The sequence below is a fragment of the Podarcis gaigeae genome (assembly GCF_964106915.1).
Source record: "Podarcis gaigeae genome assembly, chromosome: 16".
Classification (NCBI taxonomy): domain Eukaryota; kingdom Metazoa; phylum Chordata; class Lepidosauria; order Squamata; family Lacertidae; genus Podarcis; species Podarcis gaigeae.
In genome coordinates this window covers 6,802,587-6,874,675 of record NC_139693.1, presented here as the reverse complement: position 1 = coordinate 6,874,675, position 72,089 = coordinate 6,802,587, and the positions used below count along the sequence as shown (strand labels likewise).

General features: G+C 45.9%; 3 long non-coding RNA genes across 3 annotated transcripts; 1 reads left to right on the top strand and 2 right to left on the bottom strand.

The window, feature by feature from the left end:
• Positions 1-11,722: 11,722 nt before the first annotated feature.
• Positions 11,723-17,309, bottom strand: LOC310833537. The gene is made up of 2 exons (XR_014558763.1): positions 17,254-17,309; positions 11,723-12,836 (listed from the first exon to the last, which is right to left on the bottom strand). It is a non-coding gene; the product is annotated as an uncharacterized lncRNA (long non-coding RNA).
• Positions 17,310-21,991: 4,682 nt separating this feature from the next.
• On the top strand, positions 21,992-25,861 carry LOC310833517. Its single transcript, XR_014558738.1, has 2 exons — positions 21,992-22,039; positions 24,791-25,861. It is a non-coding gene; the product is annotated as an uncharacterized lncRNA (long non-coding RNA).
• Positions 25,862-56,544: 30,683 nt separating this feature from the next.
• Positions 56,545-58,052, bottom strand: LOC310833027. Its single transcript, XR_014558521.1, has 2 exons — positions 57,909-58,052; positions 56,545-57,421 (listed from the first exon to the last, which is right to left on the bottom strand). It is a non-coding gene; the product is annotated as an uncharacterized lncRNA (long non-coding RNA).
• Between the last annotated feature and the right edge of the window lie 14,037 nt (positions 58,053-72,089).

The window sequence follows — 72,089 nt, the reverse complement described above, 5'->3', positions numbered from 1 at the left end:
CACTGTCTATAAAGGTGAAGGGAACCCTGACCATTAGGTCCAGTCGTGGCCGACTCTGGGGTTGCGGCGTTCATCTTGCTTTATTGGCTGAGGGAGCCGGCGTACAGCTTCTGGGTCATGTGGCCAGCATGACTAAGCCACTTCTGGTGAACCAGAGCAGCTCACAGAAACGCCGTTTACCTTCCCCCCGGAGCGGTACCTATTTATCTACTTGCACTTTGACGTGCTTTCGAACTGCTAGGTGGGCAGGAGCAGGGACCGAGCAATGGGAGCTCACCCCGTGGTGGGGATTCGAACCACTGACCTTCTGATTGGCAAGTCCTAGGCTCTGTGGTTTAACCCACAGCGCCACCCGTGTCCACTGTCTATATAAGATGGCAAATAAAATGGGCGGGCCATACACCAGCTATTATAGAATAACAGAATGCAACAAACAACCCAACAAACGAATGAATAAACTTTGATTTTTTTTTTTTAAAAAAGAACAATACTTCGCCTTCGACATTATTTTACTTCAGCCAACAAATGTTTACAAATCACACGTATTATGGAAAACTGTTCAGCAGATCAATGCATGTTGCTTTTCTTCTGTGTACATTCTGTGCTGGAGCATAGAAATGTCAAAAGGTTCTAATAGCATGACATCTAAGCTGCAGGTGGCAGAGGTAAAATTACTGGATAGAGCAACACCATTATTATTTCCCCCCCACGTGCTTTGATGTCTAATGTTCCTTCCCTCTGGCCATTCACCATTCCCAGGAAGTCAGACTAGGCAACCCTGGAAGTTGAATGCAACCTAACTGCCCTAACACTCCTCTTTGAGGTTTGCACCTCCAACCTTGCCAAGGATTAGGAAGCCCAGTAATTCAGGATTAATGATATACTCTTTATTCTTTTTTAAAAATATATATCCAGAGAAGTAAATTAGTTTCATGGCTTTGGTGGTTTTATGTTGAAAGGGACAAGAACCTGTGTCTGTGCTTTCTGAATGGGAACAAGATGGACTGAGACAGACTCCCTTAACCCATTATCACTCAATATGGCCTACAATGACTGGCAGCAGCTCCCTAGGGAGATTTTAGAATAGGGTCTTTCCTAGTCATACCTGAAGGTGCTTGAGGTTGAACCTGGGGCATTCTGAAAGCTGAATTAAAGTAAGGCGCTAGTCCTCATGGATATGGATAAAGCGATGATTTAAATAGGAACATAAAGCGTTGTATTGTACTGAGTCAGAACCTGTTGATTGATCCAGTTTTGTATATTCTACACTGACTGGCAGTGGCTCTGCAGGGCTTCAGACTGCTCTCTCTCCCAGCCGCATCTGGAGATGCTGGGGTGTAGTTTGGGAGGTCAGGGGGGCCATGGCCACAGACACACAATATTGAGGGGTTACAAACCAGGTGCCCCCATGCAGGCACAGGCTTCCAAGGGGGTCCCTGTCCCACCCAGATTTATCCTAGCAGGCCTCATTCCTGGCTCCCCTTCCTTCCCTGCCTGTCGCTGGGGGTCTCTGGTCTCTGGAGGCCAGCCTGGTCTCATCGCTGCATCCCCAGCCCCCTCACTGAATGTCTATCCAGCCAGCACTTGCTCACTCCTTGCTTGGTGCGCCCCTCAGATGGTGAGTGGGCATGGATGGAGGGAGGCAGGCAAGAGCTGACCCCAGGTGGCCTTGCACAGCACTCCTCTTCATGGGCATCAGGGGGGATTTGCGGGTCAAGGTCTCCCCCCTGCGCAGGTAGGCAGGTGGTGCAGTGTGGCCCCAGTGTGGCCCCAGTGTGGCACTGGTTGGAGGCCACCCCAGCAGCAGCAGCAGCAGCAGCAGCAGCGGTGAAGGCTGGGTTGGTATGGCAGGGCTCCGTTCACCCTCCGAGCCCCACCCCTGCCCAGTGCCTGTGTGCCAGTCCAGCACCCGTGCCCCAGGCACCCAGTGGCGTAGCGTGGGGGGTGCAGGGGGGGCCGGCCACACCAGACGCAACATCTGGGGGTTAGGGGGCGCAAATCCATGGGTTAGGGGGTGCAAATCCACGGGTTAGGAGGTGCAAATCCACGGGTTAGGAGGTGCAAATCCACGGGTTAGGGGGCGCAAATTACTTGCCCTGCCCCGGGTGCTGACAACCCACGCTACGCCACTGCAGGCACCAGCAAAACACGCTACGCCACTGGATTGAACCTGTGACCACCTACATGATTGCAACAGGATTCCTTTTTTTGTATACCACACAACTAACATCCCCCCTTTTTTCATTGGTTTCCATAGATGCAACTGAAAGCAACCATACCTCCAGGTAATAATAATAATAATAATAATAATAATAATAATAATAATAATAATAAAATAATAATTTTATTTATATCCCGCCCTCCCCAGCCGAAGCTGGGCTCAGGGTGGCTAACAACAATAAAACAGTACAAAAGTACAGCACAAACAACACTCTAAAATCATTCATTATAAAATTAATTAAGTATTAGGTAAGTATTCGTGCCTTTATAATATTAATTTGAATTTTAGGTTTTTCCCCTACAGAATTCTCCTGTGTCAGGGTGGTCCAACTTTTCATACCAAGAGTACTTCGGCACGAATCCTGCAGGCCACACAGTGCACCAGACCCTCCTGACATGCTGGGGATTGAACTAGGGATGGAGTCTATGATTCTATGATTCTCAATTATATCCTGACCTTGTGCAGACCTAGCCACTCAGCTGTGGCCTGTGCCCTAGCCGTCATAGTTCTGAATAAAGGACTGGGTATAGGGAAGTTTTAAAAAATGTTTATTGTTTTATTATGTTTTAATATATGTTGGAAGCCATCCAGAGTGGCTGGGGTAACCCAGTCTGATGGATGGGGTATAAATTTATTATTATTATGGAATAGGATGTTCCTATTCTCATTGGAGAAATGTTGGAGGGTATGTGATTTGCTGAAATTTTGCCAAATGTGAAAAAAGGAGCCGGGCCCTCATTTGTTGTGCTCTGACTGAGACAGGATTGTTTTGTGCCTGGTCATCAGAAACGATTCCTGAATCACCCTCTTCAGAAGTCAAAGCACTGTGCTTAGAAACTAGATAGGCCTGGATATAGATGTGTGTTTTAACTGCCTCTCGGCAAGTCATTTATGCGTTATTAAAGCCTTCTTCACTTGTCCCTGAACTATAATCATTTCAATCTAGAAATCCAAAGGAAACCCGTCCCAGATTTACCCCAAGAGGATTCTATTTGTTGTTATTAAAAAAAGAGGCTCAAGGAGGTGACTCCACTGTAACTAAAATATTAAGAATATGAAAAGTAGGTTGTCATTGGCAAAACTGAAACCAACCAACATAAGGCAAGGTCTCAGTCCTCCATATACTGGCGTCTCAATTAAGATACATGACATTCAGCCATCTTTTGTCATTCAGAAGTGTGAGGTTTGCAAGCAATTTTGGACCTTTTTATTCTTTATTTGAAAATATACATATATCGATTTATTTAGCATTCCAACCCCCACCCCGGGAGACAAGAGTTGAAATTGACTTTTGTTTCTCAAAATCATCTTCTGCAAACTGGAATGCAGCCATGAAGAGTTTTGGGGACACCAGGAGGTCACTTTAACCTGGAAGAAGCAAAGTGATATTTCCCTGATGCAGCTTCTGATATATATTTCATTACACAGGGAAAGGAACATCTGTTAATGTCAGTTTCTCCTTTCTCCACATTTCGACATCAGTTTTCATTTTTAAAAACAGTCTTCCTGAACAGTACTAATGCAATGCATTTTTATATTATCTTCATGAATATATGCACTTTATGCACACATGCCCCCCACTATATGCATTTTTTGTACAAATTACTTGGTTGTAGAAACACATGGCAACATTAAAAGAAGTGTGAAAGTCGGAGGATGGCTGTGTTTTGGTTCATTTATTGTTCCAGGCAAAGCAAAGTGAACCCGGTTTCACCTCCATCCCTATTACCATTACAGTGGAACCTCGGGTTACGAACGTGATCTGTGCGGAAGGCATGTTCGCAACCCGCAGTGCCGAGTCTGCACATGCGCGTGATGTGATTTTGTGCTTCTGCACATGTGCAAAGCATGATTTTGTGCTTCTGTGCATGTGCAAGCGCCAAAACCCAGAAGTAACCTGTTCTGGTACTTCCGGGTTTCGGTGCATCCATAACCTGAAAACGCATAATCCGAAGAATCTGTAACCCGAGGTACCACTGTACATTTATATCTTGCCTTTTGGCCAAAGATATTAAAGGCAGTGAACACTGTTCTCCCCCTTTTTCATTTCACCCTACCAATGATCACCCTCTAAGGTGGATTAAGCTAAGAAATAGAATAGCTGAGTTTCATGACTGAATGGAGATTTGAACCCTGTCCTTTGTTTGTATGATTCTATGCCCCTCCACAAATTTGCTTGTGAAGACCCCCCAAAACCACCCCCAAAATAAAGACACAATAGACATAGAATTTAGTTTAAGGTTTTTGGCATTAAGTTTGGCCACAACTTTATTGATTACAGCATGTGAGTGGTTGCTTAGGTTTGCTACCTGAACCTGCATAGTGCCAGGAAGAGGACTGACACTGGGCACCACCATATGTCAGTAAGGGAAAGCATCCTGGGGGAGCGAGAAGGCTTCAATCTCACTGCTCACCCCAGCTACTCCCAGGGGCTCTGGCATGGCCCTAGCCCCTTGACAGGCTTCGGAGAAAAGCAAGGCGAGCCCCTGGATTCCTTTAATGGAATTCCCTAGCAGTAGCGATGGAGGGGCAGGCACAGCCAACCACTTCCCCTCCACAAAACATTGAACCAGTGCCTAACCGCCAACTTTACAAAGTTGTGACGATTTGCTACGCGGTAGGCAAAAACGAAATGGCAGCAGCCCCTCAGTAGTCAATAGACGACCCAACAGGCCAAATTTCTGCCCCAGCAACTGAGGGGCAACCAATGGGGTGTTGTGGCTATCCAAATGGTCCCATTCCACAACAGGTGATCTCCCCGCAACACGTGCCCTCCATGATGGAGGACACGATTTCTCCTGTCCTCTTCTAAAGCCCTCCAAGATGGTGTCCATCTCTGCCTTCTGTGGGAAGGAGTTCTATCATTTTAACTGTGCGCTTCATGAAGAAGTCCTGCATCTTCCAACCTACAGCTTGGAGGCCATGATAGCCTTCCCTTTGAAGACTGCATGCTGCATTTACTAAGGGGGGAGGGGAGAACCAAGGCAGAACAGGTGTGGGTGAAACTGGAAAAAAATAACTAAGAGCCTGCAATCAAAATAAAATGTTATGGTCTGGATTTAATAATCTTGATGGAGCTTCTCTAAAATTACATATATTTGTATCCTCGGGGCAGCCAGAGCCGTATAATTTCCAGATCTTCTGAAGTCAGGTGTGATTTGAGGACTTGGGCATCGGAATCCCTGCCTTTGCACCATCTGGTGCTGATGATATATTCTGATTTGGACTCCATTCATTTGTTCTTATTAAAATAATTTTACCTGTCCGAGCCACAAGTTGTTGTTGCCAGTTAAATTAAAATGACCTCAGGCTCAGACACCCTCTCTCTCTCTCTCTCTCTCTCTCTCTCTCTCTCTCTCTCTCACACACACACACACACACATCAACCAATAACCCAGGGTGTACCGCCTATCCTTCCCAAATGGTATAAAAAGCTCACCAGAAACCAGGATCCTCCACGTTGCTCTGCTTGCCTGCCTCTATTTTCTCCTCTCACCTTCTGCTCCTCAGAAAAGCAGGTAAGTAGGCGTACCAAGGCCTTTTAGACTTGCTGAAATGTCATCTCCTTGAGATGAACTTTTATGTTGGTGTCTTTCTATGGTTGGGCATGATCCTTGTTAAAAAACAACAACTGATGGGTTGGTGATGACCATTGGCATCACATGGACTTAGTTATTAGTATTAGTTGTAATAGCTATCAATGGCTCCTAACATTAATGATGATGTTTACTTACTTTTTTCATTAATATCTCATCTTTTCTCCAAAGAACTCGAGGTGGCATGCAAACTTCTCATCCTCCTCATTTAATCATCACAAGTAGCTTAGGCTGAGAAGCAGTGACTAGTCCAAGGTCACCCAATGCTGGGATTTGGGACCTGGTCTATCCAAGGTCTCTGCCCAACAGTCCAACCAAATTGGTTCTGCTTCCAGTCTCAGTGGCTCTTATGGGCATTGTTTCTCAGTCTAAGCTGCCTCATTGGGTTCTTGTGAGGATAAAGCAGAGAAGGGGTAACCATGTACAAAACCTCTTGCTCTTTGCTGGGAAAAGTGGTATATAAATGAAAACAAACAAAACCCCCCAAAAGATTCCTGTAGGAATAATGGAGGATGATAGGAGGTTGAATGCAGGTGAGCTGTTCAGAATCATGCTGACAAGCATGCTCCAAGACAAGCTGCCTGCTAGCTTTGTAGAGGCTCCTTTTATTAGCACAATATGCAAAACCAGTCAGATACATTGTGGACTGTGATCTTTACACATCTTCCAATCCCAAGATCGTGGGGTGGTACAAAGTTATTTTGGCACCTGTTTCTACCACATCATTTTCCCCTTGAACAATGTATGATGAAGGAGACAAAGGTCACAGACAGGGCACAGCAGACCACTAAGAGAGCAAAGGTTAGATAGAGGGCATGATGTTCAGACAGCTGTGGCTTTGTCTGCGGATGGAAGTGTGCTCCACACCCGGAGATCATTCCTTCAATTCCCCAGCCCCAAATCTGAATCTTCGGAAATTCACTGCATCCAGCCATCAAGAGTATGGTCAAGAAGGACCAATGATCTGACTCATTATCAGACAGCTTCATTTGAACAGATGTCAGGGACTGGCTGGATGAGGAGGAGCGGTGGAAGCCTCCCAATCATGAGCCCCCCAGGGAAAGCACAGCGGGAGAGGACTGGGATTCTGGCTCCCAGTGGCAGGAAACGGAGGCTGGGAGCTTGGAGGATGATGTAGAAGAGGAAACAGGCAGGTGCACCAGCAGAGACAGGAATCAGATTTAGCAGCTCCAGCACAGAGTCACCCTGACAGCCTGAAGTATGCCAGAATAAAGCATCTGAAGACCCAGGCAGATGCGGAAAGGGTCCCTTGAGACTCACCTTAGACAGAAGGAGCGGCCTGACACAGAGGGCTAAGGAGTGAAGGGGAAGTTACAAGCCAGTCTGAGCAACAGCTTCATCTAGACATGAGCAACCCTAGAAATCTCCGTGTGTTCTCTGTTCTGCTTCCTTAGTAAAGAAACCAACTAAGCTAGCCGATGTTTCACTGTCTTCCTCTGATCTGTGAATGTCCTGTTCTCCCTGTTGGCTCCCTGACACCACGTGATTATTGTGCTTTCACATTCTTTTTCAGACCCACACAATACAATGGGGTATTGTGGTCCATCGTGCACCATCCCATCATTTGGGTTTGGCTCAGGTAGCCTTGGTAGTGGCTACGGTGGCTACGGTGGCTATGGTGGCTACGGTGGCTACGGTGGCTACGGTGGCTACGGTGGCTATGGTGGCTACGGTGGCTACGGTGGCTACGGTGGCTACGGCTATGGCGCTGAACATGCAGCAAACCTTGGCGTTCTCCCCGGGGTCCAGCCTTCATGTATGAACCAACTCCCACCATCAGATATTGTGATCCAGCCACCTCCCTGCATCATTACCATCCCTGGACCAGTCCTCTCTGCTTCCTGTGAGCCCGTCGCAGTGGGAGGAAACACAGCCTGTGCTGTAGGCTCATATGGGTATGGAGGGCTGGGAGGATATGGACTGGGTGGATATGGACTGGGCGGATATGGATATGGACTGGGCAGATGCGGGCTGGGATATGGAAGAGGACTCTATGGTTACGGGTCGCTTGGCCGTAGGTCTTTATTGTCAGGTAGCCGGATCTATGGATGCTATTGCTGAGGACAGAACAACAACATGGAAACGGAAGCAACAGATAAGACCCACGGATGAGGTTATAGGGCTATTTGCATGCAACGTCCCTTAACAATCAGGCCTAATGTGTGTCACCCGTTGACACAAATTTCTCCAAATCGCCTTACTCTGCTCCATAGTTCTGCTGGGCTGGTTTCTTGAGGGTTTGCTCCAGTTTTGCTAAGATCCTGAAATGCACTGTACATATGTATGGTAACCCAACTTGAGTGTGCGTGCAATCTGAACTGGCTCTGAAGCAAGGCGGTAGGAGCTTCCAAATTAATATCCTTCTTGATTTTTGTCTTCTGGAAGTGATGTAAAAAAAGAAGAAGGATGCAATGAAGCTTGTGTGAAATCAGATTCAATTGTGACCTTTGGACTTTGCTGTGCGAGACTCTGAGTTGTGGAGGAGCTTTTTTATTCCATTCTGCATGTCTAATATCTTGCTTTGTCCTTCTGGGGCTGATGGGTCTCTGTTCAGTCCCATTCTGCCCCCACTTCCATTAAAGCTTTAAGTGCATTGCATCACATGCCTCTTCATTATTTTCTCACAAAAACACAGAGACTGGGAAATATTAACGGTTGATAAGAGCCACTTTAGAACAAATGAACCTGCTTTCTATTTTATTTATTTATTCATTCATTAAAAAAAAAAATGAATGAATATCTGAAGAAGTGTGCATGCACACGAAAGCTCATACCAAGAACTGACTTAGTTGGTCTTTAAGGTGCTACTGGAAGGAATTTTTTTTGACTATGGCAGACCAACACGGCTACCTATCTGTAACTAAAAAAAAATGAATACAGTGTTATTTCATTTTTTTCATTTATTTATTTTTAAATCAGTTTACAATGAAAATGCATAAACCTATGCAGAGAAAAAAAAAATGAAGAAGAAGAAACCAAGCGTCAATTCACCATTTTTAATCGTCTGCATAAGCCTGGTAGAATAAAAAAGTTTTCAGCAGGTGTTAAAACAGAAGGCAGCTGCTGAAATTGGCAGAGTAATGCACAATACTAGGCTAATGACACGCCTTAGCTAGGAATCTTGGCAGCAATGAGGTTAGAGCGATCACAGTGCGAGAGCACCTGTGTGGCTCTGCATTCACTGAAGTAGACCCCTAATTTTGGGGGAAATAGTCACAAGGTAAACAGCGAAAAGTCACTGGGGGAAAAAATGCTTGTAAGGTCTTGAGCCCTGTTGAATTAGACCCATAAAGGCACATCCTGGGTTGAAATAATAGAAATCATAGAATAGGCTCCCAGTACATTTCCGAGCACAATTCAAAGTGTTGGTGCTGACCTTTAAAGCCCTAAATGGCCTCGGCCCAGTATACCTGAAGGCAGTGGCGTAGCGTGGGTTGTCAGCACCCGGGGCAAGGCAAGTAATTTGCACCCCTTAACCTGTGGATTTGTGCCCCCTAACCCATGGATTTGCGCCCCCTAACCCTAACCCCCAGATGTTGCGCCCGGTGCGGCCGGCCCCCCCTGCACCCCCCATGCTACGCCACTGCCTGAAGGAGTGTCTCCACCCCCATCGTTCTGCCCAGAAACTGAGCGCTGGGGGCCTTTTGGCAGTTCCCACACTGCAAAAAGCCAAGTTACAGGGAACCAGGCAGAGGGCCTTCTCAGTAGTGGCACCCGCCCTGTGGAACGCCCTCCCACCAGATGTCAAAGAGAAAAAACAGCTACCAGACTTTTAGAAGACATCTGAAGGCGGCCCTGTTTAGGGAAGCTTTTAATGTTTGATGGACTACTGTGTTAGTTGTAGTCCAAGCGGGAGATAACCAGAGCATGCACCACTCTGGCAAGACAGTCCATGGGCAGGTAGGGTCTCAGCCTGTGTATCCGATGGAACTGGTAGACAGCTGCCCTGGACACAGAATTGACCTGTGCCTCCATGGACAGCTGTGAGTCCAAAATGACTCCCAGGCTGTGCACATGGTCCTTCAGAGGCACAGTTTCCCCATTCAGGACCAGGGAGTCCTCCCCACCTACCCGCCACCTGTCCCCCCAAAACAGTACTTCTGTCTTGTCAGGATTCAGTCTCAATTTGCTAGCTGCCATCCATCCTCCAACCACCTCCAGACACTCACACAGGACCTTCACCGCCTTCACTGGTTCTGATTTGAAAGAGAGGTAGAGCTGGGTATCATCCGCATACTGACGAACACCCAGCCCCAACCCCCTGATGATCTCTCCCCTAACAATTTTGTGCCTGGGGCAGCCACCCCTCCTCTCCCCCCACGCTATGCCACTGTGTACAGGGAAGAAGGATTATGGTTAAAAACATCAGAAAAACACTGTGCTGGATTAGGCCAGTGGCCGATCTAGTACAGCATCCTGTTCTAACAGTGGCAGATAAGATTTCTCCAGGAAACCCACAGGCAGGTCATGAAGGCAAGAGCCCTCTGTCATTGTTCGGATCTCAGCACAATAACATCTCTCCCCCTTCTGGTAACTTTTGGTATATGTTTATTTTATATGCAACGTTGAAAAACTTGAGTTCCACTGTGTAGATTCTTCTGAAGTACAGTGGTACCTCGGGTTACATACGCTTCAGGTTACAGACTGCGCTAACCCAGAAATAGTGCTTCAGGTTAAGAACGTTGCTTCAGGATAAGAACAGAAATCGTGCTCCGGCGGCGTGGCAGTAGCCGGAGGCCCCATTAGCTAAAGTGGTGCTTCAGGTTAAGAACAGTTTCAGGTTAAGAACGGACCTCCGGAACGAATTAAGTACTTAAACTGAGGTACCACTGTATGGGAATAAGAATGCGAGTCACTGAAGAAGGCCCAGATTTATTTATTTTTAAATACTCACCAGGTAAACAGCGAAAAGTCACTGGGGAAAAAATGCATGTAGGGACTTGAGCCCTGCTGAATTAGACCCCTAAAGGCACATCCTGGGTTGAAATAATAGAAATCATAAAATTGTAGAGTTGGATGGTTGGATGGGACCACAAGGGTCATCTAGTCTAACCCCCTGCAATGCAAGAATCATTCACCCAACATGGAGCTCGAACCCACAAACCTGGAATTTAGAGTCTTGTGCTCTACCAACTGAGCTATCCCAGCTGCCACAAATGGGCAACCAGGTTCCTATGAGGAGCCCAAAAAAGCTCAACAACTCTGGGTCACCCCCCCCAACTCTGGGAAGTCTCCCCCCATTTTCTTAATTTGGAGTCCCCCAAAATAGGGGAGTCTTATACACGGGGGCCTGTTATAAACATAAAAATACGGTATATCAAATTTTGTTTCTCTCATTGTCTCATTCTATTAATCTTAAGTTCAGTTCTCCACACTTCCACATCAGTTTGTGATTAATCAAGTTACTTAGTTTAAAAACCATTCCTGAAAATCCATCAACATCTGCGTGCACATTTTCCTTAATTTTCCTCATAATTTCCCCTATTTCCCCTCATATTAGGCAGTAATATGAACATCTTTACCAAGCAATTTTCCATTAATATATTTTATTTTTCCATGTTATTTTCACTGATGGGTGCGTTTTTTTATGCACGCCTGACCACAGTGCATGCATTTAATGTACCCCTTATTTGGCTAGAGGGCTGCATTGCAAAATTCAGAGAATTTTGGATGATCGATGTACCTTTATTCAAATATTGTTTCAGCAAGTATGAATCTGATAGGTCCATATTTAAATGCAAAATGCATCAGATTTCTACCACATCCCTAATTGTGCAGGTTGTACAGCAAAAGGGGTGTCCGATTAATGGCTGGCTAAAGTTTCATTTTGTTTGCAAAATGAGGACGACAATGCAATGTAAAATCAAAATCCAGCAGCCAGGTGTTTTGGATGCAACAAAAGGTTTAATTCAAGGAAAAAGGAAAAAAGAAAGAGCAGAAGCAATTTGGACACTGGTCATTTTTCCTTCCAAGCAAGACAAGGTGCAGAATACAAACATGAACAAATTGAATTCAGTTCATTCAGAGATTTAAAATAGGTTTATGAAATTGGGTTGAAATCTATTTTAGCGGGAAGGGGAGCCTTAAGATGTGCAAAATCATCTAGAAGTCCCTTTCCCCAGGGAATTCTGGGAAATGAGTTTTGATGAAAGGTGACTTGAGATATGGATCCTTAAGGAAGAATCATCAGAGTGCCCACCAAACTACAATTTCCAGGATATTATAGAGGGTGAAGGGGAGGTGATGTCATCAGTATAAAATAGATGCATGTTTGTCCTTTTTAAAAAATATGGCCTTAGCCTAAATGGGGATGTTGGTAGAATTAGTGTAGAAGCATCAAATTTTGAGCTAAAAGGAAGAATATCAAACACAGCTATAGGCTGGATTCCTAGCATAGCTGATCTTCGCTTATTCCTGTTTAATTCAGATGGACACCTCAGCCTTTGGGAGAAATGGAAATTTATGCCAGTAATTCCATGGGTCTTGCAGCTGTAAATTCCTGGGTCATATGGCAAGTTCCTCTCAATTTAACAGGGGTATCCGCAGATGCTAGCACGACGCCCAAGGTGACCTTTATTCCTCAGGTAGCCCCGTCTTCCCAGGCCAAAGCCCCAGCCACCATAACCACAGTGGTCAACTGCACACGGTGTGTTGCCTCCCACATAAACAGGCTCGCAGCTTGCTGACAGAATTGGCCCTGGGAGGGTCACCACACTTGCAGGTGGCTGAATCACAACTTCGGCTGATGGGATCTGGTTGATACAAGAAGGCCTGACCCCAGACAGAATGCCCAGGCTGCCGGATGATTCAACAGCACCGTAGCCACGACCGCCATAGCCCCAGCCGAGACCTCCATGTCCCCAACCGCCATAGCCGAGACCTCCGTATCCACAGCCAAGACTTCCTGCTGATCCAAAGCCAACGGTGGGGGTGGAGGCACAGGATGGGACAGCGCACGATGGACCACAGTCAGCCATGGTGTAGTTACGAAAGTGAAACTAGAAGAAAACATATGATTGACAGTGATGAATTTGCATAAACTTACTCACATCGTACTAGAGGAAGAATGGACACTTTCTTCCTTGAGATGTTGCCTTGTCAAATCTTAGAGATGGGTGGATGACTTCCCCTCCTATATTGCTGTTCCTAGGAAGCTGCCTATTTCGGATGCTGACGATTACCTTCTTGTGTATCCATTTAAATGCACTACAGTGCTACCTTGGTTGTCGAACTTAATTCATTCCAGGAGTCCGTTCAACTCCCAGAACCGTTCGAAAACTAAGGCGCGACTTCTAATTGGCTGCAGTAGCTTTCTGAACTCAATCGGAAGCCGCGTCGGAAGTTCGGCTTCCAAAAAACATTCGCTAACCGGAACACTTACTTCTGGGTTTGCGGCATTTGGGAGCCAATTTGTTTAGGAGACAAGCTGTTTGAAAAATAAGGTACCACTGTGTACATTTAAAGCATTCTCTCTCTCTCTCTCTCTCTCTCTCTCTCTCTCTCTCTCTCTCTCTCTCTTAGTTTTTTAACATATCATTTTCAACAGTAATTAAACATACTTTTACATCTTATACAACTTTTTTGACTTCCATCAATCACCTCTGAAAATTTTCCAATCTAATCACTTAATATACATTTCTTAACAAAAAAAATCCTTCCAGTAGCACCTTAAAGACCAACTAAGTTAGTTCTTGGTATGAGCTTTCGTGTGCATGCACACTTCTTCAGATACACAAGATTTATTGTGTATCTGAAGAAGTGTGCATGCACACGAAAGCTCATACCAAGAACTAACTTAGTTGGTCTTTAAGGTGCTACTGGAAGGAATTTTTTTTGTTTTGACTATGGCAGACCAACACAGCTACCTATCTGTAACTGGAACTATACATTTCTTACTTCACTGTTACATTTAAATCTCATAACTACTATCTCTATTCTTTTCCTACTTTGCCATGTTTCATATATTCCCCTTGCAAAACTTCTTGTAGTCCTACTAGCGTAATTTGTTGATTACAGTTGCTCTTCAAATAGTTCGTATGTATTTCTTCCAATCTTCTGTGAATCTCCGGTCCCGCAGGTTTCGAATCCTTCCTGTCATTTTATCTAATTCTGCGCAGTCCATTAATTTTGTCTGCCATTCTTCTTTCATCTGAATTTCTTCTTGCACATTTAAAACATTATCATACCATTTCAAATGATGATGCCTCCCCTGCCCCTCGCACAGCCCCAATCCTGGCAGCTGTAGTTTGTAATGTGTACTTTGCCTTTCCCTGACATCACAGCAGCTCAGCGAATGAGAGCAAGACCAGTGGGATCACCCACTCCTGCCAAGCCTACCTGCTGTGAGATCAAAAAGCAGATAGCCAATTACTGCAAAGTGATAATCATTACCCTTGGTTGGTATGTGTACGTAGATGTTGAGCAACTTTTTAAGAAGCGGGGAAGGGGAGATTTCCTCATTATGCCCTCCCACCAGATGTCAAAGAGAAAAACAACTACCAGACTTTTAGAAGAAATCTGTTCAGGGAAGCTTTTAATGTTTAATAGGTTATTGTATTTTAATATTCTGTTGGAAGCCGGCCAGAGTGGCTGGGGAAACCCAGCCAGATGGGTGGGGTATAAATAATAAATAATAAATAATAAATAATAAATAATAAATAATAAATAATAAATAATAAATAATAAATACTATTAACTGAGGCTTCTTGGGACCAATTCCCAGGGCAACAGAGAGCGGGTAAAGGCTGGGAACACAGCAAACACCCATGAGATGGTTCTACCAAGCTTGTAATTTCTCACAGATTTTTGAGCTGACCACATCAAAAGGCTTATGAGAACTGGTTTGGTAAACACTGACTGCCTGGGTTGAGAAATAAAGGCTTGGGATTTCTGGCAAGAGAGCCACAGAAATAGTTTGCCCATGGGCTCTAAATCTAATCAGCATCCCAAATGATTTAGAGAGTTTCTTGAATTGAACTTGAGTCATCTCCTTCCATGCTCCATTTACAGGGATGGGGGAGCAGGCTCTCACTCCAGGCCAAACCTCTTACCCTCTGGACCCTACTGGACTTCTTTTACCTGGCTGGTAAAGCTCTCACCATACTTCTCACCTGCCCAGGTGGAGTGCAGAGAGGGCTGTGTGTCTGTGTAGGAACCTTTCAGATGTGGAATGTAGCTGGAATGAGGTCTACTGTGAAGAGGTAAGAGTCCACATCTGTTGCTCCGCCCACTATTGCCTCTGGACCCAATCACGTCCCTCCTGCCACCAGCATGTACCTCACCCTCAAAGGGATGTCCGTAATGGAATACATCCACTTTCAAATTATGCTTTGAAGACATTTTCTCTGCTTTCATTAACTTTATATCCATGAAACCTCATCAGTTTCATGAATTAATCTGCAATTCTTACTTAGTAATATTAAAGGCAAAGAGACCCCTGACCATTAGGTCCAGTCATGACCGACTCTGGGGTTGCAGCACTCATCTCGCTTTATTGGCCAAGGAAGCCAGCGTACATCTTCCGGGTCACGTGGCCAGCATGACTAAGCCGCTTCTGGCGAACCAGAGCAGCGCATGGAAACGCCGTTTACCTTCCCGCCAGAGAGGTACCTATTTATCTACTTGAACTTTGACTTGCTTTCGAACTGCTACGTTGGCAGGAGCAGAGACCGAGCAACGGGAGCTCACCCCGTGGTGGGGATTCAAACCACTGACCTTCTGATCAGCAAGTCCTGGGCTCTGTGGTTTCACCCACAGCACCACCCACATCCCTATTTAGTAATAACCCCCCCCAAAAAAAAAAAATGAGAGGAGGACAAAGGAAGGGGCCTTGAGTTACACCATTGTTCCATCTACCTTTTTTGTGCCTACAGTGCCTGCCAGTGGTACTCCAGGGGACATTCTCCCTCCTACCCAGGGGTGAAGGAAGGCATCGTGACACCTGGGGCGGGCGTCGCTATGTACGACACATGCACCGTATGTAGTGATGCCGCACATGTGCTGAACGTAGCGGTTTGCCGGTGGTGCTGCTCCAGTGATGTACGAACGGATCCTCCATCCATTGCTGTACCAGTGCTGGAGTGATACTGGCACCGTCCATACAGCGCTGGAGCGGCTCTGCTGGCAAACTGCTAAGTACACCGCATGTGCGCCGTCACTATGTACAGCACATGTGTGAGACAACGCACATGCGTTGTACATAGCGGTTTGCCGCCGGTGCTGGGATCCTCTGCTCACAGCTGCAGCCGCGAACGGAGGACCCTCCACATGCAGCTGTGGCGGCGCGATGGATGCTTGCGCTGCCGCAAGTCTCCGTGGGGTGACTTCTTGTCACCCCCGCAGACACGGAACCCCAAGTGCACCGCCCCCCTGTCCCTCGTTGCGACGCCACTGATCCTACCTACTGCTGCTGGGACCCTTTGCACGCAAAGCAATGTGCCTTAAAAATAATAAGATTCCAGTCCTCATGGTTCTGAATGAAGAAGCGATGGCACCACCCTGCAGATGGGACCCAGATGAATGCACCCAAAGCTTCCTGAATAATAATAAAAAACTTGCATTTTCTTCTTTCCCAGTTTCTGCTCATTTCGATATTGAATTCAATGGTTTCAGTGATCAATCCTGAGAAAGTGCTAGAGCATTGCAGGGGGCTGGATTAGATCACCCTCGTTGTTCCTTCCAACACTACAGTTCTTTCATTCTCTGATTCTCTGTTCAACTCCCAACCTCTCTTGTTAGAGTTTGGAGGGACTCCTGCCTAAAAGCTTGGAGGGTTATTGCCAATCAGCATAGACAATAATGAGTTACCTAGGGTGGGACTGACTAAATGTATGGCAGCTTACTACTACAACTACTACTACTAGTAATAATAATAATATTTCCATATGTCCTTAGCATTATTTTTAAAGACAGTTTGATCTAGCTAAGCTTAAAGATTTAAAAAGGGAAATGACTCCACAAAGAACTTATTTCAATAACCAAAACTATAAAATGCACTTGAAGACAGACATGTATGCCATTTCCCCACCAAATGCCTCCATAAGTTTCAAATCTCTGTCACTCTCTCGGTCTTGACCTCATCCTCTAATTCATTTACTAGGGGGTTTCAATTCCAAGAAGTATGTAACATTCACAAACCCTCAAAATAAATAAACAAATAAAGGAACCTGCTTTGAAAATAATTACTAAGAATGTGAGGAGTTACTTTGACCAGAGATGGGGGAACTGGTGGCCCATCAGCTACTACCCATCAGCCCCCACTAATACAGCCAAGAGTCAATAATAAAAAGAGTCATAGAGCAACAACATCTGGGGAGACGCAGAATTCCCTATCCTTCGCATTGTCTTTTGTCGAAACTCTTCTCTAAGTGAATCCTCTTTGCCTGGAATGAAAGATCTTTCTCAAGGTTGACTTACCCAGTTCTCTGGACAACAGAAGACTGATGCAATGTCAAGTTGTACTTTTGGTGGACTTCTGAACATTTTTATACCATTCTTGTCACCCATCCCAGGTGGTAAAGAACCTCCTTGTAGCGCCGCAGGGTTTAATTACCTACCCCAACTCAAGAAGCAGTAAACAATTGAACCCCCAAATTATTTTAATAAACTTAACACGCTAAAGCAAAGACTTCCTGTATCATGTTCACCACTTGAAAATAACCACAGCAGCCCATCCTTTTAATGCTCCATTGCTCATTTTCTTTTCCCAGAACAGCAATTTGTCTTATGGGTGCTCCTTTTGTTCTGAAATGGCAACATGCTGTCCAGGAATAGGTTGCTGATTTTAGCTGGAAAACCTAGAGAAATTTCCCATGAGAAACTAGCCAATTCACACTTTGCAGAATTGGGTTTCTGCCTTTGGGAGGGGTGAATGTACTTCACTATGGCCCAGGAGAAAGAAACTCAAATTGCTCTCTTTGTCAAGAAGGGGTCTCCAAGCCACATGGGGCTTTAATCCCCCCCCCCCGATAAATATGAAACGCATAACATCAAATGCAACATGCATAACAAAACTTGACTCTGAACATATCCTTGGTGCTACAGAGGGGGGGAAAGGGGGACGGATAGACCTGAAGCAACACAAAAGGACACAAAACTAGAAGGACACAAAACTAGAAACAGAAATCTGGAGGACTAAAGGGAGTAATTTATAAATTTGCAAGTGTTTAGATACAATGGTACCTCGGTCTATGAACAGTCCTGTTAACGAACTATTCAAGCAACGAACTCCACGAAACCAGAAGTAGGTGTTCGGGTTAGTGAACTTTGTATTGGAAGCCGAACAGTGGAAGGGCACCAGCAGCGGGAGGCCTCAGTAGGGAAAGCGCACCTCGGTTTAAGAATGGATTTGGTTTAAGAATGGACTTCAGGAACAGGCAGGCCCATCTAACCCATAGAGGCTAGTGGTGCGGGGCACCAAGTTCTGGAGGGTGCCTGGCAAGAGTCCGGGGAACACCGAACGAGCGGGCTGAGTGAGCGAGGGTGCGTGCGCTTCTCCCGCTGAGTGTCGGCTCGGTTTTTTTTCTTTTAGCCTGCAGGCGCTGAATTCTGCAGGCCCACTCGTTCGGTGGTCCACTCGTTCGGTGGCCAGCTGAGCTGGGAGGCGCCGCATCCAGCCTCCACCTCTTCTCCACTGGAGGAGCCGTCCTCCAGCTGCTGCCCGCCTCCTCCAGCCCTAAAAAAAGGTCGACAGCTCTGGGAAGGAGGGGGGCACTGGAAGGATCTTTGCACCATGACTCTGGGTATGCTTAAGACGGCCCTGGGAACAAATTAAGTTTGTAAACCGAGGTAAAGGGACCCCTGACCATTAGAACCAGTCGTGACCGACTCTGGGGTTGCAGCGCTCATCTCGCTTTATTGGCCGAGGCAGCCGGCGTACAGCTTACGGGTCATGTGGCCAGCATGACTAAGCTGCTTCTGGCGAACCAGAGCAGCACACGGAAACACCATTTGCCTTCCCGCTGGAGCGGTACCTATTTATCTACTTGCACTTTGACGTGCTTTCGAACTGCTAGGTTGGCAGGAGCAGGGACTGAGCAATGGGAGCTCACCCCATCGTGGGGATTTCAACCGCCAACCTTCTGATCGGCAAGTGCTAGGCTCTGTGGTTTAACCCACAGCGCCACCCGCGTCCCTTGTAAACCGAGGTACCACTGTATAATACCAGTCCATAATGGACAATGAAGATCTGGACTGCTCCCTGTTGCCAAAAATAAATTCAGCACATGGAAATCAAGCAACTAGGCTACTTTTTAAGGCTGCCTTGCCTTCTCATCACTATCTATTTGCCTGTTCCACTCATTGCCTCCGTCTCTTGCAACCTCCCTCCATCTAATGCATTGATTTGGCATTGCTTTTCTGCTTGCCGTTCTGACCAAGGAGACAAAGGGTTTTGGAACGTTTGGTTTTTGGAATGGACTTCCGGAACAGATTAAGTTTGAGAACCAAGGTACCACTGTATCTCCAGTTCTTTGCAGAGTACAATAATAAGTATGACAACACTAAAAGTAGTAATTATTGGTAAATCCCTGTTCACTGGACAGAATGAAAAGGGCAAAGGGGGAACATTAGCACCCCCTACAAAGGAGGGAAGGGCAGAATCAAGACTAATCCGCCCTTCTAAAAAGTTATATTGGGGAAAAAACAAATCACTGAATTTCATAACATGGCATTATTATAGAACAATTCTGCTTAATTAGCAAAAAGACAAAAAACAAAACAAAACCCAACAGTTGTGTTTAGATGACAACTGATTAACACCTTGAAACTTGTTTGTTAACACCTTACAAAAGATATTAGATGCTCTCAATATATAGATTAGTCAACTCTTTTGACCTGTGGCTATTGTTTCCCATGAGGAAGCAGGAAACATTGGCGAATTAAGAAGCTTTCAAAACCAAAAATGCTCCCATTTGCAGACTTTGCACAGATGACATCTTCTGAGAATATGTAGCTTTAATCAAGTCATCCGCACCCTTGTAAATGTTTTTCTGTGATGCTCACATATGATTTGATGGCCTTAAATGTTCTAATTGCACTGGAGTTTCACATTGCTCAATAACCTTAAGAATAGCATGTCTTCGAAATGCCCCCCCAAAAATGTAAACCTTGAAAATAAGAATATTGGCTTTTATCAACTGACCAAACTAACTGTGAATCTATTTGGTCTTCCTTCAAGATTCCTCCACCAAAAGAAGGGAGTCACACACACCATCAACAGTCACAATGGCTCTCTTTTTATGCAAGGGGTGTTAATTGGGGCTCTAGCTCCCATCATCTCCGGCAAGCATGGCCAACGCTTAGGGATGGATTTTATTGTATGATTGCTTAGATCAGGCTTCCTCAAACTCGGCCTTCCAGATGTTTTTGAGACTACAATTCCCATCATCCCTGACCACTGGTCCTGCTAGCTAGGGATCATGGGAGTTGTAGGTCAAAAACATCTGGAGGGCCGAGTTTGAGGCTTAGATGGTCAGGCTAAATTTGTGGTGTATAAACCTGATCCAGACTTCACAGCAGATCTTGCAATGGCCAGATCTAACCTCCAGGTTCATAGACAGTGTGTGTGGCTCCCTTCTTTACCTTTACTCCTCAAGATAAAGGTAAAGGACCCCAGGACGATTAGGTCCAGTCAAAGGCGACTATGGGGTTGCGCCGCTCATCTCGCTTTCAGGACGAGGGAGCCAGGGTTTGTCCACAGACAGCTTTCCGGGTCATGTGGCCAACATGACTAAACCGCTGCTGATCGGCAAGGACGGCGGTTTGAATCCCCGCGATGGGGTGAGCTCCTGTAAATATCCAACTATAAAGCTATGCTGGAAGCTGCCAAGAGTGGCTGGGACAACCCAGTCAGATGGCCGGGATACAAATTTTTAAATTATTTTTTTACAGTGGTACCTCGGGTTAAGTACTTAATTCGTTCCAGAGGTCCACTCTTAAACTGAAACTTTTCTTAACCTGAAGCACCACTTTAGCTAATGGGGCCTCCTGCTGCCACTGTGCCGCTGGAGCATGATTTCTGTTCTCACCCTGAAGCAAAGTTCTTAACCTGAAGCACTATTCTGTAACCTGAAGGTTATGTAACCTGAGGTACCACTGTATATCCAAAGGAGCTGTATCTTTCAGAGGCCCACATCTTCTTCCACTCTCAGGATCCACACAGAGGGCTTTGTTTGGGTTGTGTGAGAAAATTCTTTGGATTCAAACAAATTCAGTGAAATATAATAATAATAATAATAATAATAATAATAAAAATAATAAATGCTTATTAGGGACCCCTGACCATTAGGTCCAGTCGTAACCGACTCGGGGGTTGTGGTGCTCATCTCGCTTTATTGGTCGAGGGAGCCGGCGTACAGCTTCCGGGTCATGTGGCCAGCATTACTAAGCCACTTCTGGCAAACCAGAGCAGCGCCGTTTACCTTCCCGTCGGAGCGGTACCTATTTATCTACTTGCACTTTGACGTGCTTTTGAACCACTAGGTTGGCAGGAGCAGGGACCGAGCAACGGGAGCTCACCCTGTCGTGGGGATTCAAACCGCCAACCTTCTGATCGGCAAGTCCTAGGCTCTTAGGTTTAACCCACAGCACCACCCGCGTCCCAACTAAATAAATGCTTACAACGTATTAAAAACTCCAGCTGGAACTCCAGCTGTGTCCTCTGCTCAGGGCCTTTATTGGTGTCCAGGGATTGAGCCTTCCTGGGAGTAGTCGATGGTTGATGGAGGGAGGTTGGGTGACAGGGAGGGAAATCTTGGTCTTCCAAGGTGAGAGGTTGGGAGGAGAAAGCAAAGATCTCAGGTGTGAGCTGGGAAGGGTACTACCTTCTGTGGGTGGTAAGAGTTAAGCACTAACTTTTAGAGAGGACTCCGTGTTCTTTTTTTAAAACTCTCCTTGACTGTTTTTGTTCTTGTTTTTTTTATTCACGTTAGTTTTCTATATATTATTGTATCATGAAAAAAAGACTTTAATAAAAATATTAAACCTAAAAATACCTGCCACTTTCTTTGTGCTTATTAAAAAAAATGGACTTATTAAAGCAAAGCTACATTACAAAGGAAGACTGGTATCTAAATTAAAAATCAAGAAGGGGAGGCTCCAAACCACTGATGATGCCATCTGAACTGTATAAAAGTTCAAGACACACTGGGCTCTTCACTCGATTCCTCACCTTTCCATTGACTTCTGCTTCTCAGAGAACCAGGTAAGCCCAGCTTTCATGAATGTATTTTCAATGGTTTGTGCATTATATTAGACAGTGTAGATGCATGCTGACATCTTCACTTGATCCCTTACCTTTCCATTGCCTTCTGTACCTCAGAGAACCAGGTAAGTCCAGCTTTGGGGAATGTATACGATGGTAGCAATACTTAAAGTAGACCCATTGACATTAATGGACATGAGAAACTTGAATAAATCAATTTCACCAGGCCTACTCTGAGTAGCACATCATTAGACAGAAGCCAACTGGAGCAGTAACTCTTTTATCTGAGGTTGAAAGATCAGAGGCAGTGTGTGTCCAACTGAACTTCGCTGGAGAAGAGAGGACTTTTGGTAAGAGGTGTCCTTTCAGAATGATAGCACATAATCTGTGTTGGCCTCCCAAGGTCAGAACCAGCCCCTTGAGTTGGTCCTCAAGACAGAGTGGAGGTGTACTCAGGTCATACTTGTGGGCTCCCCAAGGTTTGCCACTGTGGGGGGGAAAGCTAGTAGACTAGATATGTCTTTGCTTTGATTCATCAAAGCCCTTCTTATGCTCTTTTCTCCTGGAAACTAACATGTGGGTAGAGTACACTTCTTGCAGAATCTAAAATTCTCACGACTCCATATTAAACCAGTTAACATTCCCAAGCCATTGCAGTCATTATTGATGCTGTTTCCATGAAGATCTTCACGTTGGGCAGGGTTGGGGAACTGATTGCCCTGCAGATGTGTTTCTACTGCAGCTTCCATCCTCACAGACCACCAACATCTGAAGTGCAACAGGATCCTCCCCCCTGATGATGGTGGGCTTCCCATGGGAGCATAGGAATGGCCACCAAGAGACAGAGTGCTGGACTAGATGAGGATGGTGAGGATTTATTAAATCTGTATACCAAGCTTCATCCAAAGATCCTAGGTCTCTTCACAACAAGGAAGTGCAAACTGAGAATACAAAATACAAAATAAAACATAAATAAACCAATACCACCACCCCAAAAAACCACATTTTAAAAGCCATAGAATGTTAATCAGCCGAATGCCTGGTTGAAGAGAAACGTTTTAGCGTGGTACCGAAAAATATGCAAATGACGGCCCTCAGATGATGATCACAGGCTCTGCTTGGTTTATATGAGGAGAGGAGGTCTTTGACATGTTGCAATCCTGAGTCATTTGGGGCTTTAAAGGTCAAAAACAGCATCTGGAATTGGGCCTGGAAATTAATTGGCAGTTGAATCAGGATCGGTGTAATATACTCCAACTGTCTTGCTCCAGTGAGCAACTGGGCTGAATAATAATAATAATAATAATAATAATAATAATAATAATAATAATAATTTATTTATACCCAGCCCATCTGGCTGGGTTTCCCCAACCACTCTGGGCAGCTTCCAACCAAAAATTAAAACAATACAGCATCAGACATTAAAAACTTCCCTAAACAGGGCCGCCTTCAGTTGTCTTTTAAAAGTAAAATAGTTGTTTATTTCTTTGACATCTGGTGAGAGGGCATGCCACAGGGCAGGCGCCACTACCGAGAAGGCCCTCTGCCTGGTTCCCTGCAACCTCGCTTCTCGCAGTGAGGAAACCACCAGAAGGCCCTCGGCGCTGGACCTCAGTGTCCGGGCTGAACAATGGGGGTGGAGACGCTCCTTCAGGTATACAAAACCTGGGCTGTTTAGGGCTTTAAAGGTCAGCACCAAGATTTTTAATTGTGCTCAGAAACGTACTGGGAGCCAATGAAGATCTTTCAGGACCCGTGTTATATGGTCTCGGTGGCCGCTCCCAGTCACCAGTCTAGCTGCCACATTCTGGATTACTTGCAGCTTCTGAGTCACCTTCAAAGGTAGAGCACATTGCAGTAGTCCAAGCTGAAGTTACTGAACCATCTTCAGAAGCAGCCCTATGTATAACGTGTTGCAGGACTCCAACCTAGAGGTTATAAACAACAGGACCTAGGCTATTCTTGCACAACTGGGTCATCAGCTCAAGCTGATGGAAGGCCCTCTTTGCCACTGAGACCACCTGAGCCTCAAGCAACAGCAAAGGATCCAGGAGTACCCCCAAGCTACTTGCCTGCTCCTTCAGAGGGAGAGTAACCCCATCAAGAGCAGGCAACTTCCCATCTGCCCAGTCTAGGGAACCTCCCACTAACTGCCTCATTTCTATCTGGAATGAGCTTCAGTTTGTTGACTCTCATCCAGTACATTACCAAAGCAAAATAGTGGTCCACCACATCCACTTTCATACCTGCAGATGACGTGTGCCATCAGCAAACTGCTGACACCCTACTCCTCTCAGCAGTTTCATGTAGATGCTAAATGACATAGGGAATAGGCATGAACCCTAAGGAGTCCACATTGAATCCCCAAGCATCACCCTCTGGAAATGACCATCCAAGTAGGATTGCAACCACCTCAACGCAGTGCAAAACTTGGACAGCCGCTCTAGAAGCTGCTGAGACGTCAATGAGAATTGACATGGACACATTTCTGCTGTCTCTCTTCTGACAGAGGTCATGATCCTGTACCAGAAGGGCTCTTCTTATGGGTAACAGTGAGGGAGGGCCTTTGTACAACACTATAAATAGCTAATGTGGTTTCCTCCAAATGATCTGGACTTCAACTCCCAACATTCCTGAGCATGTGGCCTGATTGATGGATTTTGCATTCCAAATCATTTGGAGAGCAACAGGTTGGCTGCCCCAGGTATAAATATTGCATTCCCCTTTTTGATATTTCTCACTTTGTTTCAGATTAACCTCCACCAACCCAACATGGTTCGCTGTGGTCCATCTTGCGCTGTCCCATCCTGTGCCTCCACCCCAGTTGTGGGTTTTGGATCAGCAGGTCATGGCTACAGAGGTCTTGGCTATGGCCTTGGCTTTGGTCATGGAGGTTTCGGCTGGGGGCATGGAGGCTCTGTTGAATCCTCTGGATCCCTTGGCACCCTGGACGGTGTTATCCCTTCATGCATCAACCAGCTCCCACCAGCAGAGGTCGTGATCCAGCCACCTCCCAGTGTCCTGACCATCCCAGGGCCCATCCTCTCTGCTAGCTGTGAGCCTGTGTCTGTTGGAGGCAACACTCCATGTGCTGTTGGGGGTTATGGCTATGGGTACGGCAGAGGGCTCTTTGGGGATGGTTATAGTTACCTTGGAAAGAGGTCTTTGTTGGGTGGCCGTTCTGGTATCTGTTCATACCCCTGCTAAACCCAGATGGATGACCCCCTTGAAAACTCAGAATTTGGAACTGTGATATCCTGGCTCATGCCTGAGTTCATGCATTCACATTTCAGAAAGGCTGAGTGTGCACATTGCTACAGGAAAAGAATGCAACTTGTGGATGCTTAGCTCCCTCTGAAAAGCCTATTCTCATGCCTTTTCTTGCCTTCCTTTTTAAAAAATTTATGTATATGTCCCTCTCTTTGTCTTCTTATATATAAAACAGCAAGTCTGTTCTACAAGCCTCCACTCTACACTAAGCTACACAATCTGTCATATGTGAACTTAGAGTTCTTGAGTTAAAAGCTTTCCCCTTGGGTAGAAGAAGATGCAAGCAATTCCTTGCAAAGACGGTGCTCTGCCTGATTGGTTTAGCCTGTGTTTATGTGTGGTTTTCAGTGTATCTCATGATTTATCTCATGGATGGGAACCCTCTCTCTTGGCCCCAGGTGTTCTTGGACTCTAACTCCCACCATCCCCAGCCAGAATAGCCAATGGTCAGGGATGATGGGAGTTGTAGTCTAACAACATTTGGCAGGGTCTACTGTAAAAGCAAACTGTCTGCTCTGTTTTCATTAAAGCTCATTCTTCAATGTCTTATAAGCCTTCTTGTCTTGTTTTCTCTAATTCCGGGGGGAAATCTCCAGCAGAAAAATTGTTATAAGCCAGGGGTGAGAAATCTTTCTTTAAATATTGCATTTATCTGCTCATTATATACATACATACATGCATACATATGATTTGCACACACCCCCACACACACAGTGTTAAGAAACTCACTTATGTAACTCAAACGGAGTCCAAAGTTTTGTCTTTCTTACTTCAGATATTGTACATAACAGGGAGATATTCAAAGATGCAGAAGAAAAACTCACTCAGAACCACACAGCCAATAAGGGCATGTGCTAACTCAGTAAAGACCATCCCATTCAGCAATGCCTCCTGTTGGTTGATTTTCCAATATCAGAAATAACCTTTAAGTTACAGATCGAATGATCCCTGCTGTTGCACACACTGTGGGACATATCTCTCTGCATGCCATTTCCTGAGACACCCCTTGGCTACAAACCTTAATAAGCCAAATAATCCCTCAGCATCAGACTTTAGACCTGAATAAAAGCCTGTACATGGAGATATTTGACTTACATTCCAAGATAGATAGCAATTTGTTAGGGTGGTGGGGTCTTTGTCCAATTCATAATGCAACCGAGCCCTATGAGTCTAATCAATTCACATTCCAAGCTGAGCAACAGGGCCGGCCCTCTCATGAGACAATGTGAAGTCACTGTCTCAGGTGGCAGGATCTACAAGGGCAGCAGATTCGGCCTCCAAGAAATGGATTGGACACTGCTGCTGCCATACACTCTTTCGAGGCCATAACTGCATCCTGCTCAGCAGACACCCCCCCCCCATAACATCTCTCTAGTGGCCTCTCGGCAAACTGGTTAGGAGAACCCTGAGAAAATGAGGGAACTCTGGTCACTGTAGCTCAAAACATAGCTATGTTTTTATTGTTGTATTGTTTCAGAAAGTGCAGGGTAGGTGGGTTCACAATTAACTGGTCTAGACCTAACAGTGGGGACTGCCTTCTGAGGTCTTCCGGGTTCTTTGCTCAAGTGGCAGTTAGGCATTGGTAGGGGTATTGTTATGTAGATGTGTTGGGGGGGGAGGAGGAGTGCCATCACCTCCCCCAAGTATTGAAGGGTAGTCCGGTAAAGGATTCGGGGGGGGGGCTGCCTCATCCAAAGCCTATGGAGGCCAGGGCCTAAAGCATGCCCCCGAGCAGTGACCCCAGGGTAGTCCCTAGTAGATGTGCATCCCCCTGCTGGTGTTAACCCTTCCCGGTATTCAAGCAAACTGGCTGCAGCCGGATAGTTGGATAGGACCAATGCCTAAGCCAATACCACTCTTACCTGTAACCAATAAAGTTGTGACCAATTTTAGCCCATTAATCTAAAACAATGGTGCCACGTGTCTTTCTTCATACTGGGGGGAGGTGGGAACTTACTACGCAACAGCATCCTCCTTGGCAGACCCCCCCCCCATAACATCTCTATAGTGGCCTCTTGGCAAATAGGAAGTGCTACTGGTCTACACCTAACAGTGGGGACTGCCTTCTGAGGTCTTCTGGACTCTGCACCCATCATGGCCTTTGATTCCCACATCTAGCACTGGGTGAGGTTGATTTGATTCCCCTCAGTGTTCCCACCCAATGCATATCTTCTTTCACCCCCTTGTTCCCAACGTAGATCTTCACTCCCCACTTGTTCCTGATGTAGCTCTCTTCATTCAGCCCTTCTTCCCAGGCTGGGTGGTTTGCACCATTTTGCAGTTCACCTCAGGTGCCAAAATGTATTGGACCAGCCTTTCTGGGCAATTATGGACTTTGGCAATGACACTGTTCTCAAACGATACAGCCCAAATAGGGATGGGGAAGAAATTTGATTCAGTTAGCAGTTAATTGTGAACCGACCTACCCTGCACTTTCTGAAACAATACAACAACCAAACATAGCTATGTTTTGAGCTACAGTGACCAGAGTTCCCTCATTTTCTCAGGTTTCTCCTAAGAACTCTCAGCCCCCTTAATGAACTACAGCTCCCAGAATTCTTTGAGTGAAGCCATGACTGTTTCAGGTGGTATCATAGTGCTTTAAATATAGGATGTGAATGTGGCCTACCTCTTTGCTTCCCTCAAAATGCCTCCAATTTGACCCCACCCCTGCAAAGCTAAAACGTTTATGCTTTGGGCAAAATTCAGTAGTGAGCTAATGAAAGGGTTGTGTGCTTTGTTGATCACAGCAGCTCTTCATGAACGACTGATGCAGCTATTTTGCTTGCAACAACCCATCCAAATCGCACATCTTGTGTGGGTGATAATGGAGATGATTCTTGGAAATTTGTGCAAATGACAGAAGCTGGAGATTGGCCCACTATCATCTTGCTTTGACCCAAAGTTACTATTATGATTATTATTTTTAAATGCTTTTTACTAGGAAGTGTTGCTGACTCAACTGTCTCAGAAAGCTAAGTGTATGCTTGGCAATGATGGGGGAAAAAGAATTGTGAAAAGGCCTTTTTAGATAACATCTGAACAAGGTGCAGAACCTTATTAATGCACTGCCCCACCTTCATAGGAGCACATAATCTCTTAAAATTGCTGACATTTCATCCTGCTGGCTTTCTTCAGGATGGAAACACACAGTTTTCAAAGATATTAATTGCCAACAAGATTAGTGGTACTATACTATAGAGAGAACATGTGGTTGTTTTCATGTGCTTTATGTTTCCGATCAGTGGCATGTTTCTTGTAGGTTTATGAAGCTGAGTGCCCTTTCGATGAGAGAGTAACAGCACTGGTGGCTGGTGCCCATTGAGACAGGTCAGCAAGGAGACCCAACAGTGGGTGGAGCCACAGCCAGTGAGAGGCAAAAGCAACTCATTCTAGCTTTGTCCCCACCCTCCTCCTCTCTGGTGAGTTCTACAAGGAGAAACATTGAGGACAAGGAGAAGGGAGCTGACAGGCAGTTGAACTATCTGGCCTCGTTGTATGAAAGCAGGCAAGTGAGGGCTGGCTGGTTAGTTGGTGGGGCAGTATCCCATTCAACCCAATGAATCATCCCCCAATACAGGGATTTATAATGCCTTTGCAATATCGGTATTTTCCCCCATTAGTCATGTTTCTTGCCCTGTTGGATGGAGCAGCATAGATGAAGTTTTAAGGCTCAGGAGAAAATATATGGGATGGTATGAACAGGTTATCTGCTGAAGTTCAGTGAGATGTTTGAAAAACCACAAATCATTTCTTAAGACAGAGGTACTGCTGAGCTTTCCTAGGCAATGGAGTTTATGTAATCATTGGGGGGGGGGTGTAAGAAGAGCCCTGGTGGATCACACCACAGAAGAGCATTGATCTTCCCTTGGTGAGTTGGGGTCCACTTGTGGGTTGCAGCCTGATCCAAAGTGGGTTGCAACAGGAACACTACCACCATGCAAATATGTGGTAAAAGGTAATAAATGCAGGTATTGGCCAAAAGTGAGTCCTGGGTCTGAAAAGGGTGAAGATACTTGCTCTGGACTGTTTCCACAGTGGCCAGTCAGATGCCTCTATGAAAACCACAAGCAGGACACAATGACAATAGCCCATATCTAGAGCTAGCCAGCAGGGGGGTGTATATTTGGTGACATAGTTTCTCAGCAAACAGCACATACAGTAGGTAAACTCCCACAGGAAAAAGAGATGCCCACCAACTTGGATGATTTTAAAAGGGGATTGGACAAATTCATGGAAGATAAGGCTCTCAGTGTGGTGTAGTGGTTAAGAGCAGTAGACTCGTAATCTGGTGAACCGGGTTCGCGTCTCCGCTCCTCCACATGCATCTGCTGGGTGACCTTGGGCCAGTCACACTTCTTTGAAGTCTCTCAGCCTCACTCACCTCACAGAGTGTTTGTTGTGGGGGAGGAAGGGAAAGGAGAATGTTAGCCCCTTTGAGACTCCTTAGTAAAGGTAAAGGGACCCCTGAACATTAGGTCCAGTCGTGACCGACTCTGGGGTTGCGGCACTCATCTCGCTTTATTGGCCGAGGGAGCCGGCGTACAGCTTCCGGGTCATGTGGCCAGCATGACTAAGCCGCTTCTGGTGAACCAGAGCAGCACATGGAAATGCCGTTTACCTTCCCACCAGAGCAGTACCTATTTATCTACTTGCACTTTGATGTGCTTTCGGACTGCTAGGTTGACAGGAGCAGGGACCGAGCAACAGGAGCTCACCCCGTCGTGGGGATTCGAACCGCCAACGTTCTGATCGTCAAGTCCTAGGCTCTGTGGTTTAACCCACAGCGCCGCTCGCGTCCCTTTGAGGCTCCTTAGGGTAGTGATAAAGTGGGATATCAAATCCAAACTCTTTTTCTTCTCAGTGGCTACTAGCCACAATGGTTATAATCTGCTTCTATGGCAGGTGGCCGTAATGCTTCTTAATACAGGTTGCTGGAAACCACAGGAGAGTGCTTTTGTGCTTGGGACTTGCTTCCCATTGGGGCATCTGGGTGGCCACTGTGAGAATAGGATGAGATGAGCCATTGGCCTGATCCAGCTGGTCTCTTCTTATGTTATTAAGAAAATGGTTAGCCAGGAAGCCCACAAGGAGGGCACTCTCCTCCCTTTGATGTTTGTCTCCCAGCAATGGGTATGAGGAGAGGTATACTGCCTTTGAACCTGGAGGGTCAGATGTGGCCATCACTAGATCTTCTGTGATGGCCAGATCAGGTTTATACCCCACAATTTTATCCAGCCAGTATAAGTAATCATGCAAGAAAATCCACCCCTGACTGAACTCACTTGGATGACTAAACATGTTACAGGATTGGGCCGACTCAGCAGAATATGTTCAGAAGAAGGAAAACAGGGTGTAGAATGGTGCGTGCAAATTCTGCATGGAGATGATGATAGCTTTATTTCCTCCCTACCCCCATCCCCGTCCTCCTGTCTCATTGGGCTAATTAATGTAAATTGAGGTTAAAAATGCACAGAAATCATTTTGCCGATAGCTAATTAAAACTTATGTAACAAAGGGGTGTTGGCCTCTGGGGCCAGCAGGAGGGGACCCTGACAAAAATGTATAAAATAAACCTAAAGCCTTGCTAGGTGCATCCAGCACTGACTCTCGGGCTCCTTTCATCTCTTCTCTCCAGATATATTGGTAAGCAGGGCATCTACCAGTGGATTTTCACCAAGGGGATTAGTCTGTGTCTGGGTTATGTTGCTTTGAACTGTGGAGTTCATATGAATGAATGCTCCTCTGTATGGCAAATAAGGGGTTTTTTTGGTGACAGCTAGGGTGTTAGGGGCACAGGTGAGATAAGGCCTTTTCCTTTACCTGCTATTTTTTCTAGGTAAAGGTAAAGGGGTAAAGGGACCCCTGACCATTAGGCTCAGTCGTGGCCAACTCTGCGGTTGCGGCGCTCGTCTCGCTTTATTGGCCGAGGGAGCCGGTGTACAGCTTTCGGGCCATGTGGCCAGCATGACTAAGCTGCTTCTGGCAAACCAGAGCAGTGCATGGAAATGCCGTTTACCTTCCCGCCGGAGCGGTACCTATTTATTTACTTGCACTTTGATGTGCTTTCGAACTGCTAGGTTGGCAGGAGCAGGGACCGAGCAACGGGAGCTCACCCCGTCGTGGGGATTCGAACCGCCAACCTTCTGATTGGCAAGTCCTAGGCTCTGTGGTTTAACCCACAGTGCCACCCACGTGCCCTCAAAATGTCCAGACATAGCCAGACCTCTTCAGGGAAACTTGTTGTATTTAACTTTGTACAGAGGTACCTCTGGTTAATAACTTAATTCATTCTGGAGGTCTGTTCTTAACCTGAAACTGTTCTTAACCTGAGGTACCACTTTAGCTAATGGGGCCTCCTGCTATCATGTGATTTCTGTTCTCATCCTGAAGCAAAGTTCTTAACCCGAGGTACTATTTCTAGGTTAGTGGAGTCTGTAACCTGAAGCGTCTCTAACCTGAGGTACCACTGTATCTGTCCCAGAACCTTAATTCACCTATCTCCGCTGTCTACCATCTGTCCAACATATATGCCTAAGCACCTACCTTATCTCTTTACCTGAACTGCCACCTGGGAGTGACCATTCCATCAGAGAGTCTAGGGGTCATTGACACCACACCCATAAGAAAGCCTCAGGAATCCTAATTGGGTGAAAAGGTGATATTTATTCAAAATATAAGACCACAGAGCAGTAGTCTTCGACCCATTCAGACGCAGGAAGCCATTCTAACTCAAACATACAATTAGGGATCCACTTATTCATCTTTTGCTGTATATCAGCATGATGGTGGTGCTTCTGCCAGCTGAAGACCAGTGACACACACAGATTGGCTCAGTTCTACATGTGGAGTACCCCCATCTTCTTCCTCGAGGGGAGCATCGTAAGTCTTTTTCAAGGGGGAATTGAGCCTCATCATCTTTGCTGAAAGCTTACTTTCAACAGGCACCTCCTACCCCTGAACTGTGCCAGTTGATCATTATAAGAACAACTGTTTAAGAATTGGTGCCATAATTTAACTCTCCCCTCCCCCTCCCTGTCCTTTCCCCCTTTTCTCTCTTTCTCTCTCTCCGCCCCCCCCCTCTCTTTAAGATTGTAAAGCTGAATAAATTGCCTGTCTTGTTTCAGTGTGTTTCAGGGCAACCCCTGAGAGCACTTTTGGCTGAAGAGCAGGGTGCAAATGCTCTAAACCAATCAATCAATCAACCAACCAATGAATAATATATTCTGCTTCTCTTGCCTGTCTTATCTGCTTATCTGTCTGCAGTGGTGTAGCATGGGTTGCCAGCGCCCGGGGACACAGACATGGAGAGGGTGGTGAGAGGGAGGGAAATAGACGGAGAATGTGTGTGCATTCAACTGCCTAATGGCATCAGTATCACCCAGGAGATCTGAGCAGCAGAGATAAGAAAAGAAAATTTGATCTGGAGAGGTCGCTTCCTAGTTCATATGAAGAAACCCAGTGATGGAAGCGCATAGCTGTACTGAGACAGCACCGGGTGTTGAAATTTTGCACCCCTAACAATTTTGCACCAGGGCAACCACTACACCACTGTCTATCTGCCACTCCTTCCTTCCTTCCTTCCTTCCTTCCTTCCTTCCTTCCTTCCTTCCTTCCTTCCTTCCTTCCTTCCTCCCCATAAGCCAATCCATCAGTCTAATCCAATTCATTTTACTAATCTCAGTGGACTGGTATTGTTGACAAAGGGCATATCCACATTATAAACACATTCAGCTTCTTTTGATTATTTACATTTGGGAGGTGGGGCATATGTAGTTTTGATCCTTCCCATTATTGTGGTACACATTTGCAGAAAAGGGACTTGAGACACTTCAAACAGAAGCCTGTTGTTTCATTCCAGATCCATCTTTGTTCCCAAAATAATGGCTTTCTGTGGCCCATCCTGCACCATCCCATCCTGTTCCTCTAGCCCGGTGGTAGGCTTTGGACAAGGATGTGGTCTCGGATCAGGGGCCTATGGTTCATTCCTTCCAACCGGGATATCATCCACCAGTCTCGGCACATCCGCTGGGCTCCCTGTTTCCTGCATCAGCCAGATCCCAGCAGCCGAAGTGGTCATCCAACCTCCCGCCGCTGTGGTGACCATTCCAGGACCCGTTCTCTCTGCAAGCTGTGAGCCACTTTCCGTGGGGGGAAACACGCCCTGCACTGCTGGATCCTATGGATTGAATGGCTACGGAAGAGGGATTTACGGGCTCGGGAATGGTTACAAGAGGTTCCTGAGGGGGCAAAGTGCAAGCATCTGTGGATATCCTTGCTAAATTCAGATTGAACGGACACATGGAACCAGGAGCAACCAGGAAATGGCAAAGGGTAATGTAGCCAAGTTTTGGTTACTGAGCTCCTACAGACGTTGATGTTCAGCACCACTGACAAATAGGCTCAGGATTAGCTATCCCTTATTTCCTTTGAGCTTATTCTCTCTCTCTCTCTCTCTCTCTCTCTCTTTCTCTCTCTCTCTCTCTCCCATAACAATGTAGTTTGCTCCCCAAATCATTATTAAGGCATGGTTAATCTGCATCTTCTAGAACCTGTGGATGAGGAACCTGTGGATGTAGGACTCCAGTTCCCATGATCCCTTGACCATTGGTCATGCTAGCTAGGGCTGATGGGATGTAGACTTCAGCTTTCCCATCCCTATTCTAGAAGGTCATTTCACTTCCTTCCTGCAATATATACCTAAACCAGGCACGGCCAAACTTGCCCCCTCCATATGTTTTGGGACTACAGTTCCCATCAACCCTGACTACTGGTCCTGGTAGCTAGGGATGATGGGAGCTGTAGTCCCAAAACAGCTGGAGGGCCACGTTTGGCCATGCCTGACCTAAACTAACTTGGATTCCAAAGTGTCTCGCCCTGTGTGGCAGAGCCACAATGCAAACTTCTCAGAGGAGATGTCGCTGCCACTTGTCGGGGCAAGGTGTAGGAGGTTGGCATGGGGAGGTTGGCATGGTATGGATGGGTATCACCAGTGCAGTGGTACAACCTTCATCTTCCAACTTCCTCACCTCCATGCCTTCCAGTAAGCAGCAGTGACACCTCTGCCAGGAGCACTGCCGATCTGCTCAACTGAATGAGCCTTTTGCGGTTGGACCACATCCTTGTAAATGAGAATTGCAGTTAAATGTGCTTTTGCAACATTATAGGAGCTACTGATATTTTCCAAAGGGCAGGGGATGAAAGGCATTGGGGGGGTTCTTTATTCAAAGGAGCTGAGGAATTCTGAGGGGAAGCATTTTGCTGAGTGTTTTAGTGGGTGGAGTGGGGAGAATTTTGTGTGGAGCTCAAAGCAAATTTGAAATATTCCATTCAGGGCAGAACTTTGAAGGTCTGGGCTCAGAGCACTATAATTTCTCGAGGAGGGTTTTCCATGATTTCTGAGATTGCCCTCAACATCTTTCTGAAAAGAAAATTCAAAGTGGGTCTGTGTGCTTTCATAGGTGAGAGCCGTGTGATATACCTAATGCATTCCCTCAGAAGCTAGGCAAGTCAGTTATTGCTCATTCATTCATCTCCAGCAGAAGATTCCAAATGGAGATATTGGCCATATCTGCATATGCCTCATCTGAAGTTACTCTGCAATTGAATTTCTGCAACTGATATTTACAAACGAGGAAGCTGTGGTGGTGTCCGCTCTTTTTCTTTATTAAACACTCTGCATAGTAGAAACACCTTTGCTTGCTTGCTTTCTATTGTTTTGCAGATCAAAGGGTTGTCATATCCAACATTAATTCAGCTAAGAGCAGGCATGGTAAAACTGATGAACGGGACTAAATTAGGTACATTAATTTCAGTGGGTCTACTTGGAGTAAAATTTAGCTGGATACAACCCATTTTATTATGGCTCCATCACCATAGAAGCTGCCTTTTACCCAACCATACTATTGTTCCATCTAAAAGGTAAAAAGGGAAAGGACCCCTGGATGGTTAAGTCCAGTCGAAGGCAACTATGGGGTATGGTGCTCATCTCACTTTCAGGCCGAGGGAGCTGTCGTTTGTCCACAGACAGCTTCAGGTCATGTGGCCAGCAGGACTAAACCGCTTCTGGTGCAATGGAACACCATGACTGAAGCCAGAGTGCACAGAAACACCGTTTACCTTCCCGTCACAGTGGTACCTATTTATCTACTTGCACTGGTGTGCTTTTGAACTGCTAGGTTGGCAGGAGCTGGGACAGAGCAATGGGAGCTCACCCCGTCACGGAGATTCAAACCACTGGCCTTCTGATTGGCACGCCCAAGAGGCTCAGTGGTTTAGACCGCAGCACCACCCACATCTTAGTATTTAAGACTTTAAGAACAGCCTGCTGAATCAGGTCAGTAGCTCATCTATTCCAGCTTCCTGTTCCCACAGTAGCCAATGAGATGCCTGTCAAAAACCCACAAGCAGGGTATGACCACCAGAGCACCCTCTCTTCTGTGGTTTCCAGAAGCTGGTATTCAGAATCATCTCTCCCTCTTACTATGGGGTATAGCTTGCCTAATGGTTAGTGGCTACTGATGTCCTTCTCTTCTTCCATGAATTTGTCTAATGCTCTTTTAAAGCATGCAAGCTGGTGGTCATCACAAGTTGGGAGTTCCACAGTTTAACTCTGTGCTGTTTGAATAAATAATTTCTTTTATTTTTCCTGACTATTCCAACATTCAGCTTGTGGGTGTCCACATGTTCTGGTGTTATGAAAGTGGGATTCCCGCCTGTCAGGGAACTGCCATCGGAGTTAGAGGTGCTGGACAGGCTCCAGCAGAGTAGGAGAGACTCTGCAGCAGAAGCAGGAACCAGCAGGGGGAGTGCAAGAGTTACAGCGGAGGGGAGGCTCTCAGACGCTTCTAGTGAGAATAGTGAAGAGGTAACTAGACCCCCTTTAGGAATTCCCTCCCTTCGCCGGAAACTGTCACGCAGAGAGTCACGAAAGCGCATGTCCGTCAAACAGCTTTTATGTTGGCGTAAATTCAGTAGACGCCCACTGTCAGATTCTACCAGCGACTGACGGAGTCATGCTTTTAGGGGCTCCGTTAGTGCCTGGGTTTGGATGACCGGCCAAACCCCAGCGGGATCAAGCTTTTACGCACAAGCAGCTCATTATCCCATCATAGCAATCTGACAGTCTCCGAAAGCTGTTTGTGCAAGCAGAGGGCATCATGAGTGAACCAGCAGGAACCGGGGCAGCTGGAGCTGGAGCAGATCCAAGCCTGGAAGAAAGGTACAGGGCGTTGGAGGTCCAGCTCGCACTGCAAACGGCGAGGCTGGAGGAGAGGAGGGCTCAAGATGCAGATAAGGGGAAAACCACCCCACTTGCCAGAAGGGTGCCTGGATTGGTGCAGAAATTTGGGGGGAATCCCAGGAACTATCAAGCCTTTAGAACAGAGATGCAATATGCTCTCAATCTACTGTTTGATGACTTCCCCGATGAGAACTCTAGAGTGGCGTACGTGATTGGCCATCTAGAGGGAGGGGCGAGGGACTGGGTTCGCCCCCTGATGGCAGCCAATAATGAAATCTTAAAGGACACAATGAAGTTTTTTCGCGCCATGGACTTGATGTTTTCCAGCGAGATTGAGCAGGGGATGGTGCGCAGGGAGTTGATGGCTTGTAAACAGGGGAGCCGATCTGTACGTGAGTACTGGACTGAGTTCACCATGCTGATTCATAGACTGGGGTGGAACCTTGCTAGTGAACCTATTCAAATGCTATTTGAAGAAGGTCTCTCTCCGGCAGTGAAAGATGAACTTTCCCGGGCGCCTAGGGCGGAGTCTATGGACCAGCTGACTAAATCAGCGCTGTCCATAGGAGCACGCCAGGAGGCTAGAGCTTTGGAAAAGCGGGAAGGAAAGGGGGAACGTTGGAAGGACTTCCGCATTCCAGAGATTCCGGAGCAGCCTTTCCCGCCAGCAGAGCCGATGGAACTTGGAGCAGCGCGCGCGCGCACAGTTTCAAACACCAGTGAAGGGCGGAAGAAGGAGGGAAAGAGCGGCAAGAGATGCTATCTCTGCCAACAGCCAGGTCACTTTGCCAGAGTCTGTCCGCAAAGGAAGGAATGGCAAGGGATGGCAGGAACTGTTGGGGGGAAGGAGGAGGATGAAATGAAGGAGCAAGTAAAAGCCAACGCCTGGTTGCCAACATCGGGGCACAGCAGCCAGGCCAGGGAGTAGTGAACGTGCCCACGCCGGAACCCCCAAGACCAGCACTTGTGATAGAGGTGTTGCTGGAACTGGCAAACGGACACCCACTAAAGATAAGAGCGCTATTGGACTCAGGTAGCTCATGTAATTTCATGAGTAAGGAGTTTGCAGCTGAGCACCAGATACAGACTATCCCATTAAGTAAGCCTTTGCAGGTTACCACGATTGATGGGAGGGAGCTGTTGGGAGGAGAAGTGAGCCAACAGACTGTACCAATGATAATGAGGGTGGCACGGCACACAGAACTGATAGCGTTTAACGTAGCCACCCTGGGAGGAGCCCCTATTATCTTGGGAATGAGCTGGCTGGCACTACATGATCCGCTAGTAGGCTGGCATCAGCGCGTGGTTTCCTTTGGATCAGCACATTGCCTAGAACACTGCAAGGAGGGAGAGGCCCAGGCAGGCAGCAGGGCCACTCTAGCAGGGGTGGAAGTGATGGACAAGGGGAAGGTGCCACCACAATACGCTGACTTGATTGACGTATTCAGCGAAAAGGAAGCGGATAAATTGCCCCCGCACAGACCCTTTGACTGTCAAATTACCTTACTCCCAGGAGCACAATTGCCAGTGGGGAAGCTGTATGCAATGTCAGACAGTGAGATGCAGGAGTTAAGGGAGTTCATTGACAAGAATCTCAAGAGAGGTTTCATCAGAGAGTCACGAGCGGTGGGGGGCAGTCCAGTGTTCTTTGTGGACAAAAAAAACACGGGCAAGCCCAGACTTGTGTGTGATTTCAGGTCCCTGAATGCAGTGTCAGAACCAGTGACTTTCCCTATGCCTAGAATTGATGACATTCTGACACAGGTGAGAAAAGGGAAGATTTTTACCAAGCTGGACCTTAGGGGGGCATATAACTTGATACGTGTGAGGAAGGGGGATGAGTGGAAGACCACTATGTTCACCCCCTTGGGGGCGTTTGAGTACCTCGTTATGCCTTTCGGATTACAAGGAGGCTCCGCCTGTTTTCAATCATTCATGAATCACGTCCTGGGGCCATTGCTCTACAAGAACTGCGTAGCGTTCTTAGATGACGTCCTGGTGTACTCAGAGAATGAGGAGCAGCATGTGCGAGATGTAAGCGAGGTACTGAGCAAACTGCGAGAAAACCGGCTGTGGGTGAAACTGGAGAAGTGTCAGTTTCATACTAGGGAGGTGGAATTCCTGGGGTACCGGTTGTCTGACAAGGGATTGGCCATGGATCCCAGCAAGGTTCAAGCGGTACTGGAATGGAAAACACCAAAGACCAAGAAGGACGTGCAAAGGTTCCTGGGGTTCGGAAACTTCTATAGGAAGTTCATCAAAAACTTTGCCCATTTGACCGCGCCCATCACAGATTGTCTTAGTAGCAAAAAGAAATTTGTTTGGACGGAAGAAGCGCAGCGGGCGTTCGAACGCCTAAAGCAGGCGTTTGCGTCGGAAGAACAGCTTCTGCACGTGGATCTACAACAACCAATGAGAGTGGAGACTGACGCGTCAGACCGAGCAGTGGGGGCCGTGCTTCTCCAGCCGGGAAAGGATACGTCGGAATGGAGACCGTGTGCATTCTTTTCGCGGAAATTGAACAAATCCGAGAGGAACTACACAGTGTACGACAGAGAACTGCTCGCCATTCATGAAGCATTCCGGAAATGGCGGCACTTGCTGATTGGGGCGCAACACAAGGTTCAAGTCCGAACTGACCACAAAAATCTGGAATATTGGAGAACAGCCCGTGTCCTGAACCAGAGACAAGTGCGATGGGCCCAGGAGTTCTCCAAATTCCACTTTGAGATTCGTTACGTGCCAGGTTCAGAGAACGTGAGAGCGGATGCCCTTTCCAGGAAACCTGAGTACTTAGAGGGGGAGGGAGCGCCTGAGGCAAGGCATGTAATCTCCGAAGACCGCTGGGTGTGTGGGGCGGCATTGGTGGGGCAAAGGGAACTGATGGAAGGTACGGAGAACGATGAATACGCCCAAGAGAAACTCAGAGAACTCAGGAGGACAGAAGAGAACACAGGGGGATTTGAAGAAAAGAACGGGGCGTTGTATTACAAAGGGGCACTGTACATACCAGATGGGGAACTGAGGGGCAGAGTACTCAAGCAGTTGCATGACAGCCCCACAGCGGGACATTTTGGACAGCACAAAACCATGTGGTTGGTTACCAGGGAGTTTTGGTGGCCCAAGGTGAGGGAGGACGTGCGGGAATATGTTAGGGGTTGCGACAGGTGTCAGCGAGCAAAAGGAGAGAGGGTGGCGCCAGCGGGGCTATTACAACCCTTACCCACGCCAGAAAGGCCTTGGGAGGCAGTATCCATAGATTTTATGACGGACCTGCCAAAATCCAAAGGCAAAACAGCTGTCATGGTGGTGGTAGATCTATTAACCAAAATGTGTCATTTTATAGCCTGTTCACATGCGGTTACAGCGGAGGAGACCGCCAAGTTGTTTGTAGAGCATATTTTCAGGTTGCATGGCGCCCCCTTGAGGGTGGTCAGTGACAGAGGCAAACAATTTACTTCCAGGTTCTGGAGGAAACTTATGAGCTTACTGCAAGTAGAACTCAATTTCTCCACTGCCCGACACCCAGAAACTAATGGGCAAGCGGAAAGGGCAAACGGCATTTTGCAACAATACCTGAGGTGTTATGTAAAGGACAGAGAAAATGATTGGGTAGATAAGCTACCGCTGGCCGAATTTGCCTACAACAACGCGGAGAATGTGTCCACAGGGATGAGTCCTTTCCTGGCAAACTATGGGTGCCATCCCCGGGCATTCCCAGGAGAGGGGGGGGAGAGGTGGAGCGTGCCGGCAGCGGAACATTTTTTTGAAGAGATGGAAGCGATCCACCGTCAGCTTCAACTTAACTTAGAGAGAGCCAAGGAAGAATATAAGAAGCAAGCAGACAGAAATAGGAGGGAAGGTGAAATCATAAGGGTGGGAGACCGAGTGTGGTTGTCCACCCAAGGACTACCGTTCAAGGGTGGGAGTAAGAAATTGAGACCCAAGAAATTGGGACCCTTTGAGGTCATACAGCAGGTCAACCCAGTAGCATTCAAACTCAGACTGCCCAGTCACATGAAATTACACCCAGTATTTCACAGGTCATTACTGTCGCCGTACCGAGAGGGACGTGAGTGGGGGGAGCGTGAGAGAGAGGCCACCCAAACGCTCGTGATAGAAGAGAGAGAGCGCGACATGAACGTGGCAGGAATCATTGATTCCAGGTGGAAGGGGAATCAGGTGGAATATCTGGTAGAATGGGAGGGGGAAGTAGAGTCGGAAAACACTTGGGTGCCAGCAGAGGTAGTGAATGACGAGATCTTAATAGAAACATTTCATCAGCGTTTCCCAAGAAAACCGCAACCCGTGGCACGATTTAGAAGGGAACACTTTGGGACCACCGATGAGGAGGGAGAGTTTGAAGGGTTCCCAGAGTCAGGGGTGGGTGAGGAAGCTGCCTCCGACGAAGAAGAAGAAGACGGGGAGAGAGACGGGACGCCGTGGCTAGAAGTGTTTGAATCCTCTGATGACGAGGATTGCTCTTTCAGGGGCTTTCCGCCCTCACCGCCAGTGGGAGAGGAGGCGGGAGGGGGTGAAGGGGGGCCTGGGGGGGAGGTGGATGTCAGGGAACTGCCATCGGAGTTAGAGGTGCTGGACAGGCTCCAGCAGAGTAGGAGAGACTCTGCAGCAGAAGCAGGAACCAGCAGGGGGAGTGCAAGAGTTACAGCGGAGGGGAGGCTCTCAGACGCTTCTAGTGAGAATAGTGAAGAGGTAACTAGACCCCCTTTAGGAATTCCCTCCCTTCGCCGGAAACTGTCACGCAGAGAGTCACGAAAGCGCATGTCCGTCAAACAGCTTTTATGTTGGCGTAAATTCAGTAGACGCCCACTGTCAGATTCTACCAGCGACTGACGGAGTCATGCTTTTAGGGGCTCCGTTAGTGCCTGGGTTTGGATGACCGGCCAAACCCCAGCGGGATCAAGCTTTTACGCACAAGCAGCTCATTATCCCATCATACCGCCCCTTTGATTCACTTTCTCCATGTTATGCTTAATTTTATGCAATTTAAGCTTTTTGAAGATGACTCTATGAAATTCACGCTTTCCAAAACAATCTGAGCACCAAAACACAGCTAATTTTCTAAACTCTCTCTCATCCAAATTTAGTGATGTGATTCATTAATCAAACGAAATTTATAAGAAATGCAAATATGAGTGCTCATAAAAATGAAGATGCAAATGAAAATTACATACAAAAATGCATTATATATGGGGAAATGGCTTGCAGAAAATGTGTACATTAGCCAAAATTGCATGCAAAAATGTGTTTATTAATATAAATTTACACCCAAGTGATGGGTTTTTGTGTGGATTAAAAATAAATAAAATCAAATTTTAGCAGAAATGTGGAGAACTGAATTTAAGATTGGCGGGGGGGAGGGAATGAGAAAACAAGAGAACTGAAATGGACATGTCCTTTTCATCCCTAGTTACTGCAATCAGTTTACTTCTACCTATATGAAATGCACACAAAATATCCTAATATATACCCCAACTGGAGGCTTGGTAGAAAACACATCTGAGAAGAATATGAACACAATAAATGGCTTTTTCTGCTATCTGGAAACATCCAGGAATGTCTTTCTCACCCCTGTAGGAAGTGGAAAGTCCTGAAAAAATGTGGGACCGGTTAGCAGCCGTAAATCCATAGAGAGTTGAATAGAATGGGGGGGGGGGAATGTGTCTCTTTGTTGATGAGGGAAGATGCAAGTTTTGGAGTACCACAGAGCTCCTTGCCAGCTGATATTTCTGGAGCCACACAGAGCTCCTTGGAATTGTACATTCTGCAGGAGGAAATGAAGATCTGATAAGGACCTGGATGCTTCTCATTTCCCCAAACTGAACTGTGATTTTCCAACAAGTGTCGGCTTACAAGAAAGAGATAATGACAGGGTTAGGAAGTTAAAATTAAAAACACACCTTCAAGTCCAGACTGAAACAGGCAGTTGGCAACTCCACCCCACTCCCCAGCTCTCATGTTCTCTTACCCAGGGGCTATCTGAGTATTTAAGGTGTTATTAAAATCAAATTTGCTTTACTGTTGCAGAGAATGCTTATAGAGTGTGCTTGATCTTAGTGAACACAGCTCATGAAACCTAGGGGCAACAATGAGGAAAGGGAATAACTCTCAGGGTGCTTCCAAAATAAAAATCCTCATGAATTCATCAGATTTTGGGAGTGATAATTACCCACAGGAAGCAGTGGTGATAACGACAAACTTAGATGGTTTTAAAAGAGGATTGGACAAATTCAGGGAAGAGAAGGCGATCAATGGCTAAAAAAGGTAAAGGACCCCTGACAGTTAAGTCCAGTAGCAAATGACTCTGGGGTTGTGGCACTCATCTCGCATTACTGGCTTTACTGTTTGTCCACAGACAGTTTTTTCTGGGTCATGTGGCCAGTATGACTAAGCCGCTTCTGGCGAAACCAGGGCAGTGCACAGAAACGCTGTTTACCTTCCCGCCGGAGCGGTACCTATTTATCTACTTGCACTTTTTGGCATGCTTTCGAACTGCTAGGTTGGCAGGAGCTGGGACAGAGCAACGGGAGCTCACCCCGTCACGGGGATTCAAACTGCCAACCTTCCAATCGGCAAGCCTAAGGCTCAGTGGTTTACACCACAGCACCACCCTAATCAATGGTTACTATCTATTTAAATAAAAGACTGGGAAGTTGCTGTTGGACTCATGTCCTGCTTGCAGGCATCTTGGTGGCCAGTGTGAGAACAGGATGCTGGACTAGACTGATCATTGGCCTCAACCCTACGGTCTCATGTCCAGCAGAAATATAGGATGCTGCCTTCTACAGAGACAGACCACTGATATGTCTAGCTCAACACAGTGCATGTTGAGAAAGAGAGCCTTATTTCAGCACTGGTCACTGGACAGCACCTTCTGCCACAATGGAAGGCAGAAAGCAAGCTGAGTGAGGGAAGCTACCTAGGGGACACACACTCCTCCAGTGCCTCACTCCGGTGCCACCTGAGGAATACACCTCTCCCTCTCTCTACCCAGTGGTAGGACTGGCCCTGGAGCAGGGGGTTGGATATTCACTTCCTGATATGCATATCAAGGCAACAGTTCTCCCCGCCCCCCCCCCCTAAAAAAGAAGAAGAAGAAGAAGACAGTCATGATGATGCAACATTAAGCTTTATTCCAAAAGAGAGATGGGCAGAGAAGCAGTGGAGGAACAGTATTAGATTGTTACATACAATATACATCTAAGATGGCAATCGACAACATGCACAGGAAAAAAATATGCAGGATGTTTGTGTCTTTCCCCACACCCACTCAAAGAGGTAGTTTGCAGTAGCATTGCCAACACTGTTGAGAAGGAAGATGGTGACTTTTAAAAAACTTCTTTTAAAACTTTTGAATTAAAGACGAGCAGATCAAGGAGAAACAGGATAAGAATGTAACCATGCTTGATCATTCAGTGTTGCTGTATAGCTTTCTTCTTCCAGAGCTGAAAGGGGGAAAAGTCTAGTGAGCAGCATTTCTGAAATCTCAGCAGAACATGCTCAGAGTTGTAGTTCGGTGTCTTGTTTCTGTTTCCATGTAAATCCGTTGCAAGTTTCAGCATTTAACAAGGTCCACAATTGGAAGGAAGGCATTTCCTGCCATATCTTCTCCAGCCACCATAACCACCATAACCACCATAACCACCATAACCTCCATAACCTCCGTAGCCTCCGTAACCTCCATAGCCGCAATACCCTGAACCATATCCTAGCCTGCCGTATCCTCCATAGCCACCAGAATATCCCAGACCTGAATAGCTACATGGTGACATTTGGCCCACAGCAACAGGCTCAGAAGATGAAGACAGGATTGGTCCTGGGATGGACACGACAGAGGGAGGGGGCTGGATCACAACTTCTGACCCTGGGAGCTGACTGCTACAAGCTACGGAGCCATAACCACCACCGTAGCCAAACCCACCACCAAAGCCAGAGAGGGAGCCGGACCCATAGACTGGGACCAGACTACCACAAGACCCTACGGATCCTGCACCACCATAGCAGGAGCCCACGCCACAAGGCACACTGCACACAGATCCACAGTGAGTCATCTTGATGTGTCGGGTGAAGATCTGGTGGGAAGAAGAAAATGCAGCACAATATCAGTAAATTAAAAGTACCTAACAAGAAACAAGAAGCTGGAAGGAGCTGGAATTTCTTGCAAATTTGAAATCGGTGGAAGGAGATAAAAAAAATTGGAAAGGTCTGTAGGAGCACATATTTTGCATTCAGAAGACCTTAGTCTCGTAAGGACAGCCTGCTGAAGCAGACCAAAGAGTGCCCATCTATTCCAGCATCCTGTTCCGCCAGTGACCAACTAGATGTCTCAATGGAAAGCTCACAAGAAGGACCTGAGCACTAGAGCATTCTCCCTTCCTGTGATTTCCAGCAACTAGTATTCAGAATCATTACTGCTTCTAACCATAGAAGCAGAGCAGAGCCATCATGGCTGGTAGCCCTCAATAGCCTTCTCCTCCATGTGTTTGTCCAAACATCTTTTTAAAGTACATTAAAGTTTTGGTACTAAGCATCTCCAGGCAAGATGATCTTGAGCAGCCTGACTGAGAAAGACCTTGTAGAGATCTGCTGCCTCTCAGTTTAGTGCTAGATGGAGGAAGAGTTGTATCCGATACACATCCTACTCCTTTGCAATGAATGGACATGAGTAATTTAGGCTCCTTGGATGATACTCAGTGCTTGCCCTACTCAGAATAGACCCACTCAAATTAATGGTCATGGATAGGAGCATAGGAATCTGCATTTTATAGGATCAGACCACTGGCACATTTAACTCAGTGCTGTCTACACTGACTGGCAGTGCCCCCCCCCCCATGAATTCAAACTGGAGACATTCCCCATCCTAACAATCTTGAAGGATTGACCTGGGACCTTCTGCATGTAAACCAGATGATCTACCACTGAGCTATGACCCTTCCTTTTTAGGTCCATTAATTGTAATTTGCCAACTACTGTAAGTAGAACTTAGTTGGTTACAACTCCAAACATCTGATTACAAGTAATATACCACAGTATGTAGACTATATAGATCAGTAGAAGCTCAGTAGTGGAGGAAATGTTTTGTACAATGTACATAATAACATTCAAAATTGCCATATGTTGGATCAGAACATTGGTCCATCCAGCTCACTACTGTCTTGCAATGACAGCTCTACCTGGAGATGCAAGGAATCCAACTTGCGACTGAGCTACTGCCCTTCCCCTAAAAGTAAAGTGAGATACTAGTCCTCAGCATTCCAAATAAAAAGGTGATATAATAATAAAAAATTTTATTTATATCCTGCCCTCCCCAGCCGAAGCCGGGCTCAGGGCGGCTAACAACAATCAAATAATCAAACAGTCAAATAATCACACATTCTAAAAATATTTCATTATAAAAATTAATTAAAATCAAATTGATGGCAACCGATTAAGCAAAATTCTGTGTAGGTTGCCAGAGGAGGGAGTCAGGCTGCGCCCTGACCAAAGGCCTGGTGGAACAACTCTGTCTTGCAGGCCCTGCGGAAAGATGTCAGGTCCTGCAGGGCCCTAGTCTCTTGTGACAGAGCGTTCCACCAGATTGGAGCCACAGCCGAGAAGGCCCTGGCTCTAGTTGAGGCCAGCCTAACCTCTCTGAGGCCTGGGACCTTGAGGATGTTATTATTTGCAGACCCTAGGTTTCTCTGTGGGGCATACCAGGAGAGGCGGTCCCGTAGTCCTAGGCCGTATAGGGCTTTAAAGGTTTTAAATAATAACATAGGAAGCTGCTGCATATGGCATCAGACAGCTGGTCCATCCATCTCAGTATTGTTTTACATTGACAGGCAGAGTTTCAGAGATGATATACAGCAGGGGAACACCTGGGACATTCCGAGCTAAATTCTCTCTTATGGACAACATGGAGAACATTAATGAGGAAAGGGAAGAAAAGAGAGTAAAATCACAAACACAGAACCTCATATATCAGGAGCAGTTGCAAGAAGAGGGCATCAGATCACACTCACCTGGTTCTCTGAGATGTAGAACGAAGCAAACAGTAGACAGGAGAGCGATCTGCTGCTGGAAGTGTACCGAGTTGCAAGCCCTTTTATACAATTTCTTCTGGCTGTGTCTAGGGTGTGTGTACCACCCTCTCCAATGCACTTTGCCCTGATTAGATCTTGGAGGAGGGGGAAATATGCTGATGCATCATATTCCAAGTTGCTCTCAAGTTCTTTCACCTCCCTTTAATTCTTGCACCCATTAGACTATATCCCATCCCATTGCATCAACAATGTTAACGCCCTGCTGTTTGGAGATGGGTCACTCTTGCATCAGCAGGGGAAAAACAACAGCAACCTAATACATAAAACCACTTTCATTCCAGTGCCAAGGAATGCATCCAATTCTTTACCTCCAGCATGAGAAGCTCACTGAACTTTTGAGATCGTCTGTTGTCACGTAGGCAAAGTTGCCAGTAAGCTCAGGATTACCAGCGAATGTTGCCTAAGGTGAAATCCAAAGAGGATTTTGGAGCACTCGCTCTGGTAAACGCACAACATATGCAACACATTCCAAAGAAAGCTAAGACGTTCTGGGGCTTATTTTTGTTTGTTTTTAAAATGGGGTGGCCAAATCCACCAAATATGGCTGGAATAATGATGTTTTGGGCAGTTCCCAGGAGAGGCATGTTTGAAAGGAACAGGGCAGGAGAATGCACGAATTGGTGTCAATAATCAAATTTGCTTTGAGTAGGAGGGATTGGAGATCACATCCAAAAAGGAGTGGTCTGGACAGCAAATAGTGGTCAAAGTGTTGGATTAAGACCTGGGAAAGTCCTGAGGTAAAATCCCCACTAAGCCATAAAGTAGGTGTCTTTAGGTCAATCACTGTCTCTCAGACTAAATGAATGAATGAATGAATGAATAGTTCCATCCCATTTAGGTACCGCTGGAACTTAATCATATATCCTTCTGTCTTGTTCCATCTCTTGGCATGCCACACCATCCCATTGTACCAACTTTGTGAACGCTATTCACATAAAATACAAACTTTTCAGTACATTGAACAGTAGCAATCCCATTTTTCCAAAATTGAAATCCAGTGTTCCCCATTTGTACATCATTGTGCAAATGTACATTCCTTGTGAAAATTCACCTGCACTTCGGTGCGAAATTCTCTCAGCATAAAGATCTTTTGGGACACTTTTGCAAAAGAAATTTCCTTCATTTAATGCAGTATGTGTGCTGTTTTCATTATGGTATGCATATTTATGCAGACTTCATCCTAGCATATGCATTTCTGCACACACTGCTTGGCTAGAGAACTGCACTGCAAAATTCACAGATTTCAAAGGACAGCTCATGTATTGCTTATGAATGTGTGAATTAGGTAGCTTCCCTTCCCATTGAGGCAGCTGGGTGACCATTGTGAGAATGGAATGCTGGACTAGATGGGTCTTCTAGGTTTGCCTTTCAGCGCAAAGTGACTTGAATTTCTGCCATTTAGCCAGCACACCTCCCCTCGTGTTGCTCCCTAGGAACTGGTGCTCAAGAAGTTGTCTATCTCTAATCCTGGAGGTTTTATCTAGCCATGGTGGTTAATAGGTAAAGGGACCCTGACCATTAGGTCCAGTTGTGACCGACTCTGGGGTTGCGGCGCTCATCTCACTTTATTGGCTGAGGGAGCCGGCGTACAGCTTCTGGGTCATGCGGCCAGCATGACTAAGCCACTTCTGGTGAACCAGAGCAGCGCACGGAAATGCCGTTTACCTTCCCGCTGGAGCGGTACCTATTTATCTACTTGCACTTTGACGTGCTTTCGAACTGCTAGGTTGGCAGGAGCAAGGACCGAGCAACAGAAGCTCACCCCGCCACGGGGATTCGAACCGCTGACCTTCTGATCGGCAAGTCCTATGCTCTGTGGTTTAACCCACAGCACCACCCATGTCCCTACTGCATGGCACTAGTTTTCAATAAAATCATTACAATCCTCCTTTCTCTCAAATGTCTAATCTAAGTGGTAGGATCTACAGACACATCAAAGAAATAGAAGCATGGGGAGCAATAAATTTTCAGGGCTTCAGGTGAAGAACATTCCCAACCCTACTTGAGATTTCATGGATTGAACATGGTACCTTCTGCATGCAAAGCAGATGTCCTACCCCTAGCGGACCCTTTTCTTCCTACTAGGCTTCAGACTGAGAGGACTGCCCTCACTCACAGTTGGCTTTAGGAACAAATCAGAGTAATGGCAACTTCTACTGCCCTCACTCTGGAGAGCTACATCCCTTCCCTCCACAATGGGCTAGATCCAGGGGACCATTTACCTGTTGTGGGTGGAAGGAAAGCAAAGGCAATGACTTGATGTCACAGGCTGATAAACAAAACAAGCTTATTTAGGCAGATAGAACAAATATCAAATTATGAGGAATGCCATGTGATTAAAGCACCCCAGATGCCGGCACTGTTAATCATAAAGGGGATTTAAATTTCAAAACAATCATGCAAATGGATTTGAGAGGCCTTAATTTGAGAGGCGTTGCCGTTGATCAACAAGAGGGTGTATGGCTTCGGGGGAAAGAAACTGTTTTAATTGTATCTCTTTTTTGCATGTACAACAGTGATAAATATTTTTACAAGACTCGTTGCAAAGGCACCTGCCTGACACCTACCCTTTTGGGTGTAACTTCTCCTTTCATGAGCCGTTAAATGGAGGCACATTAAGATTGGAGCTACCTGGAGTCAAGAAAGAGTCCTGATACACAGACACACCTGCCCCCCCACCCCCGCTCCCACAAGCATTTCATTTAAGCCAACATCATTTCTCATCGCCAGAGTTTCACCTGAGAAGCATGCTCCAAATGCCCTAGTCAAAAGCCATCTAGTCTGACCCCTGCAATATAGGAATCACAGGGTGTTTGTTTGGGGTGGTGGAGATGTCTGCTGGAGGAACCTACTTAATCTGCACTTCTTTAAAAAAATGAATTTTATTTGTTTTAATTTTTAGAAAGTAAGGTAAAGGTAAGATAAAGAACCCATGACTATGGGGTTGCGACGCTCATCTTGCTTTCGGAGCCAGTGTTTGTCCACAGACAGTTTTCCGGGTCATGTGGTCAGCATGACTAAACTGCTACTGGCACACGGAGGACCGTGACGAGTGCCAGAGTGCATGGAAATGCTGTTTACCTTCCCACCGCAGTGGTACCTATTTATCTACTTGCACTGGTGTGCTTTGGAACTGTTAGGTTGGCAGGAGCTGGGAAAGAGCAATGGGAGCTTAACCCACCCGAACAAGTGAAATCATTAAGCATGCTGAAGAGCCAGTGTGGTATAGAGGTTAAAGTTTCAGACCAGGACATGAGAGAAACCAGGGTTCAACTCCTCATTCAGCTCATGAAGCTCACATGGTGAACTTTAGACCAGTCTTTCAGCCTAACTTCCTCACAGGGTTGTTGAGGGGATTAAACGAGGAAGAGAAGTTTGCCATGATAATCATCGATCATTTTTGAATCAAATTCTGCTCTCCGCAAAACAAAATCCTGGTATCACAGGATTGCCCCTTTATGGCAAGAAGACAGTGGGAAGTTATCAAGATCCTTAAAACTTTTTTTGGTTTCTCCTCCCATCCCATCCTGAGTTGTTACTCTGAAAGCAAGGAATTTGAAACATGCGAAGACGCCCAGAGGGAGGTGACTGCAAATGAGGATTTCCCTGGAACAAAAAACAAAGACCAAAGGAGAAGGAAGTGATGGTATTTCAACGTGTTTCACAAACACTCATCACTACTTCATTATTCATAAAGTAATGGGCTGTCATTATTTTAATGGTTTGTAGACCAGATTGGATGCCTAAGTGATGGGTGGCTGAAATGTTTGCCACACATTCAGGGTACCTGCTCCCATCTGAACCCAAGAAAAACCTGGTACCTCAGGTCTATGGTCCATCTGGTCCAGCACAATTACCTGAGAATAAGTGAGGATTACTCCTAAGTGTGTGTGTGTGTGTGTGTGCGTGTGTGTAGAATCAAGACCACGAATCAGATTTGCTGCAATAAAATGTGTTACACACACACACACACAGACATTTACCATGTAGGCCTGCTCCCCTATACAGTGGTACCTCGAGTTACAAATGCTTCAGGTTACAAACTCCACTAACCTGGAAGAGTTACCACGAGTTGAGAACTTTGCCCCAGGATGAGAACGGAAATCATGTGCTGGCGGTGCAGTAGCAACAAGAGGCCCCATTAGTGAAAGCACGCCTCTAGTTAAGAACAGTTTCAGGTTAAGAACGGACCTCCGGAATGAATTAAGTTCGTAACTAGAGGTACCACTGTATATTTGTCTCATTGCTTGACAGAATAATTGCATGGGAATGTTGCACAGGGGATAATGGGAGCCAGCAAGTACCCTGGGAAGGGAGCCCCATGGCTCATTGGTGGAGCAGAATGGACCTAGCTCAATCCCTGGCATCTCCAGCTAAGAACTTTAGAGCCTGCTGGACAAAGCCATTAGCCCATCTAGTCCAGCTTCCTGTTCTCACACTGACCAACCAGATGCCACAATGGCAAGCAGGAACTGGTGTTTAGAAGCATTACTGCCTCCAATTATGCTAGCCAAGCATATCAATCATGGGTAGCAGCCATTGGCAGTCTTCTCCTCCATGAATTTGTCCAGCTCTCTTTTAAAGCCATCTAAATGGGTGGCCATCACTGCCTTCTATGGGAGTGAGTTTCAGAGTTTACATTGCATTCAGAAGCCGAAGCAAGTAAGAAGTCAAGCAGGTAAGGGCTGGCTGAAGGTAGACTGAACTTGTTGGGGCAAATGCCTCATTTATCCTAATCAACCAACTCCTTCCATGTCTGCTGAATGGGGTCAGGAAATGCAGACCCCACAACTGTCCTGTTTTAAGTCGGATATCCCAGATCACAGAAGCCAATCCCAGCATCTGTTTGGATCCCATAATGTCTGTCAGGGACCGTGCTGAGGAGGGATTCACTGAGGAAGAATTGTGGGAGTCACCCCCTCCTCCTGATCCTGAACCTTCCCAGGAGTAGGAGGACAGTATAGATTTGAATAGTGGTTTGAAGAGGGGCATAGTTCAGAAGGCAGAAGCTGGGAAATACTGGATGGGGAACAGCTAGCAGAAGAAACTTTAGAAGAGAGAGAGAGTTAACAGATTCACAGTCTCTGGGTAGTATCCACCCCCCTTCCCCAAAGTCATGGAAGAAAGTGTCAGAACAGAAAGCTCAGAGGCTACAAACTCTACATCTACAAAGATGTAGGAGCAACATAGATTAATAGGGATGGAAGAGGGAGTATCCCTTAATTGGGAGCACCACCATTCTGGGAAGGTGCTTTCTTTTGTCCTTCACTGTGTTTATTAAAGAAACTAACTGGTAAGAATTCCTTTAGTTTGATCTGCTTATTAATGACCATGGGGAAGTAAGCCGATTTCCCGAAGCCTGACAATGTCCCTTTCAAGAATGGCACCCTGGTGTGCCAGACAGCCTCTTGGATCACTTTGGTGAGCATCAAAAGGTTGCACCAAAGCTGCTCCACTCTTGTGTGACCCTTTCATGATTGCCTTCCAGGAAGGCACTTTGGCGATGCCAATGGGCGGTGTCAAAGCACCTCCAAGAGGCCGCAGCGGTGGTGGTGGGTGAAGGTGTGAGGAGGGAGGAGGGAGGGGGCGTGCAAATGAGGAGACAGATGTGAGTGGGAGAACGATGGGGGCTGCAGCACAGTGTGTGTGGGGGTGCATCTCAATTTGCCCTTCTGAAATGCTGCAGGGCATGGAACTATATATATATATATACTTATTGGAAGAAATGTGAAATATAAGGCATAATAATGTTTGTGTGGACTCAAAAAAACCTGTAGAGTGAAGTGGAAATGTGGAGAAGTGAATTTGGAAAAGTGTGAAACTCCCAAGAAACCAGAATGGACAGATTTGCCCATCCCTTCTTTTAAATAAAAGGTAAGTTCTAGAAGCATGTGGTAACAGAAATTAGTATTATTATTATTGGCAAACAAGTCTCCTTAGAGAGTTAGTTAAGTCTTTATGGTGCTACTGTTGATCTTATTTGTCAACAATTAATTCTATATCTTCTGGTTGCTGCTTGTCTCTCAAGAATGGGAGGATCCATCTTGTTACTCTTTGGACTCATGGTTAAAACAAGTCATATTTATTGCCATCTCTGAAAAACTAACCTCTAAGATACGTTCCATTGGAACGATATGAACCCTTCAGGTTTTCTATCTGTTTGGGGACTATTTATGAATTGTATGACCAAACAAACATTCCTACCAGATATGATTTTATCTGGCAACTGTTCTGAATACTTGATGTATAAATATGAACCCTGTATCCCACCATGGATATGCCGTTCATTATTTTAAAACTTCTTCTTCTTCTTCTTCTTCTTCTTCTTCTTCTTCTTCTTCTTCTTCTTCTTCTTCTTCTTCTTCTTCTTCTTCTTCTGTATATTTACTCCTCTTGCCTTACGGCTGCTTTCATGCTTTATTTTATTTTGATGCTAAAATTAGCCAAGGGAAAATAATCTAGTGAATTGCCAGGTTTCTAATTTTTGCTTACCCGGCCAATTCATTTATACGGTTTACACATTCAGCCCTTAAAGATGTTTGTATTGGGAGAATGAGTTACTCTCATTAAACTAAAATAAAGCCAAGCTCCTCATTTACTCTGGGGATTCCAAAACACCTAGCAGAAAAGGTGCTGGGAGGGTTGTTAAATTAAAATAAGAAACCACTCAAATGACAGGCCGTCCATGGGTGTAACTGCATGCCTATTAAAGAAGGATTGCATGAGTTCCTCATAAAAAGCTGTGGGAAAGAGTAGTGGTGAGGCTTCTTCTTATGGGCAAAACAGCAGCTGGAATTTCATTAAGAGCTCATCCCATAGCCTCAAGGGAGCTTGAGTCACCACATAAAAACACCATCTTCTGAACACCATGGCCAAACTGTGTTGCCCCAGCACTACTCCAGATTCTTAGACTTCTCATGCACCAATGTTATGTTTCCCCACCTCTGATTGGAGCTTGCAATTCCTTCCTTGGAAATGTAAACCTTGGGGACTCAATGGTCCACTCAAATATGAGGCAGATGCTATGGAATAGCTATCTCTTCCAGCATCCTGTTTGCATAGTGGCCAACTGTGGCCAATGGGATAGCCACAAAGGCAGGACCTGAGCGCAGCAGTAGTCTCCCCACTTGTGGTTCCCAGTAACTGGTGCTCAGAGCCCTGATTGTTTTCAGCATGTTCAGAAGTAGACTGCCTTAGGACATGGAGGCTCTACTCTGAACAATCTTGGTTGTTAACGTTTCTTTGTTGCATATCTTTAGGTGCCAGGCAAATATATTCATTTTCTCCCAGTCCTCTGGCTAATTAAACAATCCATGGCCTTTTAAACGGTGTGTGTGCATGTGTGAGATTTTTGTTTGTTACTATGTTGTGTATTTTTAAATTGTAAGTCACCTTGTGTTCCTTGGATGAAGGGCAGTATATAAACTATTATTATTATTATTATTATTATTATTATTATTATTATTATTAAAGAAATAATATGTCTGTTGGGTCAAGTTAATGTCCCATCTAGTCCAGCATCCTGATCTCACAGTGGTCAACCAGATACCACAATGGGAAGCCTTCACACAGGACCGGAGCAGAACAGCAAGTCCCTAATAATAATAATAATAATAATAATAATAATAATAATACCTTTATTGCCAATGTACAACATGTGTACATTGAACTTAACTCTGCACTAATAGAATCATAAAAATGTGCAGTAACTGGTCTTTAGAAGTGAATTGCCTTTGACAATGGAGACAGAACATAGACATTTTTGTTAGTTGCCATTCCTAGCCTTGTCCTCCATGTCTAATCCTCTCTTAAAGGTAAAGGGTAAAGGGACCCCTGACCATTAGGTCCAGTCATGACCGACTCTGGGGTTGCAGCGCTCATCTCGTTTTATTGGCTGAGGGAGCTGGTGTACAGCTTCCGGGTCATGTGGCCAGCATGACTAAGCCGCTTCTGGCAAACCAGAGCAGCACACGGAAACACAGTTTACCTTCCCGCCTATTTATCTACTTGCACTTTGACATGCTTTTGAACTGCTAGGTTGGCAGGAGCAGGGACTGAGCAACGGGAGCTCACCCCATCACGGGAATTTGAACCGCCGACCTTCTGATCAGCAAGTCCTAGGCTCTGTGGTTTAACCCACAGTGCAACCCATGTCCCTAATCCTCTCTTAGAGCCTCCCAAATTGGTGGCCACCATCACTATAACTTCCTCTGGGCTCTTCTGGGAGAATGATGTTATCAATGGCTACTAGCCTTGGTGCCTGGTTTCCTTTCCACTTAAGTGCCCTGAACTCCTCCTCCAAAAATCCCTCCACAATGTATTCACAGGGTTAGGTCTACTAACTGTGATGGACCTTGTCCACCTAGGGCTGTAGCAGGAGGCAGGACTCACCTGAAATGGGGTGGAAGAATCTTGCATCAGTTGTTGGAATGCAATGTTGGATCCAACATCAGGCTGCACAAGTCCTGCCATTTCACATACTTCAGCTGAGACATATTTTGAAATGGCAATCTGTTTTATGGCAGTTGTTATTGTGGTAGATCATTCCCAGAAGATGAACCAGAACATCAGAAGAACAGCCAGCTGAATCAGGTCAAAGGCCCACATTATCCAGCATTGTGTTCTCACAGTGGCCAACCAGATGGTCCAAAGGGAAGCCCTCAAGAAGCACTCACTCTCCCCCACTTGTGATTCCCAAGGTATCTTGCCCCCCAACACTAGATGGAGAACATAGCCATTGTGGCTAGCGACCATTGGTAGCCATATCCTTCGGGAATAGCCTGGTCCTCTTTTTAGTGTCAAGCTCTAATGCATGGAAGCTAAAATGCTTATATTGAAGCCTCAAAAATATCTCAGTTGTTTTGGGATATCAGTGGAGCCCATAGGGCCCTCCAGGTGTTGGTGGACTCCAGCTCGCATCTGGCTCAACTAGCTTAACCAATTGTCAGGGGTAATGGGTGTTGTAGTCCAACAGCAGAGATCCTAGGGACTTAATTTCAATACGATTCAGCCAAAGACCTTCTAGTCGTATTCAGAAGCATATCACCTTTGACACTGGCCGTAGCACATAGAACATAAGGATCCATCTATTCCAGCATTCTGTTATTGCAGTAGCCAATCAGATGTCCCAGTGGGAAGAGAAACCCACAATCAGCAAGCTAACACAATAGCAATTGGCATTGAGAGACTACTGCCTCTCTGACAGTGGAGGTAGAACATGGTCACTGTTGGTAATAACCAACCACCTGGTCTTTAAATAAATGGAGAGTATGTCAGTAACAATGGAAGGGAGGAGATCCTGCCAAGCGATCCTTGGCACTAAGAATTAAGGAGGTTAAATGAGCATGACTCTATTTTCACCTTTTAAAGCAATATGGGGAACCTCAGGTTCAGGAGCTGAATATGCCCACCAAGACCTTTCCATGTAGCCTTTTGGAACTCTCCCCAGATGATTCCTCCACTGCAGCAACCCCCTTCCTTCCCCAGACCATGCCTCTCACTGTCCCTGCTTCATGATCTCCCTGAATGCCCCCCCTGCCCAGACTGGAACATGTCATTGAACTCTGAAAATGCTTCTTACTTGCCTGGATTTGGGATTTGAGGATATCTCTCTCTCTCTCTCTCTCTCTCTCTCTCTCTCTCTCTCTCTCTCTCTCTCTCTGTGTGTGTGCATGTGTTGTGTAGAAACTAGACTGCTGTACAAAGGCGAAATTGGCATAAATTCCCCACCTACTTTTACCTTTGGTTTCATCTGCCCCTGGTATGTGGCCCCTGAAAGCTTAGCAGGAGGGAATGTGGCCCCAGAGCCGGAATTTCTTCCCTTCCCTTGTGTTAACTATTGAAGGATAAGGAAGATAACTGACAGGCAAAAGAAAACCAGAAGGCAAATATTAAGATGCAACGGTTAAGCTTTATTGAGTAATAAGACAATCTGTAATCAGGCAAGCTGATTCCAACAGGACCAATTACAAGTTGAGAAGTAAGAAGGACGAGTTTCTTGTTGTTGCTTTTCATTATCTCTCTCCCCGCCAAGAAGCAGGTTTAAAAGGGAGTAACAAACATCGTAAGATTGCAGAAAACCTTAAACACATGACATACACAGGGAAATGATAAACTGCAGCCATTGAAAGGAAAGTGGAAGAGAGGTATATCAAAGGGCTGCATTTCAGAAGACAGGAGCCTCCCCAGCTATCAAAGGGTGGTATCCAATGATAGCCCGTCTCATAGCAGACTCATTGAAATCAATCAACAAGTGTCATTTAGGTCCACTGTTTTCAATGGGTCAGCTCTGAGGTGGACTTCGTTGGCTATAACACATAGACTTTGGGGGAGGTAGAGAGGTACTCGTTGTTTCTGAAATTACTGAGTGGGGGCTTGGTAGCCCCCCGTGGCTTTCCTAGGATTCCCAGCCATTTAACACGGTCCACAGCTGCTGTAGCTGCATCGTCGGGAATAACCGGGATAAGAACAAGGATACCCATAACGGGATCTTCTTCCATATCCATATCCACAGCCATAGCCAGATCCATATCCCCCGTAACCACAATACCCTCCATATCCAGTGGCGCATGGAGCATTTTGTGCTACGGCCACCTGGTCATTGCTGGCAGAGAGGATGGCTCCCGGGATGGTCAGCGTAAATGAGGGAGGCTGGATCACCACTTCCGAAGGCGGGATCTGCGAGACGCAGGATGTGTTGATCCCACAGAGGGCTGGGCTACAGCTGTTGTATTCACAGAGGGCCATCTTGGAAGAACAGGAAGGAATCTGAAACAGTACACAGGTTGGCAAGTTTAGATCTTGACGGAAGCACAACTTTTCACATGTTCCCCAAGAGTGAATTTTGTGGACAAATTCATGGAGGAACAGAAGGCTGCTCATGACTACTAGCCGTGATGGCTATGCCCTACCTCAACAGTCAGAGTACCAGTTTGCTGGAAGCTTCAAGAGGCAAGAGTTGCTCTTGGGCTTGGTTGGGTCTGCTTGCTTCTTTCCCACAAGGATCTGGTTACTCAGAATCCTGCACTAGACAGGGCATTGGCCTGATACATCAGATTTTTCTTATGTTCTTAAAATAAGTTTCCATCCTGGCTAATAATGTAGAGAGAGTCCTTCTAGCCCATCTTATCCAGCATCCTTTCCCCCATAAGAAGATCTAACAGGGCTCTTCTTATCTTTAACTCAAAACTGAGTTATGCATTCAGTGCTAACCTTATTCAGAGCAGACCCATTGAAGCCAATGGACATGACTTACCTAGGTTCCTTAATTTCACTGGGTCTACTCTGAGTTGGCTACAACCCTGAATTCTGAAAGTATTAAGTAAATGCTCACAGAAATGATTTCTGAAATGTTGCCCAACGCTAAGCTTTGCAAGAGCTCCTTTCAACATTGGTCAACAGAGGTTGATTTTGCAATAATGATGGACCAAGATTTTTTGGAAGCTTCTCTAGATACCTAGATGCTTATCCTGGCCTGACTTAGGAGAAGAGAAGGTGTGGACACTTGTTCAGACAAATCACCCTGATACCATTGATTCAATATAGTTTAATCAGTGTTGTAGGGACATCACATATAACTGAATGGTTGAGGCAACAAGTGTGGTTGTGATTTTCATTTAAGAGAAAGTTTAGAGTAGGGTGTCCTACAGCTCAGAGGCAAAGTGCATAAGAACCTTCTGATCAGGCCAGTGAACCTTCTGGATCAGGCCAGTTGCACGGTATAACTGTGCACTGCTTAAAGAGGTACATGTTTTGCAGTACATGTTTTTCATGCAAAAAGTCACAGGTTCAATAAGCTTGGCAGGACCAGGGCAGAATGTTATCTGAAACCTTGGAAAGCCACTGTCAGGGAATATACAATTCTTATTGCTTCAAATTCAAGGTCACAGGCCAACTACAGTCCAGTATACCATTCTCACAGTGGCCAATTAGACCCCCCTCCATGGAAAGACCACAAGCAGGACCCAAGTGCGAGAGCACCTTCCATGTTTGGCATTAATTAGCATCTGATATTCAGACGCATCCTGCCTCTGACAGTGGGGGCAGAATGAAGCCACCATGGCCAGCAGCCACTGATAGCCTCCTCCATGAATTTGTCTAATCCTCTTTTACAGCTACCCAAGATGCCCTCTCAACAAAATTCTCAAAGGACCAGAATTTCAAGGAAGACAGTTTGAGAAGCAGTGTCCCAAGTGAAGGCAAATATGCTTACCTGACTCCAAGGAAAAGGCAAGATGTAAGCTGTTGGAAGTCGAGGCGAAGCTGTTGGAGATGTCCTCCCACCGAGGATGTTTTTATACCATTTCTGTGGCGCATGTGAGCTCTTAGTAATATGATGCCCCCATAATTAAATGCCAATTTCAAATCTGTTATCTGTGCAACTCTTTGAATTACTCTGAAGTTGGTGCTTACCACAGCATTTAGGGTTATATTGGTCTAGCATTGTCATAACAAGGTCATGATGTTTGCTTCACACCCAGCAGACCTTGTAAAAAATTATGATGTCACAGGCAAGGATGAAGGAGTATCACACTATTTGGTTTAATTGGTGTCGTAATAAATACGTTAATAAAAAAAAAGGTTCAGTCTCATTCTGTTCCCTGAAGATCCTTTGTTGGGAGTTTCCTTTCCATCCTGGATCTTCCCATGTTTCTTGCATGATGGTGTGATCTGGTGTGATCCAGAATTTTTTGAACACCAGCTCCCATCATCCCTGGCCATGCGACTGGGAGGATGGGAGCTGTAGTTCATGAAACATCTGGAGGGCCACTGGCTTACCATCCATGTTCTACACCTCTACAAGTGCATTTCATACGTGATCCCCAGTTGGCTAGGAACATGCTAGGACAGGTGTGGCTGGACTCCAACTCTCATCATCTGCCACTATTGACCTTACTTCTGAAGAGTGATGAGAGCTTGAGATCATCCACATTTGGGGTGCTGCAGGCTCCCCATTCCTGAACTATGCTATACCAAAAACAAATACATAGTTTTCCAAAACAATTTTGTGGAGTCCATGGAAACAACCAAACTTTTGACAATTATAAGGTTGACAAGAGAAGTAAGGAAAGGAGGTTTCTGCTAGAGGAAAGTGTTGGGCAATCTTAATGAAAGATGCAGCTGCTTGTACCTTGAGTAATAATTGCACATCCTTTTTACATATGCTGATCAGGGCCTTGTACCATCCTCTTTGATATCCTTTATCCTAAACAGGGCGGCACACAGCCTACACCCTCGAAGCTATAGTTATTTATTGCTTTACATGCCACTTAAATAAAGGATGACAAGATTACACTCTGTTGATCAAGCGATCGTCCACGAAGAGAGAATGTAAAAGGTTGAGGCATTTAACCACCACAATGAAAAACAGGTGTTGCAATTTCGTAACTGTTTAGGCTACTGTTGCAGGAGCAACATGCTCTATAGATTGCAGCTACCTCCTGAGAGGTTGTCATAAGACAATAAGAACATAAGAAGCTGATGGATCAAGCCAATGGCCCATCTAGGCTAGCATCCTGGTCTCACAGTGGCCAACCAGAAGCAAGCGGGGGATGACAACCCTCAAGCAGGACCCACGCACAAAAGCATTCTGCACTCTTGCTGTTTCCAGCAACTAGTATTCAGAAGCATTACTGTTTCCAGTGGTGGAGGCCATCATGGCTTGTAGCCATCAATAGCTCGCTTCTCTATGAATTTGTCTAATCTCCTTTAAAACCATCCAAGTTGGTGGCCATCACTGCCTCCTGTGTGTTCCAGAGTTTAACTCTGTGCTACCATGACTAAGCTTTGTTCGTTCGTTGTTGTTGTTGTTTTAAAAAAACTGTCTTGAATCTTCCAACGTACAGCTCATTGGATTCTAGGGGAATGTAGGTAATGCTGAAAGTCCTTCATGGAATTCTTCATTGTGTTCTAGGTCAGTCTAGGGGACATTGGATGTCCCTGAGTTCTAGTGTTAACCCATAGGCCAGGGGTTCTCTCCATACATAGCTGAACTCCAGCTGCCACCAGTGCCACTTGACATGACCAACAATGATGTTGGTGGGAGTTTGAGTCCAGCAACATCTTCAGGTTGGCAAAAGACTGATCTCACCAACCATTCAACCACATGTTGCAACCCCAGCTGGGACAGGTGTGCTGGGCCCGGGGGTAACCCGAGCAACGCAGTCCAGGTCCGGTCCCGAATCCAAGGGTTCCGCGAGGAGTCAGTCCAACAGGGCTAAGGCAGGACACGAGGCAGGAAACCAGGCAAGGTCAGGCACAGGGTCTCAGGCAGGTTCTAGCAAACAGCAGTGTTGCTCCCACAACGTGGGGTAGGGTCCAACAGCCTTTTATCATTGTTGGGGTAACGGCTGGTCCTGATCCCCCAGTGACTCACCTCCCTGTCTCGCCTGAAGGTGAGCACTCTTTCTGTGAGTACCCTTCTCTCAGACCTTAGTCTCTGCAGCTCGGCAGATGTCGGTGGGTTACTGGACACAGAGGCAGCCTCAGTCTCTCCTGACCCAACCAGTAGTGGAGCAGCTGTAAGTGATTGCCCAGCTGAAGGCAATGAGGTCATCCCCACATCTGGAGCCAGGGCAGGCTCAGGCCCCTGACTCGGCCCAGCTGGTGCTTGTTGCAGTGGAACCTGTGCAGACTGGGGTTCTTCAGAATCAGGCCCCAGACTAGGTTCAGATGCCGCCTGAGGCAAAGGATCCAGTGTAAACTGAGACTCCTCTGGTTCCGAGTCTGAGCTTGAGTCCCAGGCCATCACAACAGGTTTACTTAGAACTCAAGGTGTATACTTGGGACTCATGGTGTATGTTTGACGATATTTTTGTTAGCAAACTTTGGCAGTACTGAAGGGGAAACCTGTGGTGCTCCAGATGTCAGGCTTCAAATCTCAGCATCCAAAGTTATCATGGCCAACAAGGATCATAGGAGTTGTTGTCCAGCAATATCTAAGAGGGTAACAGATTGGGGGAAGGTTGATGTAACTGATCAAAGATCGCAGCTCCAGCTACAATGGATCTACCTTCTATGTGGGACTCAGGAGTTACTCATGATATTTTCTGGCTAGGAAACTGTGGGAAATGCTGTGGTCCTCCAGATGTTGTTGGGCTCCAACACCCAACATGCTCAGCCAGCATGATCAATAGGGACAACTTGAGGCCCACTGGTTTCCTATGCTAGAGGGGATCCCCCCCACTTCCTAAATTCTCCTCGCTCTGCACATAGATTTCAAGTTCTTATATTCTTGTGGGATTGTGTGGGGTTTAATGAGAATGAGGTAAAACATTATTTGAGGATGAGGTAAACCATAATTTGCAGAGGTGTCAGTGGGTGAAGGATTTTTTGTTTTTTAATTAGAAGTGCGAAAACCTCGTTGGGTGTTATATACCTATGAAACTGTATGAAACTGCCTGAAAAGCTGTGACTTCTCCTACAGATTATCTTCCCTCTGGCCCACATTCTCATCCTCTGAGATCTAGGTAAGGCATTACAATTTGTCTCCATGTCCTTGTCCCATTTACTGTAAACAAGTTTGATGCAAATATGTGTGGCTTTGTTTTTAATTGTGGACCATTAAAGGGGGACAGATTCCTGTCACATTTACAGGAACTGAAAGGGCTGAAGCTCAGTGGTAAAGCATCTGTTTTGCATACAGAAGATCCCAGGTTTATACTCCAGCATCTCCAGGTAGGGATGGGAGGTACCCCCTGACTGAAACCCTAGAAAGCTATTGCCAGTCACTGCAGACAGCACTGAGATAGACAAACCAATGGTCTGTTTCAATTTCAATCAGCTATCTGCCTATTTCTCTATTATATGCCGGCCCACTATTCAGAACAATGAGAATGAGGATCTTATTCACTTTTATGAGAAGGTAAAAGGTAATGGTGAAGAAGGACTGTATCAGTGGTAGATCACTTTCTTTCACGCAGAAAGTTCCAGGTTCAGCCTGAAATCTTGGACAGCTTCATGAAACTTCTGGAGAACATCAGGTTGATAGAAACAACTCTAGCTTCGCTTGACAGGGAAGGCAAAATAACTTCATATCGGCCATGTTACATATTCTCAAGTTTCAAGAGAGGTAATGGACATGTTTTGTACTTCTGTGTACCTGTTGTTTAGGGTACTCAGCTAGGGAGGGCTGTTACCTTTATGGAGGTGAAGTGCACCACTTGCTATTCGCTATTGTATTTAATGGATTACAGTGGTACCTCGGGTTGAGTACTTACCGTAATTCATTCCGGAGGTCTGTTCTTAACCTGAAACTATTCTTAAGCTGAAGCAACACTTTAGCTAATGGGGCCTCCTGCTGCCGCCGCACCACCAGAGCACGATTTCTGTTCTCATCCTGAAGCAAAGTTCTTTACCTGAAGCACTATTTCTGGGTTAGCGGAGTCTGTAACCTGAAGCATATGTAACCTGAAGCGTGTGTAACCTGAGGTACCACTGTATATATATCCAATATCAGTGCTATTCAGAATAAACCCATCTTCATTCCAGTGGGTTTGCTATGAGAAGTTAGTTGAAAGCTTAAGTTTCAGTGACACCATGCCTGTGAGTTCAAGTTCAAGTTCAAGTCACTAGGAAGCAGCAGCAGGCAAGGGCTAAAGCATCACAACCCTGCTTCTGGGCTTCCCATTGAGGCACTTGATTAGCCACCATGGGGAAAAGGATGCTGGATTCGATGGATCCTTGACTGAGCAGGACTCTCATGTTCTTAACATAAACCCTCAGGACAAGAACCATCTTGTTCCTGTGTTTTTTTACAATGCCCACACATGCTCCTGGGACGGAATAATGGTAGCAGTATCTCAGATTGCTGCAGTTTGTCCTGTGGACAGATGCAACGCTTGCCCCAGATTCCAGTTCTGGAGTAAACACTCAGCTGTTCTCGTGAGTATTACGCAAACACAGGAGGCACCGATGGAAGTACTGTGTCCAGGTCACAAGTAGTAACAGTTCCAAGCTGTTCCACTCAGCTTAGGCTGCCTCTGGAGTACCATTTCCAGTTCTGGGTGCAAATGTTTAAGAAAAAAACATTGGTGAACTAAACCATGTCCAGTGGATGATGTCCTGGATGTCACAGGAACTGGAAAGAGCAGCTGAATGGCAAGAAGAAGAAGAAGAAGAAGAAGAAGAAGAAGAAGAAGAAGAAGAAGAAGAGGAGGAGGAGGAGGAGTAGTAGTAGTTTGGATTTGATATCCCACCTTTCACTCCCCTTAAGGAGTCTCAAAGTGGCTAACAATCTCCTTTTCCTTCCTCCCCCACAACAAGCACTCTGTGAGGTGAGTGAGGCTGGAGACTTCAGAGAGGTGTGACTAGTTCAAGGTCACCCAGCTGCTGCATGTGGAGGAGCAGGGAAGCGAACCCCGTTCCCCAGATTACGAGTTCTTCACTCTTAACCACTACACTATGCTGGCTCTCGACAGGGGATTGGAGTAGTTGACCCTCAGGATCCCTTCTAACTCTACAATTCTATGATTCTATGTCTATCCCAGAGAAGACAGGGTAAAGGGAAAGCATGTTAGCTGCCTTCAAATACCTGAAGAGCTGTCAAGTACAAGGGGGAGAAGATTTGTTCTTTGTTCTCCCAGAAGGCAGGACTAGAACCAATGTGTTGAAACTGGATGATAAGGCTATGTTCTACCTCCACTGTGAGAGACAGCATGCCTCTGGATAGCAGTTGTTGGGAAACACAAGAGGGGGTAGTTGCTGTTGTGCTCGGATTGTGCTTGAAGGCTTTCCAGAAGAGGCCTCAAGTTGGTCACTGTGAGAACAAGATACTGGGCCACATGTGCTTACACACACAAACTTTCATTGTGCTAGGCAAAGGTCATGGCATCATTCAAAGAAGGGGGGATCCATCAGTTGCTACATGTGCATAAAACCATGGCCTGTTCCACCAGAATTCCTTATCACACAGAATAAAATGTAATTCTCAAATAAATTGTGCAAATTAGATCTCAGAGTCCCCTTTGCACTTGAACCAGGGAACCAGGCAGAGGGCCTGCGGAACGCCCTCCCATCACATGTCAAGGAAATAAACAACTATCTGACTTTTAGAAGACATCAGAAGGCAGCCCTGTATCGGGAAGCTTTTAATGTCTTATCGTGTTTTAATATTCAGTTGGGAGCCGACCAGAGTGGCTGGGGAAATCCAGCCAGATGGTCGGGGTATAAATAAATTGTTTCAGCTTTGGTGATCTTCTTATATTCTTATTTCTTTTCAGAAGGAGTTTAAAAGACCATGTGTGATAAGGTGCTGGGTTTTGCCCTTCAAAGTCCCAGAAAATCTTGGTACCAGGCTATCTTGAGGCTACTTTTTCCCATATGGTCCACCCAGGTCACTGTGGTCTACACAGTAAGGAGGCCTTACCGACACCCAGCAAATTTTGGTTGGATGGGGGTTGGAGGAGAACTTTTTTTGTTGTGATGCATTGTTTGTAGGTGGAGCTTCCTATGGAAATCAGGCAAGGACTTGTTGTGCTTTTGCAGGCAGTTAAATAACTTTCTTTTGACTCTGGCAGTTCTTGCCTGTTGAAGAATGTGGCTATCAAAGGCTACTAGCCATCACACCTATGTAAGAAGGCCCCTGTGGCATCTAGTCAAAGGCACATGTAGCCTAGCATCCTGTTCTCAAAGAGGTCAACTAGGTGCCTAAGGGAAACCTGCAAGCAGATGGATGAAGCAGTAGGGTTGCCATATTTCAAAAAGTGAAAATCTGGACATAAAGCTGTTGGGCTTTTTTTAAGTTTTGCCCAAAGTTATTGAGCTTTTTTTGAAAAATCACAATAATAAAAATAATCCCACTGCTTTTGAGGAAATCAGCAGAAACAACACTTCCAACCACTGAGCCTCTTGCGCTTGCTGATCAGAAGGTTGGTGGTTTGAATCCCTGTGACGGGGTGAGCTCCCGTTGCTCTGTTGCAGCTCCTGCCAACCTAGCAGTCTGTAAGCACGCTGGTGCAAGTAGATAAATAGGTACCGCTGCGGCGGGAAGGCAAACGGTGTTTCCGTGTGCTCTGGTTTCCATCACGGTGTTCCGTTGTGCCAGAAGTGGTTTAGTCATGCTGGCCACATGACCCGGAAAGCTGTCTGTGACCAAACACTGGCTCTCTCTCGGCCTGAAACTGTGATGACAACGCAATCCCATAGTCGCCTTTGACTGGACTTAACTGCCCAGGGGTCGTTTACCCTTTTACCTTACATATGTCCAGATTTTACCAGACATTTTACTGATTTCTGCCCAGACACTGCTTCTGACTGCAGTATTCCAGGTATATACGGGAAATTCCAGACATATGGTGACCCTATCAAGAACACCATCCCCACTTACGATTCTAGCCAACTGGATTTCAGAGGCATACAGCCTTCAACAATGGAAGCAGAACATAGCCATTGTGGCTAATAGTGTGGGCTTTGCTGGCCACTTTTTGAGGGCTGAGTAGTAGTTGAAGGGAAGCCCCTGATTGGACTTTGGGAATGTTCTTCTTGGCAATTCACACTGTTGAGTCATTCTAAACAGCTTCCAGAATAGCATTTATTTAGTTTCACTGCATTTTAGCCTGGGCAGTTTGATGACTTCTTCTTCTTAAATTCTTAAATTTAACACATTATTGTGTTGAAGAGCAGGTTTAACTCCTGAGGCATTACTGGGTAAGGCAGTCTTCAGTAGGCCCATGCAGAGGGCAGTGGGGTACATTTGTCCTGGGCTTCAGAGGGCTAAGCCAATGGGGTGGGGGCACCAGGGATCAGCTTCTATTTTGGTTTTTGTATGACTTTATTCTAACAGAATCCTGCCCTGAGCCTCAGACAAGCTCTGCATGGTCCTGCTCTTTGGACACCTTCCTATGAACAGACTAGAATATTCGGAGGCTGACTGCCAAAGTAGAATTAAAATGGGTCCCAAGTGTGGGTAAGTAGAAATGAATGACATCATTGCTTTTATCACATTGCAGGAGCAGGAAGAGGAAATAGAACCATGCAAAGCATTTGGAGAAATATCTCTGTGTGGAAATGCTAAAGAGGTTTTGGCTATTTAGTTTAGACAGGAAATTATGACAGAAACTGTAAGGGGGGAAAAGCCCCACTGAAACCAGTAGGACTAAATCCTGAGTAAAAAAGCATAAGGCTGCACTGTTGGTAGGCTGAGGTCTTGGTACCATTCAGATATATTGGAGTAGAGCTTCCATCATCATCTATGACTGAAGGAGCATCTCCATCGTTCAGCCCAGATACTGAGGTTCAGCTCCAAGGGCCTTCTGGTGGTTCCCTCACTGTGAGAAGTGAAGTTACAGGGAACCAGGCAGAAGGCCTTCTCAGCAGGGCACCCTCCCTGTGGAAAGCCTTCCCATCTGATATCAAGGAGATAAATAACTATAAAACTTTTAGAAGACATCTGAAGCCCTGTGTCGGGACATTTATAATGTTTTGTGTTTTAGAGCACGGACTTGTAAGGAGGTGGTGATGATGGAAGTAAGTTTTCTAATTGGTTGTTTGCTTCCATTTCTAAATCTACTACCCAGAAGCTCCCACTTTTTTCTTATCATATGCTGCCCCCTTGTGCCCATTGTAAGGCATAGCATGCCAGGGAAATTTACATTTGATTGGCCCAGTACAGAAGAGGAGCAAGTGACTTCATGCAGTTGCTCCACCAGGTGTCACACTGATACCTTCATAAGAAAGCCTGACAGCGCCAATATGTTCAGATCACAGCAAAGGAGAAAAGGAAGTGTGGTGCATGGGTGTGTGATTTAAAAAGCCAGGATATTTCAGGTCCAAAATGTTTCTAAGTGAAGTATTGGATTTTGCTATTGGAGCTCCAGCTGCAGAAGCACATCTCTTAACAGAGGTAGCCCTCCAGATGCTGCTGGAACACAATTCCCAACCATCACCCTTGACCTTTGGGCATGCTAGCTGGTACTGATGGGAGCTAGAGTCCCACAGCATCTGAGGTGCCCATCTCTGCCTTAACTGGTGGTCACGAAGACTTACATCTTAAATCTTCCTTGGAGATATGACTGCAATATAATCTGCATCATCCCTGACCACTGACCATTCTGGTGGGGGGTTATGGGACTTGGAGCCTGTGGCGTTCATACGGAGCCCCCGGTCGTCTCATGGACTATTGACCCATACACCAGTAATCCTCTGCCACCAACCAGGTCCTCCCCGGTAAATCACTTAGTCCCGGTCAGGTTTTTAAGTTAACAATGAAGATTGTAGTTTATTGCAAACACAAATAAACTTTAAATGCATTCGAAACGCTGTTACCCTTTACCCTCTTAGTCTTATTTTATTCTATCTCTAACTCTTCTACCTCCCCTTACGCAAGAACCGACTGCACTAACTGTCTCTCTATTTCTATCTGTCTGCCAACTGCTTTCCCAACTGCCTTTTCCTAACCAACCAACCCACCAAACCTCGGGCTAAGCCCTTTTATAAACAGGTAGGCTCCGCCTCTCACTTTTCTATTGGTCTATCCATTAACCCTTTCTCTCCCCCTGTACATACATTTTCAAACAAACGGACAAATGCCACAGAGCCCAGCAACATCTAGATGGCCAGCAGCTACCTACCCCCTTGCCCTCTTTGGCACCACTGTTGCTTGTGTCTCACAGGTCCCACCATTGGAAGTCACAGTATAGCCTCCACCCTTCCTTGTGACCATTCCAGGGCTGATTCCCTCTGCCAGCTGTGAGGCAGTTGCTGTGGCACCAAACATACCATGTTATGGTAGCTGCTTAGCTCTGTCCTGTGGAGGCTACAGTTATGGAGGAAGATACCATTCCAGCTGCTCGTCTCCTTGTTATTTCAGGAGGTCGTTGGCCAGCTGCTCTTATCAATGTAATCCATGAGCCACGTGCTAATCGCCTTTAGGATTATGATGGTACAGATCAGGACTTGTCAATATGAACCAATCTCAATTGAATTCAATGGGAACTAATCTCTTTATGGAAATGTTCTTTAACCTTGAGTTCTCAGACATTGGACTACAACACTGATCATCCCAGGTATACCCAATGGCCAAAGATGCTGGGAATTGTAGTCTGCCAAGAGGTTCCATGCACACGTACATTTTCATCAGTTGATTACTTTCGTGCAAGGTTTCCCAAACTTGGGTCTCCAGTTGTTTTGGGACTACAATTCCCATCACCCATGACTACTGGTCATGTTAGCTAGGGATGATGGGAGTTGTAGTCCAAAAATAGCTGGAGACAAGTTTGGGAAACCCTGCCTTAGTGTGTGTGTGTGTGTGTGTGTGTGTGTGTGTGTGTGTGTATGTTGGAGACAATGATTGATAGAACTTCCATATCCACTCAGACACCAAGCATTTTAATGGAATTAACTCACACATTTACTCGTCATTCTTTGTCAAGTTATGCAGTTCAGAAATCAAGTGTACACCAGGAGTGGCCAAAATTGTGTCCTCCATATGCTGTCAGATCACAACTCCCATTATCCTTGACCAACATGTGAAGAACATAAGAAGAGTCTGCTAGATCAGGCCAATAACACATCTAACCATTCTCAAAGTGGCCAGCCAGATGACTCTTTGGGGAAGCTGCATGTAGGATTCAAACACAACAGCCCTCTCCCCTCTTGTGGCTTCCAGCAACTGGTATTCAGAAGCATTATTGCCCTCAACCGTGCATCATGGCTAGTAGCCATTGACAGACTTAAACCCCATGAATTTGCCCAGTCCTATTTATGATGGGATGGTGGAAGTTGTAGTCTACCAAACTCTAGAGGGCACCAACTAGCTCAACATTTATTTTTGTCTTGTTTACTGTAGACTCAAGGAAGATACCTTCAAGGATGCTGCACAACCCTGCTCAATGCACTGCACTGTGCAAGTGAAGCACAGGTGGTCATCCAGCCTCTGCTTAAATACCTCATGTCAATGACTCCACTACCTCCTGTGTCAGTCTGTTCCACTACAGATCACCTCTGCCGTTTAAGGAGCTTTTCTGATTCACGATCTGCTTCCTTGAAGTTTCTGCCCATTAGTTCCAGCCCTGCTTTATAGAGCAGCATAAAAGAAACCTGCCCCAACTCATGATAACTCTTCATCTCATCCCATTCCTAAACTACCATGGGACTCTTCCCGTCACACCAGCTCTCACTTCCCACATTGACACCAGCACAACCAGAACTATGGAGGAAAACTAAACAATGCCCAAGCCATTTCACCTATATGCATTTGATGCTCAAAGAAGTCAAAACTGTGCAACAATGTGACAAACCCTGTTTTTCAAAACTGCACCCCACGTTGGTTATGGGGTGGGTGGGTTGTTGATAAGAGAAGATCCTCTATACACCTCATATTTCATTTTTAAAAATAAATAAGACCTAAGACCTAATGTTTGCACATGTGTATGTGTTTGAACTGATAAAGTAAGACCACATGTTTCTTTCATTGCAACTTGCTTTTCTCAGTTAAAGCTTACATTGAATAATCAACCTTTTGAGAGATATAGATATAGATATAGATATAGATATAGATATAGATATAGATATAGATATAGATTAACCTAATGGATATATACAGTGGTACCTCGGGTTACATACGCTTCAGGTTACAAACTCTGCTAACCCAGAAATATTGCTTCAGGTTAAGAACTTTGCTTCAGGATGAGAACAGAAATTGTGTTCCAGTGGCGTGGCAGCAGCAGGAGGCCCCATTAGCTAGAGTGGTGCTTCAGGTTAAGAACAGTTTCAAGTTAAGTATGGACTTCCGGAACAAATTAGGTTCTTAACCCGAGGTACCACTGTATATGCATATAATCTATGCATATGTAGTGCCTTAAGAGATAACAGAAATGTATATTAAGGAGCCCCTCCCTTTGGAGGGGGCTCAGACTTTGGAAACTGATTCCTCTGAGTCAGCTTGCTGGCCAGTAAGCCAACATTAAACCTTTTGTTTAGCCTCGTTCGCTGCATAGAGTCTTTCTTCAGCCCCAAATATTGATTTTTGCAACGAGGAGCCCTGCTGGATCAGGCCAAAAGTCCATCTAGTTTTGCATCCTGTTTCTCATGGTGGCCAGCCAGATGTCTATGGGAAGCCCCCAGGAAGGGCCCTAAGACACCAACCCCCCCCCCCATTTGTCTCCAGGATCTAGCATCCACAGGTACACTGCCTTATGACACAGAAGTTACGTTCTTAACTAGCATGGATATTAACATAAGAGGAGCGCTGCTGGATGGGACCTAAGGCCCATCTATTCAAGCAGACCCACAAGCAGACTTCAGATCCAGCAGCCCTCTCCTGAGTTGTGATTTCCATCAGTTGGTAATTCAGAGGCATATTACTGCCCCTGGCAGTGGAGCTAGAACAACTTGTATGGATGTTTCTTTTGGCACAGGATTAGACAGCCACAGATAAACACAAAAATTCCTCCAGAGGGCAACTCCATCACATCACCAGCTCCTCCCCATTTTCAGCTTTTCTTTTCATTTCATTTCATTTAAAAACCAAGGTGATTATAACTGCTTGTTTGGTCTACCACTCTCCCTGGGAATCCACTTATTATAGCAGGAAACTGCTTTGACCCTGAAGAAGTTCTACCAGACCTTTTGGGTCACACCTCAACATTCCTGGTATGTTCCAACTCTCAAAGGCACTTTAGAAATTGCATGCTGAGTGGAATACAGTGGAGAAAAAAGTCTAGTTCAGCAACACTTATGATCGTAGCTTCCTTCCCACATCGCTTTGTGTCACCTGGTCTCACCCCAAGCATGTTTCTATGTCCTAGCCCTTCTTTATAGCCAATTAAAGGAACCCACAAACTCCTCCACCTGCTCTCACTGGCATTCCATATAGTCAGCATTATCACATTTATCATTAATTCTTTTATTATTTTCACTCCACCTTAAATAATAATAATAATAATAATAATAATAATAATAATAATAATAATAATAATAATTTATATCCCACCCTCTCCAGCCGAAGCCAGGCTCAGGGTGGCTAACAACAATAAAATAGTACAACATTCAAAAAACATTTCATTATAAAAATTAATTAAAATCCAATTGATGGCAACCATTAAGTTTAAGTTCTGTAAAGATTGCCAAAGGAGGGAGTCAGGCTGCACCCTGACCAAAGGCCTGGTGGAACAGCTCTGTCTTGCAGGCCCTGTGGAAAGATGTCAAATCTCGCAGGGCCCTAGCTTCTTGTGACAGAGCGTTCCACCAGATTGGAGCCACAGCTGAAAAAGCCCTGGCTTTGGTTGAGGCCAGCCTAACCTCTCTGTGGCCTGGGACCTTCAGGATGTTTTAATTTGAAGACTGTAAGTTCCTCTGTGGGACATACCAGGAGAGGCGGTCCTGTAGGTACGAGGGTCCTAAGCCATATAGGGCTTAAAAGGTTAAAACCAGCATCTTAAACCTGATCCTGTACTCCACCGGGAGCCAGTGCAGCTGGTATAGCACCGGGTGAATGTGA